This window comes from Capsicum annuum, chromosome 12, assembly GCF_002878395.1.
Source record: "Capsicum annuum cultivar UCD-10X-F1 chromosome 12, UCD10Xv1.1, whole genome shotgun sequence".
Classification (NCBI taxonomy): Eukaryota; Viridiplantae; Streptophyta; class Magnoliopsida; order Solanales; family Solanaceae; genus Capsicum; species Capsicum annuum.
In genome coordinates, this window is record NC_061122.1 from 25,514,206 (window position 1) to 25,586,294 (window position 72,089).

At 34.2% G+C, this 72,089-nt stretch overlaps 3 protein-coding genes across 4 annotated transcripts; all 3 read right to left on the reverse strand.

The window, feature by feature from the left end:
- Positions 1–16,353: 16,353 nt before the first annotated feature.
- Positions 16,354–25,128, reverse strand: LOC107851426 (mitochondrial acidic protein MAM33). Of its 2 annotated transcripts, none has more exons than XM_016696427.2 (3): positions 24,530–25,128; positions 21,784–22,118; positions 16,354–16,789 (listed from the first exon to the last, which is right to left on the reverse strand). In XM_016696427.2, the coding sequence occupies exons 1-3, from the start codon at positions 24,698–24,700 to the stop codon at positions 16,624–16,626; spliced, it is 672 nt and encodes a 223-aa protein (XP_016551913.1). In that variant the 5' UTR covers positions 24,701–25,128; the 3' UTR covers positions 16,354–16,623. The 2 variants fall into 2 exon arrangements, with proteins under 2 accessions (XP_016551913.1, XP_047256840.1); XM_047400884.1 differs by having other exon boundaries at positions 16,354–16,866; positions 24,530–25,023.
- Positions 25,129–25,635: 507 nt separating this feature from the next.
- LOC107850403 (nuclear pore complex protein NUP1) lies at positions 25,636–38,882 on the reverse strand. The gene is made up of 9 exons (XM_016694901.2): positions 38,491–38,882; positions 33,854–33,900; positions 32,594–32,700; positions 30,971–31,163; positions 30,572–30,850; positions 30,377–30,463; positions 29,611–30,255; positions 28,787–29,142; positions 25,636–27,852 (listed from the first exon to the last, which is right to left on the reverse strand). The coding sequence occupies exons 1-9, from the start codon at positions 38,759–38,761 to the stop codon at positions 25,929–25,931; spliced, it is 3,909 nt and encodes a 1,302-aa protein (XP_016550387.2). The 5' UTR covers positions 38,762–38,882; the 3' UTR covers positions 25,636–25,928.
- A 2,631-nt stretch (positions 38,883–41,513) lies between these two features.
- On the reverse strand, positions 41,514–45,051 carry LOC107851245 (pentatricopeptide repeat-containing protein At1g60770). Its single transcript, XM_016696195.2, has 2 exons — positions 44,707–45,051; positions 41,514–42,946 (listed from the first exon to the last, which is right to left on the reverse strand). The coding sequence occupies exons 1-2, from the start codon at positions 44,941–44,943 to the stop codon at positions 41,702–41,704; spliced, it is 1,482 nt and encodes a 493-aa protein (XP_016551681.1). The 5' UTR covers positions 44,944–45,051; the 3' UTR covers positions 41,514–41,701.
- Positions 45,052–72,089: the final 27,038 nt, after the last annotated feature.

Sequence of the window (72,089 nt, forward strand, 5' to 3'; positions counted from 1 at the left end):
ATTTGTAATACCTGCACATTAATATATTTCTTGCATAACAGCCATATAAACCCATTCTTACCATAAGGATAATTATAACAATGATTCCATTCTTTTGAAAATTTTCTCATAACTGGTTTAGCTTTCACTTTCTTTATTTTAGTTTCTAAACAATCAAAGAACTCGATCTTGTTTTTTCTTAGAAAGAGTAGCACCTCTTTCTGTTTAAAGGGCTGATTCAGCCCCTTCACATTCCATGTGCCTATGATCATGGGGGCTGATAATTAGTAGTAGTTACCGGCCTTGTTGATCTAACATTAACCTCAGTTGCTTTGGCCAGTATTGCAAATCGATTACCTTGGCTTATTTATGGTGTTATTTCAGCTTGCTTTCTTGGATTGGGGTCACTTTCCTTGCTTGGATTTTCTGCATCCTCTATGTTAGTTTGAGAGTGTCGTCCATTTGCTCTGGCAAGCCATGTTTTTACTATTCTTTTCCTTCTTCTATCCCATTTCCTTCTCTTAGGTTGCTCTTTAAATTCCTCTTCCTCCTGGTTTTGTTGCTTGGGAGCTCGTTTTATCCTGCAGTCCTCAGTGTAGTGCCCATATCAAATACAATCATTGCAGAATTTGTATCTCCAATCATAGTCTACCTCTTGCTAGATTATACCATACGGAATATCAATTTTTATGGCTTCAGTCAGAGGTCGGGAGATGTCAACCTCCACCAACACTCTTGCTTATGATATACGATTCATATCTGTTGTGTACTTATCCTAGTATAATGGCTTACCTATTGCACTTGCTACTTTACTCAGAGCCTCAACAGACCAATATCCCACTAGTAACCCCGGGAGGTTTTCCCATAATGGTACAATAGTAATTGTTTCCTTATCGAACACAAAACCCATTGTCCATGTCTTCAGTATGAAAGGTTTATTGTGATAAGTGTATGGTCCTGCCTGCAACATCTCTGTTCTGTCCTCTTGCAACTCAAATCGATACACATAATACCCCTTAGTATGATAGAGTATTTGGGGTTTTTTTCAAAAAATTCCATAGCGTAGTGACAAAGTTATCCATTGATTTCTCATACGGAGTATCACCCAATACATATCCGATGAGAACATTTGACCAGTAATCATCGCTTGCCTTTATGTCCCCCATTGTTAGCGTAACAACCATCTTCCTATCACATTGATTTGGAGGTTTATAGCTCAGTGTGTGTTCTCTCCCAATGGACCTATTGCGTGGGGAATTCCCTAACTTTTGGTTATCTAGTGGTGGATTATCAACTTTTGACCTCGTAGAGTCCCTCACATCCGAGAATTACAGTTGTCTGGGTAGGGTTGTTGTTGCACTTATTCGCTTCTTCCCATGTGGGTCATCTGATCAAAAGCTGTTGCATTCATCCTCTATTTCATCGTCTAATTCCTCCTCCTCCTGAATCGGTTTAAATTGTGATAGAAGAAAGCTTCCAAAAGTTAGTGGGGAGATTGTTTTATATGTTTCCACTTTTGGGATTGCCATTGTCATTTTCTCCTGAGCTGGTTTATTCTGTCGCCTTGCCATTTCAGTGCACATTAGCCTGCCTCGGCTTAACGTGCTCCTTCAGAGCTTTCCAAATCTTTTCCCTCTTCAATGAACAAAAATACTTCTTGTCCAACGTGCAATGCTGGTAGGTTCTTTACAAATTAAAAAAATAAAATAAAATAGGATAACGTAGAAGCATGAAACTAGGAGAAATTTCAATTACAAACTCTAATCCTGTTTAGTTATGCTCAAATTTCAAATTTGGTATGCAATTCTACGTGCATTCAGATTCTAGAATCAGTGAATAAGTTTTACATAGATCTAAATTGCGTATAAAGACATAAATGAAGTGATGTCACGTCTGACACATAGGGAGACCTCTTAACTCAATCATCCAGAAAATATCCAGTGGACCTAATCTTTTGCATTTGACGGTCAAGTGTCATTTTTCACGTGCTCTGCACTGATATAGATCCATGAACTGGGAGAGAGATATATTTCTTTGTATTTTCATTGATGAAGATCATTTTTTCATGAGCTATGTATTGATAAGTATTCAGTGGCTTAATCTCATTGGAAAAATTTAACAAACAGAATTGAAGAAAAAATATTTGTTTGTGTCTTTTTTGTGGCTCGAGTTGGGGTGGATGAATTAGATTAGACTGTTTTTTATTTTAAAAAATGGGGCATTTAATGTCGATTTGAGCTTTTCTATTAAATTAAGGGTACATGTATGTGAAGAATTTCTTTACAACAATGGTAAATTTGACCCCCAAACTTTGATGAAGAGTATATTTAGATAATTTTCCAAAGTAGAGGGGGGTAAATTTAGTCCTAAAGTATGACAAGAAGGATAATTTGATCTCAAAGTATGACAAAAGATATATATAGAGAGAGAGTTAATTTTTTAAAGTAGAGGGATAAATTTGATTTTTTTCCTACTATCAATTAAAAGAAAGAAATAAAAAGCAAAAGTTGATGACAAGACAAAGGCAAATATTCAGGAGACAATGTGAAATTGAAGTTTGCCTAAATGAGAAAACGATGTTATTGAATTATATATTAGCAATGTAAACATTTTAATTGAGTTTTAATTTGTCATGTTATTTTATGAGGTTATCAATGGGCTACCACATTTAACATAAAAATATACATACAATTAAGTAATTGTAACCGTAAGAGTGATTGACTTGGTGCAATAGGTGATACATATTTCATAAGAAATGGGTGATACATATTTCATAAGAAAAGTCGGAGATTGATTTCATCTGTCAATATCTTCTCTATCAAGCTCTTCGCACCCGGACTTGTCCACTGAGTTTGCATCTTCATAAGTTATGAGTTATTGCACAAGAAGTAATCGTTGCAAATTTTTCTTGATTCAAAAAGAAAAAAAAATGTAGTCCGATGTATAAATATTTCTTAAATAATGAACTTGCTTTCCCCTCATTCCAAAGAAATGATTTCTTTGTGTTTGTTTCAGTTATATTTGTTAATGTACATTCACATACATCATTTGGCAAAAAGTGAAAAATAGAAATAAACTATATCATAATGGTAATTTAGCTCACATCAGAAAATATTCCCGAGGGATTATAAAGTAAAAGTGAAAATATATAAATTCTACTATGGTAATCTAAAGTATAAACTTTTTTATGCATTTGTATTTTTTGTCACATCACAATAAACCCTTTTTCTCTACAATGACCGATAATAACTACCATATACTAATAGTTAACTATATATGCATTTGTGCACATTTAGCTCTATCCTCAGTATTAAAAAAAAAGTAGGTGAAAATCATCTAAAAGCAAACTTCTTATTTTATACTTGAAAGTTTTCACATCAAGAAAGTATTCTACTAATATATATAGTCGACATTTTATCCATCCACGTCTTTTTATAACTAAAAAATTCGTAACCGTTACTCTTTGATGTGTACTGAATAAACCCACTCCTATACAATAGCTTGCAAACTAAATAAGAGATAAATCATACCAGATAAATTCAGTGCAATAAACTCAATTAAAAAAGCGTTGACAAAGGGATTGATCACGGGTCTCTCTTATAGGATACCCCGTTGCACCAACTCAGCCACCCTTATAAGAACTCCAAATGTTTTTGTAAAACCTAAAGTGATTGTCTTTGGGTAAATAAGTATAAAAGAATTATAAATACAAATGTATTTATATTGCACATATATTACACATAAGTATTATTCTCACATAAAATATATGTCGGTAATAATAATGAAATTTAATACTGGAAAGATTATATCTGTTGGGTTATTGGGTCTTTTCCCTTCCTATGTGGATAAATGAAATCCAATTTGGACCAACTCACTTTTTCCCATAGGCCCATTACTATGAGACATATATATTGATCTTTTTAGGTCTTATTCATCATCACAAAAAGAGAGTTTTCAGCAGCCAAAGAGAGAAAAAAAGAAGAAGCTGATTTTCGCACCTAAATTTCAGTCACAGCTATCAACTTCAAATTGCAATTCCCGCTTCGTTTCTTGTCCGATTAAGCTGATTTTTGGACTGCTTGTTCCTCTCATCTCAATGTTTTATTAGGAACTGACAGAACTTGATTTGGTGGCCTGTAGCTCCTGTTCTTCAATTCCGAACAGTAGCTGCATTTTTTGGTGCTTTCACTCCTTTATTTCTTTAGTGTTTGGTGTTGTGGTTTATGTATTGTTTCTTGTTGTTTGAAACTTGTTTGGTGGCCATTTTGGAGGAAAATATTGTAACTCTTTGGTGATTATAGTGGAAGTTTGGTCCCGTAGTTTTTTACTCTTCACACCGAAGAGTTTTTCATGTAAATCTTGTGTCTAGTGTGATTGCCTTTATTCTTGCCCTATCTCATTTGTGTGGTAATTCATTTGCTGCCATATTACTTTATTTTGCTTGGTTTACTTGTCTCCTCTTGGTTCAAGTTGAAAGGAAAAGTTTAGTCTTGGGTATTTTTCGCTGCTACCTCGTCGGGCTCTTTGATTGTGTGCCCGTCTTTACTAATAAGTGATATCAGAGCGTTGGTTATTGTTGATTGTCGATTTGAATGATGGAGGCAAATATGAGCAAGATGGTATGTTTGAATAGTAGTAATTATCATACTTGGAAAGGCAAGATGAAAGATCTTCTATTTGTCAAGAAAATGCATCTACCTATGTTTGCATCTACTAAACCTGAATCCACGATAGATGAGGATTGAGAATTTGAGCACTTGCAGATTTGTGGCTATATCATACAATGGGTTGAAGATAATATTAGAAATCATATTGTGAATGAGACACATGCTAGAGGTTTGTGGAACAAGCTCGAGACACTTTATGCTTCGAAGACTGGAAATAACAAGTTGTTCCTGCTTAAGCAATTCATGAATATCAGGTATAAAGAGGGCAGTCTTATTTCTGGTCATATAAATGATTTTCAGGGTGTTCTTGACCAGCTGTCCGGAATGGGTGTAAAGTTCGATGAAGAAATTCAAGGACTTTGACTTCTTAATACTCTGCCTGAATATTGGAAAACTCTTCGAGTTTCTTTGACTAATTCTGCTCCCGGTGGTATTGTAACTATGGAATATGTTAAGAGTGGTGTCTTGAATAAAGACATGGGAAGAAGATCTCAGGCCTCATCTTCTTCATCTTCACACTCTGATGTTTTGGTTACTGAAGAGAGGGGGAGAAACAAGTTCAGAAATTCAAATGATAGAGATAAAAGTAGAAGCAAGTCAAGGTCTAAATTCAAGAATGTTACATGTGACTGTTGCAACAAAAAGGGGCATATAATGAAATATTGTTACAAGCATAAGAGAGATATAAGATGGCAAAAGAAAGAAGACGATAATGAAAATTGTGTTGTTGTTGTTGCTAATGATGATCTTCTTGTTACTTGTGGTGAGAATGCCATTAATCTTATTCGCGATGAGTCTAGTTGGTTTGTGGATTCTGGTGCTACTTCTCATGTTACGCCAAAGAAGGAATTATTTTCTTCTTATACTCCAGGTAATTTTGGAATGTTGAAAATGAGCAATAATGATGAATTTAAAGTACTTGGCATTAGCACTGTTTGTTTGGAAAGTAACAATGATTCCAAACTAGTTCTCAATAATGTCAAGCATGCTCCAGATGTTCGCTTAAATTTGATTTCTGTAGGGAACCTTGATGATGAGGGTTTTGTTAACACCCTTGGTGCTGGTCAGTGGAAGATTACTAGAGGTTCGATGATTATAGCTCAAGGTGACAAGTTTTCTAACTTGTACGTATTTCAGGACTCTACTTCTAGAGGCTTGATAAACTTGGTGGAGAATGGTACTTCATCAAAGTTGTGGCATAGAAGGTTGAGTCATATGAGTGAGAAGGGGATTGATAGTTTGGCTAAGAAAAACTTGCTTTCTGGAGTAAAATAAGCAAAGTTAAAGAAGTGTGTTCATTGCTTAGCCGGTAAACAGAAAAGAGTTTCTTTTCAGTCATTCGCCTTCAAGAAAGCTCGATTTGCTGGAGTTGGTGCATTCTGATTTGTGCGGTCATTTTAAAGTAAGGTCTCATGGTGGTGCACTTTACTTTGTGACTTTTCTTGATGATCATTCTCACAAACTTTGGGTATTTCCTTTGAAGTCCAAGGATTAAGTACTTGATGTGTTCAAGAATTTTTAGGCCTTGGTTGAAAGATAGACAAGGAAGAAATTGAAATGCATCCGTTCAGATAATGGTGGTGAGTATATTGGTACTTTTGATAGATATTACAGAGAGCAGGGTATTCGGCATCAGAAAACTCCTCCAAAGACTCCTCAGTTGAATGGCTTAGCAGAGAGGATGAACAGAACACTAGTTGAGAGGGTTAGATGTATGCTTTTAGATGCTAAGCTGCCAGATTCCTTTTGGGCAGAAACACTTAATACGATTGTTTATGTTATCAATTTATCTCCTAATGTTGCTTTGAATGGTGATGTCCTGACAGAGTTTGGTCTGGTAAGAATATTTCTTATGATCATCTTAGAGTCTTTGGGTGTAAATCTTTTATGCATGTTCCTAAGGATGAAAGGTCGAAGTTTGATGTTAAAACTAGGCAGTGTATCTTCATTGGTTATGGTCAAGATGAATTTGGCTATTGCTTCTATGATCCAGTTGAGAAGAAACTTGTAAGAAGCCATGATATTGTGTTCTTTGGAGACCAAACAATTGAAGATTTTGACAAAGCTGAGAAGGTTGATTCTTAGAGCAGTGAAAGTCTAGTTGATGTTGATCCAATTCCTTTGACTACTACTCCCGAAGAAAATCTTCATGATGATGAAAATCAAGTTGATAATGAAGATGATGATCATGTTCAAAATGACCAGCAATAAATTGTTGATGCTCTAGTGCAAGTTGATATGGTTGATCAACAACCAGTTGTTAATGCTCCAGAGAGTTCTCTCAGACGATCTACAAGAGAGAGAATACCTTTATCTCGTTATTCTCCCAGTAAGTATGTACTCTTGACTGACGGAGGAGAACCTGAGAGTCTTGATGAGGCCATGGAAAGTAAAGAAAAAGAAAAGTGGTTTGATGCTATGGAAGATGAAATTAAATCTTTGCAAGATAATCATACCTTTGATTTGGTTAAGCTGCCTAAAGACAGAAAAACTTTGAAAAATAGGTGGTTTTTTTGGGTGAAGCATGAAGATGGTAATCCAATTCCACGGTACAAAGCTAGATTGATTGTGAAAGGATTTAACTAGAAAAAGAGAGTTGATTTTGATGAGATATTTTCTCCGGTTGTAAAGATGTCATCCATTCGTGTGGTTCTAGGCTTAGCTGCAAGTCTAGATTTAGAGGTTGAGCAAATGGATGTTAAAACTGTTTTTCTCCATGGTGACTTAGATGAAGAAATTTATATGGAGCAACCCGAAGGTTTTGAAGTCAAGGGAAAAGAGAATTATGTTTGCAAATTGAAGAAGAGCTTGTATGGTTTGAAACAAGCTCCTAGGCAGTGGTACAGGAAGTCTGGTTCCTTTATGAGTCAGCAGGGCTTCAAGAAGACTACTTCAGACCATTGTGTTTTTGTGCAAAAATTCTCTGATGGTGACTTTATTATTGTATTGCTTTATGTTGATGACATGCTTGTTGTTGGTCATAATGCTTGCAGGATTCAAAAGTTGAAGCAAGAGTTGAGTAAGTCTTTTTCTATGAAAGACTTAGGACCAGCAAAGCAGATTCTTGGCATGCAGATTATCCGTGACAGAAAGGCCAAGAAGTTGTGGTTATCACAAGAGAAGTATATTCAGAAAGTACTTCGAAGGTTTAACATGGACAAGGCTAAGGTTGTCAGTACACCTTTAGCTATGCACTTCAAGTTGAGCATGAAGCAGTGTCCTTCCAATGATGATGAGAAGGAAGATATGAAGAAATTTCCTTATGCTTCAGCTGTTGGTAGTTTGATGTATGCAATGGTTTGCACAAGACCGGATATTGCTCATGCTGTTGGTGTTGCTAGTCGTTTTTTTTCTAATCCGGGAAGAGAACATTGGAATGCTGTAAAGTGGATTATGAGATATCTTTGTGGCACTTCTAGTCTGAGTTTGTGTTTTGGTACAGGGAAGCCTATTCTTTGTGGTTATACTGATTCAGATATGGCTGGTGATGTTGATACTCGCAAGTCTACTTTAGGGTATTTGGTTACTTTTACAGGGGGAGCTGTGTTTTGGCAATCTAGGTTGCAAAAATGTGTTGCTCTATCTACTACAGAAGCTGAGCTTGTAAAGAATTATTTTGGATGAAGAGATTCTTGGGGGAACTTGATTGTGCTAAAGAGAGGTATGTGCTTCATTGCGATAGTCAAAGTGCCATACATCTTGGCAAGAATTCTACATTTCATGATCGGTCTAAACACATTGATGTAAGATACCATTGGATTCGGGATGTGTTGGATTATAAGTTGCTTGAACTTGGAAAGATTCATACGGATGATAATGGTTCCGTCATGATGACTAAAGCTTTTCCAAGAGGGAAGTTTGAAGATTGTTGCATGATCGCCGGGATGGCGGTCTCCTCCACATAGTCGGGAGGGGGAGAATGTTGGGTTATTGGGTTTTTTTCCCTTCCATGTGGATAAATGAAGCCCAATTTGGACCAACTCACTTTTTCCCATAGGCCCATTACTATGGGACATGTATATTGATCTTTTGGGGTCTTATTCATCATCACAAAAAGAGAGTTTTCAGTAGCCAAAGAGAGAAAAAAGAAGAAGCTGATTTTCGCACCTAAATTTCAGCCACAACTGTCAACTTCAAATTGCAATTCCCGCTTCGTTTCTTGTCCGATTGAGCTGATTTTTGGAATACTTGTTCCTCTCATCTCAATCTTTGATTAGGAACTGACGGAGCTTGATTTGGTGGCCTGTAGCTCCTGTTCTTCAATCCCAAACAGTAGCTGCATTTTTTGGTGCTTTCACTCCTTTATTTCTCTAGTGTTTGGTGTTGTGGTTTATGTATTATTTCTTGTTGTTTGACACTTGTTTGGTGGTCATTTTGGAGGACAATATTGTAAATCTTCGGTGATTATAGTGGAGGTTTGGTCCAGTGATTTTTTACTCTTCACACCGAAGGGTTTTTTACGTAAATCTTGTGTCTCGTGTGATTGCTTTTATTCTTGCCCTATCGCATTTGTGTGGTAATTCATTTGCTGCCATATTACTTTGTTTTGCTTGGTTTGCTTGTCTCCTCTTGGTTCAAGTTGAAAGGAAAAGTTTAGTCTTGGGTATTTTCCGCTGCTACCCCGTCGGGCTTTTTGATTATGTGCCCATCTTTCCTAACAATATTAAGATTATTCTCACATATTTATACGAAGATTACATTATATTGACTCAAGAAAGACTTGAAACATTTCTTAAAATGTTGCAACATGGCATCGTTAATTCTTTTTATTTATTTATTTATTTATTATTTTGATGAGAAAATCAGTACTGTTATTCCTCTTGATTTTTATTTCGGCATTTCTTTTAAAACTGTTCCGGAAAAAACAATCTTACTAAGCGGAGAATTTACTAGCAATAATCTCTCTACTCTACGAAGATTGGAGTACGATATGTGAATAGTAACCCTCCCCAGACCGCATATGATCAAAATAATTCTTCCGAAAGTGAATTGAACTCATAAATACATTAATTTTCTCGATTAATTTTTTCGTTATGTATATTGGTTTCGAACACATGTAGTCATAGTCTCCTAGACTCTCTTTATTTGTAAGTGACGTCTCGTCAGAGTCGGAGTTAGGATTTGAAGTTTATGGGTTCAGAATTTTAATTCATTTGAATTATTGGGTTTTAAATTAATAATTTATACTTATTTCAGAGATTTTTTGAGACTAATATAGAATTTTGATCAAAATTACGGGATTCGGTCGAACCCGTAACTCATGTGCTAGCTCTGCCTCTCTCTCGTAGGCATGGTCGGATTTAGGGTACTGATAGAGAGGATTCATTTGAGTCCTCTCTATCAAAAAATTACAGTATGGATTACAAATAAATATCGAAACATATAATAACATACTTAGTGAAATTTTACAAATAAAGTTTGGGAAGAATAGAGTTTAAGCGAGAGTTTCTGAGAAATGTCGAAATATTTGATCAGCTATTATAGCACGGTTCCGTTAAGAATTTTTTGGAAATTTTAACTATTTTGCAATTCAAATGCCACCACAATTAATGGGGCACTCCCACTGGTTTTCTTTTTTTAAATAAATAAAATAAAATTCAACCATCATTCATATTCTTCCAAAACATGAACACAAAGAATTTTTATGTTCTTCTTTATTCCCCATTGTCTCAAAATCCCCCTCCCCCCCTCCTCCCAACACCCTAATAAAAAAGAACAAAAAAAAACTCCAATCTCTTCACCCATCAAATAATAAACTAGGGCGGAGGTAGCTGTTCGATCACGGATTCAATAGAATTCAATAGCTTTTAATCTTGTATTTGTATTTTAAATAATAATAAATATATATAAATCATTTATTTAAAACCCAAAACTCTAAAGAACTATTTCAAATCTACAAATTTTGAATGCTGACTTCATCTATGATAATAAACATCATCAAGAGCATACCAAAAAAGGTGTGTTTGTGTTGAGGGTGGGTAATGGGGGAGGGGGACAATGCATATTATGTGTTACAAAATAATTTTGTCTAAAGTCAAAGAAGCATGAACAAAGCAAAACAATATTGATTATTTTGTTTGCTTCTCAACACATCCAATTTGATTAAGAGAAGATTAATAGAATGTAATCATGTATCATTCTCCTTTCTTTCTGAAAAATTCAAATATCAAATAATGACATATTTCATGCCAAATTCTACCTCATTCTTGAATTGTTTTCAATTTTTCAGAATGTAGACCATGCTTATTGGTAATATATGATGACCTAGGTATTATTAAAAGTTTTGGAGATAACGGTTCAACTAATTCGATTTAGTAATTTAATTTTGACTTATCAGGATGGTTGAGTTGGAGCAACAGATGGTATCTCATAAGGGAAGACAGTGATCAATTCCTCATGTCAACATCTTCTCAGTCGAGCTCGTCGCACTTGATTTGCATAGTGCAGTTTACATCTTCTATACGTAATTTGCGAGTTATATTACACGGGAGTGAGTGTACGTAATGCACACTAAAAAAAATAGCGGCTATGAATTTTCCTCGGGTTAAAAAGAATGAGGTGGAAATTCGAATTATCATAAGATTATGAAATTGAAATTGTCAAAATCTATGCCTTCATTATAGAAACATAGGAGTGGGGAAAGTGTCTTGAATTATCAAATGACTACAAAACTGAATTTGTGAAATTCTATTTATAAATAAAACTTGGGAAGGATGGTGTGTACACGATACATATAGACCTTACCCATATATTGTGAAGACAAAAAGGACCTTTTTAAAAGACCCTCAACTCAATACATATTAAAATTATTATACACCTTTTAAATTCGAATCCCACCCTATCATCACTTATTAACGAATATATTTAATTTTCACATATTTGACCCAATTAATTTACATTGTCGTTTAGATATTTCAATCTTCAAAATATTTAGTCACACTTGAGAGATGCAAACAATCTAATGTTCATGAGTTTTTGCCTCTAATAATTCAAGTGGTCTTTATTGTTTTCTTTTTCTCCGGCCACCATATACATTTTTAGGTCCCAAAAGAGATATAAAGAACAGGAAATCAAACTACACATTATGATGATGGCATAGTTTGATTTCAAGAACCACAAGCAAACTAAACCATTTGATTATTCTCAATGATATTAAACCACTTTGAGTCGAGGGTCCATCGAAAACAGCCTCTCTATCTTCATAAAGATTACATTACTTTCTTCAGATTCTACTTGTGGGATTGCATTAGGTATATTGTTGTTATATAATTAGTGACAAACAAAATTTGTAGCTAATCCTATTTAGTGATGGATCATCAAAAAAATTTATTAGCTAAAAAGAAATTTAACTATGTATAAGCGATGAAATTCGTACCTATATTTAAAAAAAAAAAAAAAAATTGTTGTTGTAGTAGTTCTACAGATCTTTTGTTATTAAAGTTATCACCTCAATTCCAAACTCCTTGACCTTATAAAAGCTATAATTTCCTTTAATTTCATGACACAAAATGGTAGAGTAAGCCCACTTTAATTTTCTTTTTCTTCATGGATAATTAGCTGTCCCCTACCTCTAATGGTCCTAAAAATGATGTAAAAACAAAAAAAATAATTAAGAAAAAGGAAGTCAAACTAAAATTATAGACTGATTTCTAGAACCATACTCAATCATTGAGGAAGTGAGGAATGAATGAAAACCCTTCATTCTTAATTCGGAAAAATACCCTTAAACTATCTTAAATAGCTCAAAAAGGCTCTTCGTTAGATTTTTGGCTCAAAAATACCCCTCCGTTAAATATTTGGCTCAAAAATACCCCTCACTCTAACGGAATTCAGAAAAGGATAAAAAATACCCCTGAACTGTCTGAAATGGGTCAAAAATACCTCTCTGTTAAATATTTGGCTCAAAAATACCCCTCCTTTAACTAAATTAAATTATTTCGATTATTTCGTTAATTTATATAAAGTTCATCATTTAATTTATATTTCGTTAATTTCGTTAAGTGAAAATTTATATTTCGTTAATTTCTTTAAAGATTAAAAAGATGTAAAGTGAAAATACCTTTTTAGAATAAATGTATGTTTATTTTCCAAATCAAATTCACCCAATTTATATTATAATTCAAATACTTTTTTTCATTATCTTATTTTTTAAATTAAAAAAAATGTTTTTGTGTAAAAAAATTAAAGTATTAGGGTTAAAAAGTTAAAGTTAGGGTTTAATTCAATCGAAATAATTTAATTTCGTTAAGGGGAGGGGTATTTTTGAGCCAAATATTTAATAGAGGGGTATTTAAGAAAATTAAATTATTTCAATTATTTCGTTAATTTATATAAAGTTCATCATTTAATTTATATTTTGGTAATTTCTTTAATTGAAAATTTATATTTCGTTAATTTCTTTAAAGATTAAAAAGATGTAAAGTGAAAATACCTTTTTAGAATAAATGTATGTTTATTTTCCAAATCAAATTCAACCAATTTATTATAATTCAAATACTTTTTTTATTATCTTATTTTAAAATTTAAAAAATACTTTTACATAAAAAAATTAAAGTATTAGGGTTAAAAAGTTAAAGTTAGGGTTTTATTCAATTGAAATAATTTAATTTCGTTAAAGGGGGTATTTTTGAGCCAAATATTTAACAAAGGGATATTTTTGACCCATTTCGGATAGTTCATGGGGTATTTTTGATCCTTTTCCGAATGCCATTAGAGGGAGGGGTATTTTTGAGTCAAATATTTAACGGAGGGGTATTTTTGAGCCAAAAATCTAACGAGGGACATTTTTGAGCTATTTCAGATAGTTCAGGAGTATTTTTGAGCTTTTTCCATTCTTAATTAGATATCTCATATTCCTGTTGAAATTGTTTCCCTCCTAAATAAACCTATACAACATGAATCTAAATTAGTGGAACAATTCGTCACCTCCTAATACTAGATGGTTAAAACATATGCTTGTAAATTAAAAGGGCCACAATTCCCAAGTCCTTGATCTAAAAAGGCCACTTCCCTTTAATTTCATGACACAAATTGTTAGAGTTAGTCAAAACCACATCACATAGTGAGGTCCCATTTAATAAATCAAATCATCATCCACTAAGGAACTAGTATAGCTTGTGAGAGACACACAACAATTGACCATTTCACATGACAACACCTCTCCTTTTACAATAACTTCTTTTTCATCAAACCACTATGTGAGGTTGACATCATGTTGATCAACTTTTCTTTTTCCTTCCCTACTTCTTTTCTTCAAATTTTTTTAATTATTGTTAATTTTTTTTTTGTGGTGGTGGTTAGACAAGAGCAAAGAAAATGAATTGGAATTCAAGAATGGGAACATTTGATCTTGATGGCCCATTGTTCCCCTATTGCTTTGTTGTATTGAAAGTTTTGTTTTCCCACTTAAAAAATTATTTGGTTGACTTCACACCTAACACTCATTACTTCCTGAAACTGAAAAGATTGGCATAATTCGAAATATAAAGATTGGATTGCCTAGCCTTTTGTTATGTTCAAGTATCAAATTTACAAATTTTAAAAATAAAATTTATATATTTAAAAATTGTATTTGAAAAAAAACGATAAACTATATAAAAAGTAGTTTCACTTTTTCACGATTGAAGATTGTAAAATGTTTGAAGGAAATTTAGTCACTAAAAAATTTATTCGACTCACCAAACAGTAATACCATTGCACAAAATTAGACGAAGAGTATCGTTTTTTTCTTCTTATACTCTAAAAATCTTTTACCTATGAATTCCAATATTGCTTACAGTATGATGATTGTTGGTTTATGCATTAGATCCAAGTGTTCGAAGAGGACAGAGATTTGATTTTATAGCTCTTTATAAATTCGTTTTTGGCTTAGTGTTCTTTTTATAGGATTTTTTTTTTTTTTTTTTTACACAGAAGAAATCTAAAATTATCATTTTCTTTCATTCGATTTATAAGTAGACATACGAGATCATTTCCTAAATGCTCATACTACTAAATATTGGCCAAGAAATCATAAGCCAATACAAAATCACCCAATTCAGAAATCAAAGCCCACCATGTATACCTTCACAATATTAACCCAAAAAGTAGAAGGCTCAATCAAGGGTTCTTAACACATCTGGCAGTAAAATAATTACATTTACTAGTCAAATAAATACATTAAAAAAGTATCTATCATAGTTATATATAAAATATGTGTACCATATTTTAATACGTAAAAGATACATTTTAACTTCTTTTGTGAGTGGCAACTGGCAACAAATGAATGTATTTTTTCATAATAATTTTTTTGGTTGAACAATCAAATGTGTTAAATGTCCTGCTGCAAGTCCTCATCATTCACGTATATATAGTGGCGGAGTCAGAATTTTCATTGAGGGGTTCAAAAGTAAATATACGGATTAGTCGAAGGAGGTTCAGCATCTACTATATATACACAAAAATATTTTTGACCCTATAAAAATAGTATAAAAATAATATAATTTTCCGTCGAAGGGGGTTCGGATGAACCCCTGATTACAAGGTAGATCCGCCCCTGCTGACATATATCAACCATTTCTTCTTCTTCTTCTTTTCCCAGTTTTAACCGTTAGATATTCAAAGTTCACTAACCCGATTAATCCAGATTCATGTCGATAGACCTATTAAAGATAGTAAAATCGCTTCTCATAATGTTTTTATTTTCAAAACTCTAACCCAACACTTTCGATTAACCTCACAAGAATCTCAATCAACTTGTCACATCCCTTGAGTGAGAAACCTATTTCACCCAATATTAGATAAAAATTTATAATGATAGAACTGGCATCCACTTCCCCCAAACCCGGACTCACTATTGTTTGGTACGTGAAATAAGAATAATAACCACCACAAGATAAAATTTAGATTAACTTTATCTCATGTTTGGTATGAAAATTAGCTAATCTCATGATTATTTTATCCCACTATTTGTACTAAAATGGCGAAATTACTATCCTATATGATAGGTAGATTACATAATCTCATAAAATATTCCTGCAAACGACTCATATGTATGAATAGACTTGGAACAGATGTGATAAGATAGGGGGAATTTAGGTTAAAAAAGCACATAAACTCCACTAGCATGAAAACTGATGTTTGTTTCTCATGCTTATTTCGCAAATTAGTTCAAACTATAGTAATTTCTGAATATGACTAGCCTCCAAATGATATGAATTATGTTTCAAATATGTCATCACTCATCAATGGGCTTGATGTTATCATCTGATCCTATGTTTTGTAATACAAAAACCATTCCTTCAGTAGCTTTATGCTACAAATCTGGTGCAAAATTGTTCACTTTTCAAATGATAAAAAGACATGTAAACAAGAATTTGTTAATCATACTTGAGCTTTTAAGCATCAAAGAGATGTAAATAAAAGAAATAAAAAAGCGGTAAATAAAGTAGGACAAAGGAATGGCATTTTGGGCATAATTTTTTTTTTGATAACTGTAGTATCTGGACTAGCTTACACGTACCACAACTAATATGACGGATACCTTCCACCTCCCGTCAACAAGAAGTATCAGATAACCCAGATAACTCTGTCCGCCAAGGCCATCATTTTGGGCATAATTAACAAATATCATATACCTCAATATAATGCCATTGATCAACACTAAAGTGTTCTTCACATCAAAAAGATGAAAGCCAAAATGCGTGAATTATAAAGTAGAAAGCAGAGCTTGGAAATAAAAGGAGAAATGACCTTGTTCTCTCAAAACAACAAAAGGATCTGTGTCTCAATGATATCCCGCAATTAAGACAATTGAAAGTTGTCATAGCTCACAAGCAAACTATACATTCACTGAGACCTAGCAGGCATGCTCATTCTGTTTAACCTGAATTTTTTACCTTCCATTAACTCTGACAATTTATAGAAGTCTAGCATTTTTCCTATGGTACACAAGCACTTCAAAGACCCATTAAATGAATGGTTATGCATGAGAAGCTCCTTATTTGCTGTCATTAATGAGCACACCAACTGTTTTAAACCAACGCATAAGATTCCGATGGTCCTTCACATAGAGCCAAGCTTGTAGAAATGGGAAGAGGCTTTCATTAATTCCGCGCTCTTCAATGAAGCTGTGCAGTGCATCTCTGATTTTCTCATCAATATCTCTGCATTTGCAATAAAATAAATCAGATGGCGTTCCACTTCACAGAGTTTCCAAGTCTCAGTTGCCACACAAAACCCACTGTTCAAAACAAAATGCCATCACTATTTGACCTCGTTATGCATGGACGAATAAATACATCCCAGAGTTTCCAAGTCTCAGTTGCCACACAAAACCCCACCGTTGCCGTTCACAACAAAATGCCATCACTATTTGACCTCCTTATGCATGGCCAGTAAAATGCATAAATAAATACATCCCAGAGTTGAGTTTGTTTAGGAACAAAGACACAATACAGAAACAAAACTCAATTGCATCTAATCCAAAAGACAACAAACCGTTGTGGAACTTGAGCAACAGGATCCTTTTGATAAATAAGAAAGTGCAATAATCAGATATTAAAAACTGGAGACACGTAAAACAGCAAGAAAACAATTCCCATTCCGGTTCATCTCAGCCATTAACTTAAAAGAGGAAGGGAAAAACCAGTTCTCCTTCATTGACAACATACAAATGCACAGATTGAAGAGAATGGGTTTTAGCAAACGACATTTTCAGCTGATAAACTACCAAGACATCCGAGTGTAAGCAGCTTCAGCAGGTGCCTATACAAACTTTGAACACAAACTGTTGATTCTATTGCTCAACAAAAACCTCTAGAGAAGTAAGTAATTCATATAACAGAACTGAGTATGCCTACTCCAAAAACACATGAAACATAGAACAACCAAATTCAGATTCATCCTAGACTGACATATATCTCGCTCTTCCTAGATAAACCAAGGTGGCTACTTTGTTACCCAGTTAACTCTTTTACTTTTGCTTATCCTCTCTCCTCCTAACTCTGTCCAAATTGATCATGGTAGCAGGCATCATGCACCGCTTAAAACTTTGACCTTTCAAACAATCACAGCCCGTTAAGAAGTTCCGTAGAACTTTTAGGAAATCAACAAGCAAAGATGTGGCGGTCGTGAACTACATTCTCAAATTGTGTATAAGAACTGAATTAACAGAAGCAAACACCCAAAGAGTTTTTTATACTAATGCAGGGTCTCTTTCTGCTTGGCAAGCTACGGATTTGTAGAATGTGCAACAGGAAGACCATTCTGGCATCAGATACTTAGTTACCTGGGTAAACCCAAGTAACCACCAATGAGCCATCGAGAGAGATATTAAATTCATACAAAAGACAGGTTGATATTGGCAAAGTTAGATTAAGGACCGGATTGATTTAAGAAAAAAGAATAGGAGAGAATGGATAAGAAAGGATGGTGCACGTTCAAGTCATTCTATATTATCTTACTCATTGTCCTTTTCCTGTAAGGATATCCTACTCATTGTTCTCATTCCATTCATTTTATTGCGGGGATAAGAAGTTGTATAGGCCTGCTAAGGCTATGGAATGGAGGGCCCGTGACCTTGACCAAGTGAAGTGCATCAAGGTGGAGGATGACAAAGTATTGGTGGAAGATGCCCTCAATAGGAGGAGGTAACAGTCATATTTCCATAAACTCTTGAATGACGAGGGGGTCAAAGGCTTTGAGCGGGGGGCCTTGGAGCACTCGAAAAGGTGACGCAACTACGGTTATTATTGTAGGCGTATAATGGTTGAGGAGTAATTTGTAGGATGCGTAGTGGTAGGGCGACCGGGCCAGACGAGATTCCGGTGGATTTTGGGAAGAGCACTAGCGGGGAAGATATCGAGTGGCTAAACAAGTTGTTTAACGTCATCTTTAGGACGGTGAAGATGCTTGAAGCTTGGAGATGGAGTATGATGATTCCATTATACAAAACTAAGGGTGACATTCAGAGTTGCAATAACTAAAATAGCATCAAGTTGTTGAGTCACATTATGAATATTTGGGAAAGGGTGGTAGAGTTGAGAAAGAGGATCGTGACTATTTTCGAGAAGGGTTTATGCCAGGTCGCTTGACTAACAAGGCCATTCATCTCTTGAGGAGACTAGTGGAGCAATATAGGAAGAGGAAGAAGGACTTACACATGGTGTTCATCGATCTTGAGAAGGCATACGACAAAGTCCCCTGCGAGGTTTTGTGGAGGTGCTTGGAGGTTAGAGGTGTTCCCATGGTGTACACTAGGTCGATTCAGGACATGTACGATGGGGCGAAGACTCGTGTGAGGATGATAGGATGAGATTTGGAGCACTTTCCTGTTTTGACAGGGTTGTACCACGGATCGATGCTTAGTCCATTTTTATTTGCTTTGGTGATGGACGTTTTAACACGGCACATCCAAGGGAGGTGCCTTGGTGTATGTTATTTGTTGATGATGTAGTTCTAATTGATGAGACCCGAGGAAGAGTTAATGATAAGTTAGAGGTTTGGAGACAAACCCTAGAGTCTAAAGGGTTTCAGTTGAGCAGGACCAAGACGAAATACTTGGAGTGCAAGTTCAGCGATTTATTGCATGAGGCAGACGTGGTAGTGAAGCTGGATTCTCAGGACATTCAGAATAGAGATAGTTTCAAGTATCTTAGGTCTATGATTCAGGGGAATGGAGAGATTGACGAGGATGTCACACACCATATTGGTGCAGGGTGGTTGAAATGGAAGATTGCTTTGGGAGTCTTGTGTGATAAGAAGGTGTCTCCTAAACTTAAAAGGAAAATTCTACAGCGTGGCAGTTCGACCGGCTATTTTGTATGGAGTGGAGTGTGGCCAATCAAGACCTCCCACATCCAAAAGTTAAAGGTGACGGAGATGAGAATGCTGCGAAGGATGTGTGGACTTACTAGGAGAGATAAGGTTATAAATGACAGTATTAGAGGGAAGGTTGGAGTGGCTTCGGTGGAAGACAAGATGAGGGAAGTGCGGTTGAGATGGTTCGGACATATAATGAGGAGGTGCACGGATGCCCCAGTTCGGAGGTGTGAGAGGTTGGCTATGGATGGCTTCAAGCGGGTAGAGGTAGGCCGAAGAATTATTGGAGGGAGGTGATTAGACATGACATGGAGCAGTTGCACCTTACTGAGGACATGACCCTAGAAAAGAAGGTGTGGAAGACGCGTATTAGGGTAGAGGGTTAGTGGGTAGGAGTGTGTCCTTAAGAATAGGAAGAAGTGCTTTGTTTGTATTTGTGCCTATAGTCGTAGTGTTATGTGTGTGCCTTGTAGTTTCTTGTTCGTGGTGTTTGGGTGATGTTTGTGATTTTCTGATAGATTGTGTCTAACATTACTTTGTAGATTGTTATATCTTTTATTATCTATTGGTGTGTTATCCCATTTTGTTTGTTGTTATTTTTCTATACTTATATTTGTCCTGAGCCGGGGGTCTATCGGAACCAGCCTCTCTACTTCGTTGGGGGACTGCGTACACTCTACCCTCCCAAGACTCCACTTTGTGGGAATATATTAGGTATGTTGGTGTTGTATAACCTTATACTGTTTTAGTTCGAACATCCTTTATTCATTTAATATGAATGTCCATCCCCTTACCCTGATTAAAGTGTTGAATCTAACCTCTTGATGCCCCTACTCTGATTCTACAATGTTATGAAGCCAAATGAACTTAACACATTCATATACGATAATACTCTAATTAATTCAGTTGAAAGAAATTCAAAATTCTCCTTGCAAAATAAATTTGTAAAATTTTCCACTGTGTCGCAGCAAGTTATGACAACAACAACAATAACAACAACATACCCAGTGTATTCCCACAAAGTGGGGTCTGGGTAGGGTAGAATGTACGCAGTCCATACCGCTACCTCCGAAGAAGTAGAGAGGTTGTTTCCGATAGACCCACAGCAAGTTATGACAGTTCATCATAAACTAATAGTCCTGCAGAACCATAGACAAGATAGAGAAAAATAAGTAATCTAGGTCTTTAAACTCTGCCCCAGTTTACTGGTCCTGTCCCAGACGAGAAGATTTTTGAATTTCACTTTCATGATCTAAAAGAAGGGGAGCCTTGGAGTAACTGGTAAAGTTGCTTCCACGTGATCAGGAGGTCACGGGTTTAAGCCTTGGAAACAGCCTCTGGCGGAAATGCAAGGTAAGGCTACATACAATACACCCTTGTGATGGGGCCCTTCCCCGAACATTGCGCAGAGCGGTAGCTTTAGTGCACCGGGCTGCCCTTTTTTTATGATCTAAATGTTAGGAGTAAATGCTACATAGTTGCATTACTTATCTCTACAAGATACTTCTCCATAATTTCCTCGTTATTCAGATGGAAATATATGGGGATCATAAGGTTACAAATTTCTCTTGCAAACTGGCATGTCATTGTGACGCCAGAGACAAATGGAAAAAGAAACTTTGTTTCATATTGGAAAAGCTTTGAGGAATACATAACAGTCCTAGATACAGAATTATGTCCTTCAGAACCTATAGGTCAGTTCAGGCTATTTTAAAGGAAAGGGAAACTATTTACCTAAATAAATGAATACATGTGTGAGGCAAGATAGTTATCGATGACAAACTGCAGAAACATGAGAAGCAAACATAAATCAACAGTTATCTATTGTGTAGTGTCCCTCCAGGCTACTCCAGGTACATAGCAAGACAACAGAAGTGCCCACCTAAGAAAACATGCCTTTTTTTTTTGGTTGTGTGCTTAAAAATTATGATTATACTGTCAAATATGGGACTCCATTAAAAAGCTACTCACTTTTGTATCAAGTAGTGTCTCAGTAAACTACTGAGCTTAAACTCTGACTATCGTCCAAACTCAGTCTTCTTTTATACAAAAGAAATGAATAAACAACAAGGTCATGACGTCTGAATGAGTAGAAACATACAGCTAAACATCCAAATTCAATAGTTTTTAATACAGAAGAAAATAGACAACCAGGTCATGATGTCTGATAGATATAAATATAGCAGACAACAACAACAACAACATACCCAGTGTATTCCCACCTAGTGGGGTCTGGGGAGGGTAGAGTGTACACAGACCATACCACTACCTCAAGAGAAGTAGAGAGGCTGTTTCCGATAGACCCCCGGAAACAAAACTGCATAGGAGAAAGACTTACTGAAAAACTGGGCCACCATAATTGGTTGGAACACCAAGTAACCCACTAGACTCAGCCTTTGGTCTCAATGAGACTGAGTGTATTCCCAAAGCATCTGGATATAGCCCGCAAAGAAAATGCAGAGATTTCTTCTGTCCTGGCTTTGAAATGTCAACATGTAGAAAAAGCTGATTGATACCATCCTCCTCCTCATCTCCACCTCCTCCAGGAATAATGTTGGCCAACCGCATGACGGAGATACCGATTTCCTCAGTTCCATGGGTTCGTCTTAGAACAGGACCACCATGATCAAGTGCCCCCTTGACCACAGTGAATGGAGCAGGAGGGCTAACTTTCTGTCAAACAACAAAAGAGATGCATAAAGAAATCAAAAATCACATAAACAGTAGTCTAAAGTCTAAACTAGCAGCAATTCATTTCCAGGCATCGAAGCGTAAACAAATTTTAACTTAGATTTTGAAATTTCCATACTAAATGACAAGACAGCTTCAGATTTAAGTATCAGGACTTCCATGACAAGTGTTAGGTAGGGCTGTCATCATCTGCAGAAGCTATCACTTTAAATATAATGAATAATATCCTCAAATTTCACAGATTGTTCCTTTCGTTTTTCTTTCGTGGGTGTTTTGTTGTGCATCTTAGATGGCGTTCTTCTAGGTACTAGAAGAGCCTTACACTAACACAAACACATGGTTTGCATTTTTACCTTGAAAATTCTCTTTCCACAACAGCCACACAACTAGCTACAATTAAACACCACCTCTAACACCCCCAGAAGAACAAAAGTGCAACCAGCATCATGATGACTTACTACATCGTATAGGGATCACACCCGGTATGTCCTAAGAGAAAACCCATTATAAGAACACCCAACAAAGCTTTTGCTAATCCCAAAGGATACATATGATATGAGGCGGAGAAAGTGTTGCAAACACAAAAAAGGTTGTAATCCGTAGCTGTCCACGACACTAGTCTCTTACTAGTATACGAGAGACACTAGCTTCACAATACATTGACAATTTGTGCCATAATGGTGGAAAATATGTGTCATGGGCAGCCGAGTGCACTAAAGCTCCCGCTATACGCAGGGTTCGAGAAGGGCCAAACCACAAGGATTTATTGTATGCAGCCTCACCTTACATTTCAGCAAGGGTTTGTTTTTCCACAGCTTGAACCCGTGATCTCCTCGTCATATAGACGAGCATAAAGGTCTAAAAATGAACTTGGACATTTTGTGCTCCCTAAACCTAATGCACATTGTCATGTCTCTTATATTAATGCCATCATGACCGATATTTACTCAGTTGTCAAAAAAAAAGTTAAAAAATAAAAACTCATGTAGCACAATTTCCAAATAATACACTATCATTTGTTTGCTTCTAAAGCATGTAAGCTTGTGTAACTTTCAAGCTTATGTGGCTTGAGGTTAGATGTCGCTCTTCATTATAGATCTCTTTTCAGGCGCTTAGTTTGATATCCACTGCACTGAAAGAGATTTCAACTCACGCTCTTGTAATTACAAATAATTCATTATATTACCTATAGATATTTTACTTTGGAGAATGCAGCCAGGGGAATGCCATTGCTAAAGTGCATTCACCTTACATCCAATATCATGTTAGCTCACTAGAGCAATTTTACACACTTCCATTGTGAAATAATTCAACATCCATAGTATGATGTGCACTTAACCCTGCACCATTGTGGTTTTTACCTTCTTCACTCATTCAAACGCCCCAAAAGAAGAAATAAAAAAGAAACGATACCCTCCTTCGAGCTATCATCCCTAATTCTCTCTCTTAACCACCATTTTAACTTTATAGCTTAATATTCAGCTGCTCCTACAGTACAAATAGGATAAATATGCTTCTTGTATCATAAATATTCCGAATAAACTCAATCGTTCAATACAACCTCCATAGGGGAAGGATATCCAAATGGTTAGAACCCCTGACCTTCAATCATAAGGTTAGAAGCATGGGGTTCACTTGAACTCCCTCGCAATCCAAATTACATTGTTTATAAATGGTTAGAATTACATATTACTCCCTCCGTCCCATTTTAGTTGATCATCTTACTAAAAGTAAATGTCTCATATCAGTTGATCTCATACAAAATCAGGATAGAATTAATTATTTTTTTCCAATTTTACCCCTACGATTAATAGTATACATTAAATGTGAACAATTACAATTTCAATATCCATTTCTATGCCCAATGAAATCATTAATATGGGTAGTAAAATTCATCATTTCAATATACGATTTCTTAATCACCATGTAAAATGGAATGTGCCCAACTAAAATGGGACGGAGGGAGTATTATTATTATTATTATTATTATTTTTTTAATAACCGTGATGTCTGAGTCAGCATTCACGCGCCTCTACTAAATCCATGGGATACATGTCACCTCCCACCAACAATAGATACCAGGTGAACCCCCTTGCCCTTCTAATACATTAAAATTCTATATATTAGATGTTGAGCCTCCTTTGGCTTCTTCATGTATTTACTTTTTCTTGAACCCCTTACTGAAAATACTGACTCCGCCACTAGTTGGGAGTTCGAGTCACCCTATAGGCTTCTGAGTAGCTGGGTTTGGGGGGTTAGGTTCACAATATCAGAAAACAATAATAATAATTTAAAAAAAAAAAAAAGAGAGAGTAGCACAGACACAAACACATACACAATAGAAGAACCACACACAATGAAAACGATTCAAAATTTAGTCTCATGGCTTTTACCGGAGGAGGGGTCATTTTGGAGACTTCAAGATAATGATCTTTAAGGGACCGGAGGATTATACTGTTCACCGCTGATGAAACACTAGATGAACGCCGCCATGCTATTGTGCGCCATGGCTGTTGTTGCTGCTGCACTGCGCTTCCGGCGCATGCTACAACCTTCCGTAGCATTTTTTTCCCTCTCTCGAAAAAAACCTTCTCTCTTACTCTCCGCGTTTTCTTTTCAGGACTTGGACTAGCTTCTTCGTTTGAACAACACTAGTAGTAGTAGTAAAAAGGAATTGATAGGGTTAGTTTAATAAAATATTTCTTTTGATTAAAGTTTTTATCAAAGAAATAGTAAAATGAAATGAAGTATTTGGTGAAAAATTTTAGTCAACTCTTTTTTATTTTTTGGGTACATTTTATTACAATATAGGAGTACCTGTTAATTTTAGAATCTCCTATATATTTGTGTATTAGCATATGATATATTGTCACGTGAAATATTTAATTTGAAGCAATTTCAGTTGCCGTCCTAGTCTTCTATATATGGCTGCCTTAGTAACTTTATACATAATTATCCGGTAGATAAATCCTTCTCCCCCAATTCTTCCCGTTCTATATTTCGTAATTCGTAAATCTAGATCAATTATTCTCTCAGGAAGAAAACCCCATTCAATCTTATTTGAATGGATGGTAATTTTAACAGATAAAAACAATCCAGTACATGATGTTAGCAAAAAATGATCCATTACATCACTTAATTACGGCAACTAATTTCTTGATTTGTGGCTTGTCTTTCGCTTGGCACTAAATTGTATAGTCTACTTAGCTTCATCGGGTGGAATGGTACCCAAAATTTCACTCCTCCATAGCATGAGATTTAGCACAATGATCGCTATGAACTTTAGTATACTGAACGGCCCTTTTTAATTTCTTTGGTTTAGTTGTGTAAAAATAGATAAAATATCATTGACTGAATAAAGTGACCCCAATTCACAGATGAACAAAGCACTTTCATCCAGTCAGCTATAAATACTCGTGAAAATTTTTCAAGAATTTAATGTAGGCAAACACTATCAAATACCTTTAGCTTTTATCTACTATTAATTTTAAGACACAAGTGGGATGGATGATACGCTTGATTATTATACTTGTAGATCCATCGAAAAAAGATGTTTAGAGGCACAATCATTTCCCTCCTATTGTACATGCAGAAGTACTACAGAAAGCAAAGCTGGCTAAACAAATATGGCGAACCAAGACACCCGTCATAGACCCTACGCGTACAATACAAATCATTCATGTATTGTAAAAACTGTAAACAAAATTGTGACCTTTGATTGCTGCGCTATATAATCAAATGATAAGTTGTCTCTTGCCACTCGACATCTATCAACAAATCGAAGATCTGTGCTTAGTGTTCGAATTTCCTTCTGTGTTTGCTTCTATTAACTTTCACAATCCTCCGGCCTGATTTGTCAGGGTCATTGCTACCCAACGAGAAGCTCCCTCCACCACCAAATTCTAGGCTGTTTGACGCTGCAAATGGAGAAGAATTCTGTGGTGCTGCCTGAACTAAGCTGCTTGATGCTGCAAAAGGAGAAGAATTCTGGGGAGCAGCCTGACTCTGCTGGCCGCCAAACTGGAATGTACTCGCTGCTGAACCAAATGCAAAGCCACCTGGAAAGGGAGAGACAGAAGGCTGCCCAAAAGAAACTGCTGGTGCAGGAGGCTGCACAAGATCCTCGGCCATGCTGTCTTCCATGTTCTCATTGTTTCCTGGGGATGCGGCAAATGCCGAATTACCGAACATGGGCTGTGAGGGTGAATTTGTGGAGGAAGTTGAACCAAACAAAAAAGTAGAACCACTAGCAGTGCTGGGGGTTGATCCAAAGACCACTGGTGAAGTGCTTGGAGTAACAAAAGAAGATGAAGATGCTCCAAATGTAAACCCACCGGAGGGATTGGAAGAACTAAATGAGGAAGTAAAGCCAGTGGACTTTGGGGGCTGCCAACTAGATCCAAAAGTTCCAGCAGTGCTACAGGCTTGTGAAGAGGCTGAAGTAGCACTGAAGTTGAATGGACTATGATTGACAATGCTACCCGCATTTGTCAAGGGAGCTGAGGAAGTAGCGCCAAAACTGAAGATGCTAGGTGTAGCACTAGTGGAGGTGTTCACGGCATTTGCAGGGGAAGTTGAAGAACTACCACCAACATTAAATATGGCGGGAGTAGCTGAAGCATTTACAGCATTTGTCGATGAAGAAGAAGAATTACCACCACAATTAAATATACTGGGGGTAATGCTGCTGGAGATGTTAACAGCATTTGTTGAGGAACCTGATGAACTACCACTAAAGCCAAATATCCCAGGAGTAGCGCTGCTGGAATTAGCAGGTACACTGGCTTTTGAAGGAGGAGCTGCAGAACTGGCACCAAAAGTAAATACCAACGGGGCTGTCCCATTGGTAGGCCCACTTGAACTGCCTGCTGCCCTGGAAGCTGATGAACTAGCACCAAAACTAAATATTCCAGAAGCAGCATTGGTAGAGCCAACTAGATCATTATTTGAAGGAGAAGCAGAAACTTGACCAGTAGTACCAGGTGCAGGACCAAATACAGGAAATTTTGCTGTGGATGGCAATGAAGTAGATGAACTGAACGGAGTAGGCATGCTCCCCGAGACAGCAGAAATGCCAGATCCACCAACAGAAGTCTCTGCATTAACAAGTGATTCACCTCCCGAACTAAAAACAGAACCCTGAGACTGTGTACTAGCTGTAGTAACTGTTGAAATTACTGATGAACTAACACCAAAAATACTACTTGTAGAGCCACCAAAAGGCGAACACTTCAAGTTTCCATAAGTAGTTCCAGTCTCCGATTTGGCTTTCGCATCTATAGTTTCTGCAGTGGAAGTTGTTGCTGGTTCTGAAACTGCTTTTGGCGGAACCGCCAAGAAACCAAATTTGGCAGGAGGTTCCTTGGGAACTAAGGATGCTACACTGGAACCAAAGAGACTGCTAGAAGAGGCGGTAGAGCTTCCTGTTGTGGCACCAATCGTACTTGAAATGCTGGTCAAAGGAGCAACAACATTTGAGCTGCTAGTCGAAACATCATTTTTAAAATTACCGGATGTCGAGGCAGAGGTGGCTGAGAAAGCAGGACTGGTAGCAAACAGTCCATTACTTGAAGTGCTGGATGGAGCACCAAACGAGAAAATACCACTTGTTGGTACTGCTTCTAATTTGCCGTTGTTTTCCATAGCCTTCTGTGAGTTATCCAACTGAAAAGGATTAGGCCGAGCATCAGTTGTGCTGGACGCTAGATTGGACAGGCTGCAGGCATTTGAACAAATATCAGATGCACTTTCAGGTGGTCTTAAAAAGGGTACACAAAACACAAAAGCCTTATTCATTTCCTTATTCATCACATTTTCCAACTACTTCTAACTACTCATCCAACGCAACATCCTCATTTCCTCCGAGGTTCCCTTTACTCGCAACTACATTGGAAAACAAAACTTCTACACTAACGTGAATTGAGAGTGGATGAGTGATAATAAGAAAAATATCAAATCTTTAGATCGTGCAAGAGATCAGGGATATTATTTTTCAATTAAATTTCAAACACACAGATATCCGGCAGTGGCAAGGAACAAATTGTAAATATCAACATGATCTCAGTAAATTCAGGGTTCAAGAAGCTTGAAACGATCCCCACAATCACAACACAAACTTAAAAAATGAGCATGTTTCATCACTTATAGTAAATTTGAACATATACAATCTCAGATCTGTCTTAGAACTCTTCAAAGCTTACAAATCTGTAGAACATTTGATTGCTCACAGTTTTGGTAGGTTACCTTTGTCAACCATCGCATTTTCACAGTTCTATGGAGAAATTGACTTACGGACCCCATCTCTATTTCAGGTAAAGAGTTAGTGGACGTAATTAATTAAGAAAGAGGGATAAGAACCACCACTACACTAGTTCCACTAAATCAAGTGCAACATTCAGCGAGGAATGCATGACATCGAAACAATTATCCCAAAACCATACATATTGAGAAGTACGCTCGCCTTTCAGTATAATAAGGTTGTCGAAGCAAGATATTTTCAACAAAAGGGACACAGATGGCTATGAACAATATCATTTTTTAATCAAGTAGCTATTCAGAATATCTTTAGAACAAATAACCTATAAGAGCATCAGATGACAAGATAACTAGAGTCAATTGACCATTCTCTGTATGTTGTAGTAGGAACTAACCTGCTCGAGCTTCCTGGCTTTGACCCCATTACGGAGGTTGACGGCGAAAATGGAAATGGTGGAACCTTGTCAATACTCGTCTCCTTTGATTTGTCAAATGCAGTAGGCAGTAGGTTAGAGTTCAGCGATTGGGAACGTGTCGACAGGAATATGGTGTTCTTGACAGCGGCTGCACCAGTTTCAGGGGTCCCCATATCAGATTTTTTGCCTAAAACCCCTGGAGGTGTCTTTACTTCCAGCAAAGCAGCAGGTTTGCTTGTGGGATCAGCAGCAGATATTTCCAACTTCTCTCTCCCTTCAACTAATTGAGATGAAGGCCCATTAGAGTTTATGTCCTCTTCTAGCTCAAAGGAATCCTATGGAACACACCACAATAGAAACATGTATAAACAAATGACCAGAGATGATATCAATCTCAAAAGAATCGTAAAGAAGACAACTAAGAACAAACTAGCAAAGTTTTCTGTAAGTTGAATTCATAATGGCCAGTGAAGCAGCTAAAGATGCACAAATGGAACAAGCGAATATGCAACACAAGATATATCCCACTTGCATATATGATAATACCAAAGTAGACGGTGGTAACAATCAAAGAGCAGAATTCAGTACCTCATTAAATGGTCACATGGATCTCTACAATGGAAGGAAACTTTATGAACAGAAAAATAACCATTCATACACAAAAGACCATTTCACAAAAAGAGTATTAAACAGAAAGCAAGCTGTTCAACAGTATCCGTAAAAAAGACGCTACCCAATGGCAAAATTCAAAACTTGTTAAAGCAAGTCCCAGAATGCCATGCACTGAGACAAAAGATGCGCACCTCATATGCACTCATCTTAAAAGCTCGTTTCTTGAGAGGAGGTTGAGCTGCTGACATATCTTTTTCCGGGGAATTGGTTTCAACAATCAGTTGAGTATCTTTGAATGAAAAGATTGTATCCTTTTGTACTATACTAGGTGACTCGCTGACAGAACTCTTATGTCCATTTTGTTTAATTTCACCTTGCTTTGATTCACTGGGGTTGGGAGAAAAAATTTTAGACCAGTTCTCCAACTTATAGCTATCTTGTGCACTCTGCAGCAGCTTGGATGAATCCAAATCCTCCAAGCTTCTAAGAGTTCGTCCACGAAGCATGTTTGGTGTCAATTTATTCTCTTTCCCTGCAGCTAGTTTGGATTCTGATGATTTTCCCTTTGGGGTTATTTTTTCAAGTTGCTCCAATATCCTTGCAGCAGTCTCACTGGATTTGGGAGGGACGGCTACATGCTTTGCAGGCGTGGTTTTGGTATCTTCAAAATCTCCAACAACTTTCTGTACCTCTGGATGCAGGTTAACTGCAGAAGCAACTTTTGCGCTGGGATGTGAAGTTCCAAAAGATAGAAGATTAGGCTTCTGCCTAGTCCTACGCATGGGACCAACAGATCCAAGATCATCATCCAGAACATAACTCCTTCGTTTGAGGGCCTGAAAGGAGTTAAAAATTTAAAATTAAATAAACAAATAAGGATAAACTCATCTGATAATAGCACTGCTTTACAATGCAAATGAGTTCAAAACAATAACATAGTAATTTGTCAATAAATACCTGTTTAGAACCAAAAAGTAGATCTTGCTCCGATACAGACTTAGATGATGAAGACCCACCATAGGGATACTTCTCTGAGCTGGTAGCCTGGTAGTAAATCAATTTAGAACAAAAAAGTTTCAGTCACACAGTAGAATTTCCATCATAAAAGTAAACAGAAATCAAATCGACCTTCTGAACATCAGTTTGACTTACTCGAAAGTATGGTGTACGAGCCATGCTGTATATAGCAGATCGGCCACGAGATCTTGGAGTGGTAAACCCATTTTCTCGAATCCCAAGAAAACCAGTAGTCTTGGTAGTCCCTGAAGGAATGGGTGATCTTTGGACATATTGCACATTTGTTAGCAGTGATGTATCTTCTCTCAAAACTTGACTTCGCGTGCTCAGCATTGATGGTGACACCTTTGATGGCCTACTCCCCATGTAGGCTTTTGCAAGCTCTGCAGGAGTTGCAATATCATCTTCAAGAATCTGTAAGTATGAACCATAAATATGTCAAGCTATCAAAATCTATCCAATTCTTGCAAGGTCAACAGACTTGAGCATCCATAGAAAATATTCAGAAAGAAATACTAGGGAACATGCTCTAACCCTTGAATTTGTTACAGGAGTTGCGACATATCCGCCGGATATAACCTTCACGGACCTATTTTCTTCCAGTAAGCTGCTCGAAGAATCCAATGCAGGTCTCAATTGAATGGCCCCGTCTCTTTTCTCTTCATCTCCCATAGGCATGTCTACAGCTTTTGAGCGCAAAAGTTCTGTCAAGCGATCAATCTCAGTTCTGCACAAAGAACATTTTGCATCTGTAAAGGATATCCACCTTGAAATCAAGTTGATATAAAATTCCACTAAGGAATATTTCTCCGTCCTTAAACGAACTCAAAAATCTAATAGGATCCAGACGCAACATTTCTAAAGTAGTAGGAAGCGACAACTGATCACGGGAAAACCAGAATGCATGTTTCAGAACTACTTTCCTGACAAATATGTTTACCTAATAGTACTTCCGAAAAAGATTGACTTGTTAACACCAAGTAGAAAAGAAAGCTCAAACAGAAAGTTCAGATAAAGAATTGCTCAAAATGCCAAAAAGTAGAGTAGTTACTTGAAAAAATGTCCCATCAAGAATTAATTCTGTTCTTTCCCCTTTCACTATTCTGAAATTGCACATAAATGATGTCCCATCACGGCTAAGATACATGGCATTCCCCTTGTTTAAGGGTTATTCAGAAGTTGTAAATAGAGACAACAAGTGGTTAGGAGAGCTTTGGGGTAGCCGGGCTGGTAGTCTTAGGGCTAAGTCCATAGGTTGGAGTTGCTAGTAGGAGGGGGCATGGGGGTGCCTTTGGTGCGTTAGTGCAGGGTATTACTTTGTGGGTGTCTTATTTCTGTTATTTCATCTTGTTTCATGCTTTATTACGAATTTATTTACTATTCTTTGTCTTGAGCCAGGGGTCTATCGGAAACAGTCGTTCTACTTCTCCGGAAGTAGTGGTATGGACTGCGTACATTTTACCCTCCCCACACCCCACTATGTGGGAATACACTGGGTTTGTTGTTGTTATTGTTGTTGAAACAGAGACAACAAGAGACAAGATATCGGCAAAGAAATATCACCAACCGAAGCAGGTAGTTCTACAAGAAAACCAGGGTAATTATTTGGAAAAATAGTTACCACACAAATGAGATGTTTCAAATGGCTCGTAGCACATGAACCATGTTCAACACAGTATAAATGATATGATCCCCCTTCCAGATTTTATCAGCTCAGTGGGTTAGCAGCCTTAAGTTTTTTCCTTTTGGTTCATAACTCCCAGCTCTTAAGTGTTTTTTGCAGTGTTTACAGTTGCAACCTTTTGATTTGTAATCTTCCTTGCATCTCCTTGATGCCTTTTTAATACAACTACTTATTTCATCAAAATAACAATAATAATAATTTACCAAGGAGAGGAACAATTGCATGTACAACTGTGGGCTTTGTGAGGGAAGACATGAGGATACATGCCATTTATTCATCTAGGAGGTAGATGTACATGATAAAAATGGAATGATAGAATTTCTCAATCCAATAAATGTGCAGTAAGCAAACACTTTTTGTTATTTTTTAATGCAATATCCTGCTTCAACAAGAAGTCATTAAAAAAAAATCTAGAAAGGAGTTAAACATAAAGTTCATTTTTAGGCAACCCAGTCAATTAGCACAAATTTTACCTTGTAAATGTCTTTTGCTTCAAGAGCTGCTCAAGCTCTGAGAATGTGCCGTCCCCAGAGCTGCAGTCACCTCCTTGTCCAGCCACCACCAGTGCTTCAGCATGCTCCTTCACAGAGAGCAATAATTGTTCCACATAGGGGCAGTTTTATCAGCATTAGCCACAAATATACATTTATGGTAGAGCATATATTTCTTAATAGTAGTGCTCTTAAAAGTAAAAAAGCGCAAGATGTGACAAGGTTCATGTGGCTCTACGTGAAAAGTGAAGCACATAATAAACGAAAACTACTAAGGGTCTGTTAGGCCATAAAATCCAAAGAAAAATTGGTTTTACTTGTTTTACCTTTTCCAATAATTTTCAAACAAAAATTAAAGAACTCTAATTTATTTTATGACCAAACACAACTCCAACTTCCAAATATAGTTTAAAACGAAAACTACCTCTTTTCTATTTTCACAATGAAACATGACCAACGCCTACTGACACCCAATATCTAAGTTGCTCGGACTCTCCAAAAATGTGGCCGCACCCGTGTAGGATCCTTCAAAAATGCACTATTTTGAAGGATCCAACACACATCCAGTGACATTGTTTAAGAGTCCGAGCAACATAGCCCAACATATATGAAGTTAGTACTAAAGTTGTAACTAAAATAACTAATTTCAGCATCTCATACACATCAATAATACTTGTGTTAATTCAACTCATCAAGATTGAGATCAAAAGACATTTTTCCGTTTTTGTCACTTGTGAAGCACAGATTCTCTGAAAGGCAAGGTTTCACCCTTGAAGCAATAACTCCATGCTTCGCATCGCTTAAAGCAGTGACTCTTAAAAACAAGGTTTCACCCTTGAAGCAGTAACCCCATGCTTCACATCGCTTAAAGCGGTGACTCTTAAACACTACTTAATAGATAAATTATTGAATTCCACTGAATACATGATCACCAAACGAAAGGATGACAATCGGCATAGAAGGAATATGAAAGTTGCCATGTATAGGAAGACAGATGATCCACATAATTAAAACTTAGTACATCAGCACATTCCTCCTACAAGATCTGCATGGTGTTTTATCAGCTGTCATCATGAATTTAAAGTGAAACATACATTTCTTAACAGATAATGATGCTAGCACGAAAAAAGTAATAAACAAGCTGCATTGTCTAGGAAGACATATGTGATCACATAATCAACTCAGATCTGATTATAAAGACACCATACCTTGGTGAACAAAGTTCAAGAATAATAAACTTACACTGGGACATGACTCCTGAGGTAGATTCAGTGATTCTTGGCTTGGTCCTGTTTATATTAAAACGAAGTCATGCCTCAAATAAAGTCATTGATGAAAGCAAAATAGAACAAGAATGCTACTAGTACTATTGGAAGATTAAATCTTTTTAATAATACCAATCAATCAACTGTGTCTTAGTCCCAATCTAGTTGGTGTCAAACAAAGGTAGCATAATAGAAATTTGCCATGTACAACCAAAAAACAGAATAGCCAGTGGGTTTCTCGGCTGGCAACAACGATTAGAAGGAAGGGGGAGAAAATGGAAAGTAACCTAGACAGAATGTCTAAATCGTATCAACAAGGTCAAAAAACGCCAATCATGAAAAAAGTTCAATCCATTCTCAGTTACTATATCAGCTCAGGTAGAAACATGTATAACTGTATAAAATTTGAAACCCTTGGGATATTCCAGAAAGGAAAAAGGACCCCCACCCACCCAACCCCACCCCACAAAAAAAACTATATAAGCTCGAGTAGAAAGCAGAACAATATTGTATATTAAAGTCAAACCTCATAACAATATCAAAATGGTAAAAACTCAATCCTGTTAACTATACAAGCTCGAGTAGTAGCACAAATCAGTAAGCAAATGCTCTGCTACATACCCAAAGTTCGACACTATGAAATGACTTGAGAGGTGTAGTATAAGTGGGAGTCAAAAGCAGAAATTGAAACACCACTAGATTAACGTTATTTTACTTATTCCATGGTCACAACTACTGGTTTCTCAAGTTTCCGGGTCAGATAAAGCAAAAACATGGGTCCAAAATCACATAACTATGAGAAAATAGGATAAAAAATACATCATTCCCTCGAGAAAAATGATAAATCTCACAACTCCAGCAACAAATAGACATTACATAACTACTGGTCTCTCATGTTTTAGGGTCAGATAAAGCAAAATTACCCAATCATAGCTCTAGCTATATACCCAAAGAACCCAAATTTACAGCACTAAAACTTTAACCATGAAATAACAAAAACTCTGAGATAAAGCTCATCCCTTGTTCACCATTGAACAACCTACAGGCACTCAGATCCAATCACCAAGATAAAGCTCATCCTTTGTTCCTCAAACAAAACGGAAACACACTCTTTTCTCCAAAAAAAAAAATAACAAATTTTCACACAACATGAGATGGAAAATCACATAAACATGCCAAAAAAAAGATCCAAAATTACATCATTCTAGATAAAATAGTGATAAATCTCACAACTCCAGCAGTAGATAAACGATACATAACTGCTGGTTTCTCATTTTCGGGTTCACATAAAGCAAAATAACCAATGTTCACACTACATAAGTCCAAAAATCACAGTAAACACATCGAAAACAAGACAAAAATTACATCATATCCTTGAGAAAAAAACAACAAATCTAACTTCAGCAATAAATAGATGTTACAGAACTGCTGATTTCTCAAGTTCCAGGGTTAGATAAAACAAATTTACCAATTTTCACACTATGTGAGTCCAAAAATAACATAACTACGTAAAAACATCAAAAACCTAAGCTGCGGGGACTCTTCACTTTCGATACCGCACCCGTCAGATTCTCCACTTATACACCACTTTTGGAGAATTCGACACACACCCGCTGAAAATTTTTGAAGAGTGTGAGCAACATAGTCAAAATTAAGACCAAAATCATTTCCGAAAAAACAATAACTCTCACAACTCCAGCATTAAATAGACATTATATAACTACTGGAAGCTCAAGTGTCATATAAAGCAAAATTACCAATTTTCACACTACATGAGTCCAAAAATCACATAACTACGTAAACACATTGAGAACGCGAACTCTTCACTTTCGATGCCGTACCCATGTCAGATTCTCAAAAAATGTTGCCGCACCCGTGTCGGATCCTTAAAAATACACTATTTTTGGAGGATCCGACATGCACCCGTAGACATTTTTGAAGAGTCCGAGCAACTTAGCTTATGATGAATCCGACACACACCCACTGATAATTTTTGAAGAGTCTGAGCAATATAGTCAAAAAAAAGACCAAAATTACAGCATTTCCCCCCCAAAAAACAATAAATCTCGCAACTCCTCCTTTAAATAGACGTTACATAACTACTGATAGCTCAAGTTTCAGGGTCGTAAAAAGCAAATTCACCAATTTTCACACTACATGAGTCCAAAAATCACATAACTACGTAAGCACATCGAAAATCTAAGTTGTGCAGACTCTTCACTTTCGATGCCGCACCCTTGTCGAATCCGGATTCTCCAAATATACACTATTTTTGGAAAATCCGACATGCACCCGCTGATCATTTTTGAAGAGTCTGAGCAACATAGTCGAAAACAAGACCAAAATTACATCACTCCCGAAAAAAAACAATAAATCTCACAACTCCAGCATTAGATAGACGTCACATAACTACTGGTAGCTCAAGTTTCAGGGTCCTATAAAGTAAAATTACTGATTTTCACACTACATGAGTCCAAAATCGCCCAACTACGCAAACACAAGACAAAACCTACGTCATTTCCTTGAAAAACGATGATAAATTTCACAAATTCAGCAGTAAATAGACATTAAATAACTATTGGTTTCTCAAGTTTCAGGGTCAGATAAAGCAAAATTACCAATTTACACAGTACATGAGTACAAAAATCACATAATTACATAAACACATCGAAAACACGACCAAAATTATGTCATTTCCTTTAGGAAAAAAACAACAAATCTCACAACTCCAGCATTAAATAGACATTTACATAACTACTGGTTTCTCGAGTTTCAGGGTCAGATAAAAGCAAAATTACCAACTCACAGCTCTAGCAATATACCCAAAGAACCCAAATTTTACAGCACTAGAACAAAAACCATTTGCACCCCTACACATTAATATGTTCATCATTGAACAACCTACATAGATATACTAAGATCCAATCACCGAGATAAAGCTCATCATTTGTTCCTGGAAAAGATAGCCAATTTTCACACTACATGCGTCCAAAAGTCACATAACTACTACCTAAACACATTGAAAACAAGAACAAAATTACATCATTTCCTTGAGAAAAATGGTAAGTCTCACAACTCCAGCAATAAATAGACATTTACATGCGATTTCAAAAATAGACATTTACATAATTACTGCTTTCTCACATTTCAGGGTCCAAAAATCGCAAAAATTACCAATTTTCACACTAGATGAGTCCAAAAGTCACATAACTACATAAACACATAGAAAACAACACAAAATTACATCATTTCCTTGACCAAAACGCGATAAATCTCACAACTCCAGCATTAAATAGACGCTACAGCACTACTGGTTTCTCAAGTTTCAGGGTCAGGTAAGGAAAAATATCAATTTTCACTCCGAAAAACCCATAACAACTTAAGCACATCGAAAACAAGACTAAAAGTACATCATATACTTGAGGAAAAAAAGTGATAAATCTAACAACTTCAGCAATAAATACACGTTACACAACTACTGGTTTCTCAAGTTTCAGGGACAGATAAGGCAAAATGGCCAATTTACACACGACATGTCTAAAAATCACATAACTACGCTAAAACAAGACCAAAATTACATTGTTTCCTTGACAAAAACACAAAATCTCACAACCTCAGCAATAAATAGACGATACAGAACTGGGAAAAAAAGCATTACATGAGTCCAAAAATCGCACAAATACATAAACACATCGAAAACAACACAATTACATCATATCCTTGAGAAAAAAAATAAATCTCACAACTCCAGCAATAAATAGACATTACATAGTTACTACTCTCTCAAGTTTCAGCGTCTGATATAGCAAATTACCAATTTTTTCACCATGATTCCGAAATCGTGAAAACAAGATCAAAATTACATCATTTCCTTGAGGAAAAAAATGATAAATGTCACAACTTCAGCAATAAATAGACGATACATAACTACTGGTTTCTCAGACAAAGCAAAATTACCAATTTACACACTACACGAGTCTTTGGAAAACAAGATCAAAATTACATCATTTCCTTGAGGAAAAAAATGATAAATGTCACAACTTCAGCAATAAATAGACGATACATAACTACTGGTTTCTCAGACCAAGCAAAATTACCAATTTTCACACTACACGAGTCCAAACTCATAAAAACATTACCAAATTACATCATTTCCTTGACAAAAACACAATACACCTCACAACTTCAACAATAAATAGACCTTATAGAGCTGCAAAAAAATTCTACATGAATCCAAAAATAGCATAACTACGTACCCAAATCGAAACAACACCAAAATTACATCATTTCCTTGAAATAAAAATGATAAATCTCGCAATTCTAGCAATAAATAGACATTACATAACGACTTAATTCACTAGCTTCAGGGTCAGATAAAGAAATTTTTCACACTACATGGGTCCAAAAATCGCACAACAACGTAAAGACATCGAAAACAAGACCAAAATTACATCATTTCCAGGCCAGATAAAGCAAAATTACCAATTTTCACACTACATGAGTCCAGAAATCACATAACTACGCGAAAACAAGACCAAAATTACATCATTTCCTTGAGAAAAAGCGATAAATCTCACAAATTTCAGCAATAAATAAACGCTACAAAAAAAGTACCTGGAGGTGATGCTGTCGGAGGAAGGGGAAGACGTTTACTGAACAACGAAGAAAGAAACCGTTGAGCACCGGAAGTTATTAATCTCGACGCCGGATCAAAAAGAAGCTTTGTAAGCCAACTAGGGTTTCGTAAAGCCGTCGGTGGACGATCATACGGAGTCGTCTGATTCCGTCGGACAGGTCGTTTCCTAAACTTCCCACCGGCTCCACCGGAACCTTCGTACGCCGTCGTTTTTGCGGTGGCCGCCGGGGATTCCGTCGCCGTCGACATTTAACTGGAAGTTTCGAGAGAGGTGAGGGAGAGAATAATGCAAGGAGTAATGAAATGGAAGAGAGAGGGAAATTAGGGTTTTATTTCGTTGGACAGACACGGAAAACGATGCCCATTATTATTTTCATATAGTATAAGATACTGCCAAATTATTTATTTTACTCGTTTTAAATTATATGTGGTCATTTCTAGAAATACTCTCCCTATTTCAAAAGAGACTGTAGTTGATGAGAATATTTATTTCAGTTTAATTTTTTTTTATGAACTTTAAAAAATATTATTATATTATTTTAATATGATTTTATACTTAAAAAAATTATACATACTTATATTTTCAAACATAATTAATAAGGTTAATTTGATAAAATAGATTTCTAATAAAAAAAATTTTAAGAAAATTATATCAAGTAAATAAAGATCAACTATTTTGAAACAAAAATTATCTTAAATTATTTTTATTTAAAAGTTGAAGACAAATTAACTACTTCTCCCGTTTAATAATGTTTATTACCATTACTTAAAATATGAGTTAAAAAACAATAAATAATAGAGGTAATTTTACTAAACTATTTTTTAAGTATAATAAATTTAATGTCTAGACGCATTGCATTATATAACATAAGGTAAAAGAAGATAAATCATCCAATGATTTTTCAAATCGTAGAAATGTTATTGAATAGTATTTATTTTTAGTATAGTGAGTAAGTATTGTTGGAGAAAGGGAGTACTTTTTTCCCTGTTGAATTCTATGATATATATAAATACTTCAATTATGATAAGATAATACATAAATAGAGTAAATATTCAATGATGAGTGGTCATGTTTTAATACAGTACACAAATAAAAGTAAAATAAGCATTTTTTTTAAGAACACACTCATAATGAATGTTTCTAAAGGGCGCATAAAAAACACAATAGATAATTTGAGGTGAAGCCGGAAGTTGGTTGTCTTTGTTTTTCCATTATTAATTTGACTAATTTATAAATTGAATTGAATTAATTGTAAACTATACAAAATGGATAATAAATTATACTCCGTAAACATCATTTTATGTGGCACCTTTTTTCTGTCTGTCCCAAAAATAATAGCATCTTATTATAATAAAAAATAATTTTACTTTAAAATTTTTATTTTGCCATAAATGAAATAATATATAGTCATACAATTATCTAAAAACTATTTTTAACCACATGAATACAACCTTTCTACCTCACCTCAGAAGTAGAGATAGTGTTCTGAACTGTGTACCCTTACCCTTCTCTGGCTCCACAAAGTGGAGTAATCATGGATATGTTGTTTATTAAGAACATAATTATTTATTTATTTATTGGAAATAATGAAATTTAAATAAAATAAAACTCTGATGAGGAGCGTGAATATATGTATTAATTATTATTTGAGTGTTTTTTTTTAATTATTATTATTATTATTTGAACGTTGTCCATTAAGAGAAGTTGGGGGCAGTTTTTGGGGACCAAATTTTTGGCGCCTGTGGACTCTGAGTTTAGTTATTGCTCAGCTTAGCATGTGTAATGGTTGTCATTACAATTGATCTACTTCACTACTTGCCAGGAAAGTACACTACACTAACAAACTGTACAATTTTTTCCAATCTATACTTTTATTTTTATAACCAATCTTACATAGACATTGATTGAACTAATACTACACTAGCAAATTCTACTACTTTTCAATCGATACTTTTAAAAAAAAAATAAAAAATCTTCCATTTAAATTATATTGATTGAACTAATTCATGGTCCACTTGTAGTTTCTTATTCTTAGATTGTTGTTGATATATGTTTCGGATAGATCACCTGTAGGATTATTTTGTTACTATATATTATATTACTCGTTACCTCTTGCACATCAGTTACATCTTTTTCTAAATCGTATGTTTTTCTTAAATCAAAAGTTTATCGAAAACAACCTCTCTACCACCTTAAACCCTGTTGTATGGGCGACCAGATCTCCAATAAGGTAATTTCTAAACTTCCTAAGTAAAATTACTGAATGCATTTGATATGAAATCATACTAGTAAGCATGCTTCAGGATTTATCAAGTATTGTTTCTACTTTTAATTATTAGGTTTTAAGCTGTTTTTCAGATTACTTTACTTATTTTACGTATTTTCGGTGTTTTGTTGAATTTTTTAATTTTCTTGCTTGGAATTTAATATTTTTACTAGTAGCTTTCATAGTATCACAGTTTGATTTTAGCTAATACAATCAAATGTTAATAATACTTACATTTTTTCTTCACCTTCCTTTAGTTCTATCATAAAAATATGCGAGAAGTGCATGGCATAGTTCAGTGTACAATTTAATTTACTCTGATCCGACGAACAAGGAGCCCCAATTATTGCATGATTTTGTTGTTGTTATTGTTCTTTCTCATGTTTCTTGTGTGATATTCTCCATTTCACATTATTTTGCATTGTTTTGTTGTTATTGGCCCCATATCTATATCCCCTTTCTGCAAACTGTTTCACATGCTTTATTTAAACTGAGACTCAATCATAAATAGTCTCTCTATCTTGGGGGGAATCTGTGTACACTTAACCTTTCCAGACCACACTATCGCATTTGTGGAATTACACTGGGTTATGTTGTTGTTGTTGCAACAAACAAGAAAACCAAATAAAGAGAAAGAAGTGGAGAAGTGAAGAGTGGAGATCATTAGAATTTTGTCATCACTAAAGCGGTATACAAAAGCAAGGCGTAGTAAGCAGCTAGAAAGTCTAATCAAATTAAGAAAAACACAACAGCTTGATGACACTTTTCAAAAATAAAGGACATAATATGGCAGATTAGTTTCCAGTGTCAACTTTCTTTTTATTAGTATTCAGGAACTATAAATGATCCCAATTACAGCAACATGATGAAAACTCATATCTCCATTTCAGTTTGTGACATGTCAATTACCTTATAAATGATCTCACTCAACCGAGATGGCATCGAGCAATCTTTTACCTTCATCGGTCAGCTCTATGTTCTCCATTTTAATCCGCCGACGCATGATAGGACTTGTTTTTTCAGAAGTTTTATAAGTTCTTAACAAGGATTCAAATATGCCAACCCCCAGCTCATCCTTAGACTTCTTCAAAATTTCCACAAAGTGCTCTGCACCATCGACATCTTTATTTTGTTCGAAATGACTCATGAATTTTGTTACGAAGGAAGATGATGGAAGCCACCTGCCACCATCACCCCTTCCAATTGAAACTGCTTTGTCAACACAATCAATTGCTGATTTGATATCCCCATTTTGCAGATAATAATCCATGAAAATCTCCCATGTTTTTGCATTGGGCTTAGCTCCGCTCCTTCGGGCTCGTTCTTTAAGCTGTTCAGCTTTCTCCAGGGAACCTTGTTTAGTGTAAGCTCCTATAAGCACATTTGCTATACGTATGTCATAAGTTGGGTGTCCAGACTCCCATTCCTTGAAGCATTTCTCAGCACCAGGTAAGTCATTCAAGTTCACCAAAACTTGGATCATGTTAAGATAGCTTATGTTTGCTGTTTTGGGAAAAGCAAGCCTCAAAGAACGCCATACACGATATACTTCAAGCAAGCTTCCAACACGGCCATACAGTGTGATCAGAAACTGATAAGCAGTCAAATTGCGGCATACATTTTTCTTCTCCAGTTCCTTGAGTGCCTTCACTGCTTTATCATTTAGGCCAGCATCCGCATAGATCGACGCCAAATTACTATATGTAGTCCAATCTTCAGCAACACGTCCATCCCTCTTCATTTCATCAATAACCCTCTCAACCCCAGAAATGTCATTCACGGAGGAAAGAGCCCTCATCCAGACGTTGTAGGTGTAAGAATCTGGCATAACATCATACGCCTTCATTTCTTGAATAATGGCTGGAATTTTTTCTGGGTGCCCGGTTTTTGTGTAAAGAGTCATCAAGCTGTTGTAAGGCATGGAGCTTAAATCTAACTTAAGTTCTTTCAATTTTTCCAACAAAGCCTCAGCTTTTTCAGTCATTAATTCCTTGCAGTAGCAGTTCAGAAGAGCAGAATAAGTGAGAAGATTTTTCGATGTCTCTGGGAGATTCATAAAATAGCTCTCTGCTGCTCCAATCCCTTTACTCTTGGCAACAAGATCTAGATGTATAGCTTGATCACTGATGGTCTTGTTCATGCCCCTTTTTTCCATTGTTTCTGATAACTGCACATGGCAACTAGCAAATTTAAACATTTCATTTTGCTAAAAGAAAATGGAGGAACCATAAAAAATTTACTTGCTTTCAAGTCACACCTTATAGTACTAAGTACATAACAATTCTAATTAAAATTCTCCGTTGTCGTAATAAGATCTACGAGATAAAATGAATCAACTTTTTGGATTTCTTAGATAGTGATTTAAAATATGTGTTGCATTAAGGTATCATCCCTTAAGCAGTTATTCACTTTTTTATGCAAAGCTGCCACAGAAAGCTAATATGAGAATAAACTCTGAATCTGGCAGTCCTTCGCTTGCTGATTCAAAATCTTCTTTAAACTTAGAAAGGAAAATAAGCTCGGTCAAAACCACGGCAAGGAAAACTATCTTTGCAATATAAGTTGTTCAACATGACCGGAGGAATGCAAGGACAACAGCCAAAGATAAATCTATTCAAAAGGGAATAATGGGTGAAAGGCAAACATGGTCCTTGAATTTCCAACATCAAGGTAAACTAGAATATGCATGAACTGTAAAGCGACTAATCAAGTTCAGATACCTATTTTTATGAGGTAAGATAGAATATGCATGAATTTTTATGCACGACCAGTCACTAACTCTTATTATTTCTCAAGAAAAATGATACTAATACACCAAGTAAGTCATGTTTATATAGGCAGCAGAAAATCCTAATCCTAGACTACTGTTTTAGGTTGTTACTAACCATGTGTTCGTAATCAAAAAGTCAGAAAGTAGAAGAAACATAAATTTATCCCGAGCCCATAATTTGCTTGTCTCAGGATAGAAAGAGAGAATATGCTGTAAAAGCGGCACTTCAATTTACAGAACTTTGGTGAACTCAAATGGCGGAGCAGATCCCACAACACTTACTTTGTTTTGAAAATAATGCAGAAATGAGAGGAGAAACTTTTTCAAATTTCAGTGTTTTTGGTGTCTAAAATTTGAGGCATGCAAGACCTTTAATTTTATAGACAATAAATGGAGAGGTGCAATCTAAAGGTGCCTTGTTGGTGCAATTCAAAAGGTGTTCAATAACATCGTACGATGTGCTCCAAGCAATATTACTTAGCAGATTTCATCCATAGCATGGGTCTTTCGCCCCCAGCCATTCCCGCAGTCAGGCCCACAAACATAACACTAACCGCAATTTTCTAATTGATTGCAGGAAAGAAAGTCGTGAAGCAGATGGATGTTGATCAGCAGGTGAGTCCTGATTTCAGGATGTTACCTGAAATTAAGTTTTGAAGTCTAGCTAGTTTTTTTCATTTATATTCCTTCTTGTTTCGAAAGACTAATGTATTCAACCTGTGAATTTCTAAAGCACTTGCCTTGTCATATCTAGGCCAATGGGAAGAATCACCTCGTGGTTTTTTTTTTGGTCTCTCGTGGGATTTGAACCTGAGACTAGTTGCTACGTTTTAATTTGGTGTCGTTTTCCTTTCCATACCTACTTTGATTTACTGCATTTGCGAAACAGTCTTTCTACCTCCATGGGATAGGGGTAATGTCTGAGTACACTCTACCCTCCGCAGATGTTGCTTTTTTAGTAATAAAAACAAATATATTGTATTTAAACTAACAACGCAATACGAATAGGTAACAACCATCCCCAAAACGACAAAACCTCCAAATGAGGAAATGTACTTTTCAAATCAACAACCTTTTACAGTCTACGCATACAATCTCGAAGATGATAAACAAGAATTGCAGTACAGAAATGCAAATGAAAAAATCATCAATCAAACCTTGAGTGCTGGAGCGTATAAATTGCGTTGACGTAATACTTTAATGGACTTTCCAACTTCCCATTTATAAGCACTTTTATGTGATTTCAAAAACTGATTCACATTTTTCCTAACGTGATTCTCTTCGCTTCCTTCCTTGAATAGATCTTTGTAAAGTGCATTTTCTAAGTATTTTTTTGTAGATCTTTTACCAATGTTCTTCGTTTTCAATGAGAATTTCTGAATAAACGACGTCATTTTGATGCTTTCTTTGTTATGCTGTGATTTGGGGGTTTTGGGATAAACCCTAGGTAGGTAAGGTGAGGAAGATGAACGGAGAATGTGAAAATCGTAAATGGGCTTTTGAAAATGAAACCGGTTACACTTTGGGCCTAGTACAAAGCCCAATAGGACTACAATCCTACATTTTTCTTTTTTAATTACTCCCTCCGTCCCAATTTATATGAGTTAGTTTGATTTGATACAAAGTTTAATAAAGAAAAAAGATTTTTGAAATTTATAGTATGAAATAAATCATCGATGTTCGTTTGACTATAAATCATTTCGTTAGTGATAAAATCGGTATTTTAAAATTAAATTGTTACTAAATACTTATAAAAATATGTCATTATTGACTAAAAAGTAAAACGAGTCATATAAATTGGGATAGGACAATTATGTTTTTATATTTTCCTAGTTATCTTTATTGTCATGGCAGTTTGGTACAAGAGACAAGAGAAACAAATATAATGTAGGATTATTTAAAGACATTAATTGATTTCATGATTATTTATCTCACAATCTATATATAATATTAAGGAAGGTCACAACGAGGATGATGTAACACCTCTCTATGACCTCCATTCCTATTTATCTATTATCTCTTTTTTTTTTTGAAATTTTTATTCTTTTAAATTAATATATTATGTATTAAAAAACTCAAAAGCTACTATCTCACAAAAGATAACTCTTAAATTCTCTTAAACATATTTTAATGTATGTATTGAATTTTAATGAATGTTATAATTCATGTGAGTTAAAATCTTTCCATCTCCCCCATTTTTTCTATTCTCATAAATTCACATTGACTCTTTATTTATAGGTAATGGATGAATGTCAAATTATGTTTTTAATCTCTAAATATTATTCTTTTCTTTTCTTTTTGAGTTTTATCATGCGTCTAATTTATTTAATTTTGTGTTAGTGATTCCCATTTCATTTTTATTGTATGATATCTGCAGGAAGTTTGTCAATGTAACAAATATTGATAATATGGACATAACATCATCCATTTCTTCAATCAGAAACAAGGTATTCAACTTTTTATTTTAAATTTTGCATTTTAAGTTTTAGCCATTCATCTTAGCATTATGATGAAATTCATATTTTCATGAGGAGATTGATGAAGTTTTGAGTTTTTTATTTTAAATTTTGCATTTCAAGTTCTAACTATTCGTCTTAGAATTCTGATGAAGTTTATATTTTCATGAGGAGATCAATGAAGTTTTTAGTGTTCTTCACGGTATTTATTTTTCGCTATCATATTGGAAATATTATGAGTAAGCAGTGTACTAATTAAAAGGTAGCTCCTACTCATCAGTTGCCGCAACACCTTCTGTTTCAATTAGACGATAAAATCTAAAAACAGAGATGTTTAGCCGTTACCATTTGATACACAACCGCTGATTTGGCATAATCTAATTTAGACAAATATGACCGTGGCTATATGCACCTTTTGTACTGGAGAAATTTGACTTTTAGTTCATTACAAATATTGCTTTTGATATTCAAATTGTTAGTACACATAAATATTCATTTTCTCTTTAATTGCAGAGTGTTAGGATTACATAGTTAATAGTGCATATATTTTCTGCTTTGTAACTTATGATAACATTTAGAGATTATTAAGAGAAATCTTAATTATGAGTATTGTGAATTATTTATGCAGAATTTTTTTAAAAAAATATTCAGCCATTTTCTTAAGTAGGATATCATATAGTAGCATTTGTATCTTTTTCCAAAATGAACATGCAATTGATAAAAAGTTATTTTTAAAACATTATATTTATATCTATATCTATATCTATATCTATAATCTATAATATATTAAAAGTGTGAAGGGTCTTAAAAATGTTGTTTGAACTTTTTGCCCTTCATTAAAAGTCCTTACTTTAGACAAAATTGTCTTTGTACTATTTTTTTCTAATATTTAAAAAGTTAAAAATTAATTAAATATATTTATGGTAAAACTTTCCTTATTAGAAGTCATCAGAATTTCAATATTTTTTCCTAATTTAAGAGATAAAAATTAATTAAATATATTTATGGTAAAATCTTTCCTTATTAGAAGTCATCATAATTAATGACAACTGATATTTTTTTCATTATTTTAAGAATTCTAAATCAACTAAATTTGTTTTTTAATAGATTTGAAAAATCTAAAAAAGAAAATATAAAACTATTAGAATGAGGAAAATGTAAGAAATACCAGATTTTTAAAAGTATTAAGTATGTAATAAGAATATAATCAATGATTTTGTAAAGATTTGACTTTAAAAATAAGGAGAGATTTTAAAATAAAAAAAATAATTGTAACACAACAAAGCTTTAAATTGATGCATCTCTCTTAGCTCGGCAACAAGAGAAAGAGGTACTATATGGCAAACGCAAAAGTAATGATCCATCAACAACTTGAAACATCTGGTGGTAAAACATATATGTGTATATGTTTATATTTACATTATTATATTAAAGCGTGAAAGATTTTTAAAAAGTGATTTGAACTTTTGCACTTTATTAAAAATCTCCGTAATAGATAAAATTAATTAATTTTAAGTAAATAAACGTTACACGTGCGAGACACGTGTGGTTAAACCAGTATATATATATATATATATATATAAAGAGAGAGAGAGAGAGAGATTACAAGAAGACATGAGACCTTTCTACGAACAACCTTTAAATTTATTAGTTTAATTAGTTGAATGAATGGTATTTTCAATTAATTCTTCATTAATAATATAACTGCGCGAAGCGTATACAATTTCACTAGTTTATAATAAAAGAATAAGATAAGACATTCTCTATTTCTATTGTATAAGCCAACAAGAAAAGGAAACATCACTGCATTATAGAGTTATACCAACAACATTGTATAATGGTATCATTCAGCCCTGGACTATCATAATATATAAGTATTGTACATTAGGCTATAGAAAATGTACATTGGACAATTTAAATTTATTGCATTTTGTGGTCCTTTTTAATTGGTGGTTGAACACGTGGAAGAGTTTTACATCCACGTGTTTACCAGCAACTATATACTTATACTAGTCGGCTTACGTCGTGCTACGTACTGCCCAATGTTGATCCTTAAAATTTTTACGTTATGTATAATTCTATCATTTAATTAAAACCTTCATTTGTTTGGTTGATAAATTCTAAGTTAGACATATATTATTATATTTAGAATGATGAAATTTACATAACAATATTTTAAGTTGTTCAAACTTTTGTGTCTGTAATAGTCAATTATATTTTTTTTAATAATTTAAGTTTTTAATTATTGTGATTTATAATATTTTTTCTTCTATTATACTAATTAGAAGTGACATAGTAAAATTATTATAACAAAAATTTATGAATTTTTTTAAAGTGGTCCTATATAAGACGTCAAGTTAATTTAAAATATCAAAAAATAATTTATCATTTTATGCCTATTTTATCTTTTTTAATTAAATATTATTAATTTTTTAATACTTAAATGACTTATAAAAACATCAAAAACTAATTTATTATTTTTATTAAATATATTAACTTTTTAATACTTAAATGACTTATAATAATTAATTATGAGTGATATGGTAAAATCACGGTTGAAACAGTAATGTCATAAGTGTTTATTTTAAAATTTTTATTACGTAAATGACTTATAATAATAAATTAGGAATAATATTATAAAATTACGGTTGAAGCAGCTGAAACAGACATGCCGAGTATGAACATCTTTCCTAGTCGACTTACGTCGTGCTACGCACGACCCAATGTTGATTCTTAAAAATTCTACTTTACGTATAATTCTAATTTTGTTATGAAATATAAAGCAAGAATAATAAAATATAAAGCAAGAACAAGAATAAATGATAGAAAGAAGAGGGGAGACTTCTTTATTTCTCTTTAGGATGAGATATTATCAGATTATATGATTGAGAATACAATGAACAAAACCCCTCTATTTATAGAGGAAAATACTCATAGTTTTTGACTAAAAGACAGATACTTCAAATCCTGATAGATATCAACTAGATCTTGATAGATCTTATTAAATCTTGATAGACATTCACTATAATGTAAATACATTTATAATACTCCCTCTTGAATGTCTAGATAGATAACGTGCCCCGTTAAAATCTTACTAGAAAAAATCCAGTGAGAAAAATATCTAGTGAAGAAAAAAGAGTATATATTTCTAATAATATGCATATAGGCTGTCTCATTAAAAATCTTACAAAGAAAACTCAGTGAAACAAAATCTCGTAAGGGAAAAAGAGTACAACGTGTATTAACTCCCCCTAATAAGAACATCCTTGAGTCTTTGCATCCCGATCTTGTGAATCATCTTCTTGAAAGTTGTAGTTGGAAGAGCGTTGGTGAATAAATCAATCACATTATCACTTGAACGAATCTGTTGCACACTAATATCACCATTCTTTTGTAGCTCATGTGTATATAAAAGTTTTGATGAAGTGTGCTTCGTTCTATCTCCTTTGATGAATCCTCCATTAAGATGTGTTATGCATGCTGTATTATCTCTGTATAAGATTGTGGGTACAGTGTCATATTTCAAATCACATTTTTCTCGAATGAGATGTATCATGGACCTCAACCACAAACATTCTCGGTTCGCTTCATGAATATCGATTATCTCAGCATGATTCGATGTAGTGGCTAGATAGAATGCTTTGTATATTTTCAAGATATGACAGTACCACCACATATAAACACATAGCCTGTTTGAGAGCTTTATATGGGTCAAATAAGTACCAAACATCAGCATAACCAACAAGATCGAGACTGCAGCTTTAGAATAAAATAAGCTCATGTGTTTTATCCTGTTCTGATGTTTCCTAGTAGGAGCAGAAATATACCTTGCTAACAAATTGACTGAAAAGGCTATATCAAGTCTTCTAGTATTTGCAAGATACACGAGTGCACCACTTGCACTAAGATATGGTACTTCATAACCAATCTAATTCAGTATATTTCTCAATTTATAAAATAATCTATTATTTTGAAAACTCTTCAAGAGTTTCAATAATTTTCAATCTATAAGCTTATACAATATAAGGATTATCAATAAGTTTCCCACAATTTTTTATATGTTGAATCCTTAAAGAAGTTTTCATATAAATTTTGTCAAATAACAATATTCAACATTTCGTGTGTGACATTTTCAAGTGTCTGGACTGCAAATCAAATAAGTTTTACTCTTACTAAGATGCATCCTTTCATGTCACTTGATTAATGTTTCTATGTCAACATGCTTAAATTAACGTAGAATTCAGATCCTCGTAATCTTTTACAATATTGTGCCAATATTGTATCAAAGATATCATTGATGATATATCATTTCGTATTGGTTCACAGTATGACATAACAATTTGAGATCTCATCACTTCATTATTTTCAGATATTTGAACCTCTCATAAGGTTTCATGAAGTGTTTTATCGTAGGCTCTTCAAGAGCATATTGTCTTCTTATTATGATTATTTGCTCCTTATCCTTTTTAAGGATTATTTTATTTGGAATCAATTGGTCTACCACGCTTCACGTATGCGTAGATTTTGTCCTTTATGGCAAAAAAATAGGAACACTTGCAGCTTAGATATGAGATTAAATTCGAGTCAGTAAATGCTTCTGGCATATGACTTGAATTATTCTTTTAATGAGGATCTGATGATAATTCCTAACACACCTTATAGCTGCTTATATTCTCCCTCTTATGTTAGGAAAACTAACATACATCCTCCATATTCTTTGAGGAATCATCTTTGTGCATCATGGTATATTCATTAATCGTATACCGTACATTAGAACTATTAGATGGACAACGTGTGATTCCTGACTCAGAATTAACTTTGAAGGAAAATTAATCATAATTTATTGGTTTGATGCATACAAGTACTATTGTATATAATATTTCAAACCAACACATGAAGTTTTTGTTCTAATTAGTAATGGTTTAGCTATTTATCAAAGAAATTCAATGCCAAACTATCATCATTAAGAATTGTCTTGATTATACAATTTGAAAGTTATGATGTTAAATCAATTTTATTAAGAAAGCAACTTTATGAATGTCAAATGCAGGTTGACAATGAATGTACATGTGATCATTTTATTGATGCATCTTAATAGATCACATGATCGGTGAACGGATCAATATTCACCTTTTATACTTTTTAGATTTTGAGGGATCCAATCCCAAAATTAGTTGGTCCAACCAACTTATCGTGAGAATAAACAACATTAAAAGTTCATGAAGAGTTTTCTAGTTCTTCAATATACGTTTAATACTCAATATGCACATTTTCGGAATGTAACAATCGTTCATGTCAATTTATGAACTTTTATACTAGTAAACTCTAAGTTTAGCATGACATGTATTTTTTTTTCTTTAGTAAATTTCAGATTTACTATTACATGAATAAATTTTTGAATTTACTACTTCAAAAATAGATTTCAAAATAACTCTTCTCAATTATTTTGTCTCTTTCGGAGGTGAGTTATGATACCACCACAATTAAGTATACATTTGTATTGAAACAATCGAAACTCTCATTCCCCAGGAATGGAATATAATCGTGCCTTAAGTCTATCAAATTTTGATAGCTTATAACCTCTTTCATGATACTGCTACTTCAGAAGCAAATCGAGGCATACATATAATGTAGAGAATTTTTCTCTAACATATCTTATGATCATAATATGCATGTAAAAATATCATCACTTTTGATGATCATTATCATATTGTCCCTCCACGCATATATTCGTGCATTCAATCACTTGTCTTCTTTCAGACATATTATGCATTACTATCGCATTCACTTTAGGAATGGAGCATATTCAATAGGACACGTTTCATAACTTTTCATGAAATACACATTATTTTACCTTATCCATCATTATATCATCAATATGATGCATTGAGATTCAAACTCAACGTCTTATCCATTTAAAGACGTCTTAGACATAAATTGATCGTCTTAGCCATCATTATATCTTTAACAATATTGCTCTTCAAAAACAAATACAAGTAACAAATAATACTCGTTAGTTAGAATCACCACTGATGTTAGTCAATTAGTTGTGACTTCGAGAATAGCTGAATAATTTGGGTTGAAAAATGAACAAAACTATACGTTGCTTTTGAAATATGAATCTAAAAAAACTATAAAAAGAAATGCTAGTTCATATTGATTCATGAACGAATTTGCAGTTGTTCTTTAACATACAGTTACGTAAGTTTACAGTACTACTATTGAGTTAATGTAAAAGTGATTCAATAATAAAATTATCACTACTTACAAAAGTCATACGAATCATTAATATGAGCAACTAAAAATGCATGAATCAGCATAAACTTTTTCTTTTTAAAATTGAAAATTAATTTAAAAACAAGTATGATTGTCAATTTACTGAAGTCTTTTATCACAGTATTTCAAGAACAAAGGCAACTTCTTAATAAAATAAGCCTTACGTCTAAATCAATTTCTTACCGTATAAAAGATTCAAGTTTACCGTACAGATCTCAATTGGTAAGAGACTCAGACGGTAGAATCTTGTGCTGATAACATGTTATGAAATATAAAGCAAGAATAAGAAAATATAAAGTAAAAACAAGAATAAACGATAGAAAGAAGAGGGGAGACTTCTTTATTTCTTTTTAGGACGAGATATCATCATATTATATGATTGAGAATACAATAAAAAAAATCCCTCTATTTATAGAGGAAAATACTCCTAGTTTCTGACTAAAAGACAGATACTTCAAATCCTGATACATATCAACTAGATCTTGATAGATCTTATTAGATCTTGATAGACATTTACTATAATGTAAATACATTTATAATACATTTAATTAAAACCTTTATTTATTTGGTTGATAAATTCTAAGTTAGACATATATTATTATATTTAGATTGATGAAATTTGTATAACAATATTTTAAGTTGTTCAACTTTTATGGCATTGATAGTCAATTATATATTTTTAAATAATTTAAGTTTTTAATTATTGTGATTTATAATATTTTTTCTTCTATTCTTCTAATTAGAGGTGACATAGTAAAATTATTATAACAAATACTCGTGAATTTATTTTTAAGTGGTCCCATATAAGACGTCAAGTTAATTTAAAACATCAAAAAGTAATTTATCATTTTATGCCTATTTTATCTTTTTAATTAAATATTATTAATTTTTTCATACTTAAATGACTTATAAAATATCAAAAAATAATTTATTATTTTACATCTATTTTGTTTTTTTATTAAATATTTTTTTAATACTTAAATGACTTATAATAATTAATTATGAATGATATTGTAAAATTACGGTTGAAACAACTGAAATAATAATGTCATAAATGTCTATTTTAATTTTTTATTAAAATTTTTAATACATACATAACTTATAATAATTAATTAGGGTTAATATAGTAAAATCAAGATTGAAGTAGCTGCAACAGGCATGTCGACCATGAATAGCCTGCTTCAGCTACTTATTATGACTTCATTGTGACTTATTACATAGGATAGTAAAGGATAATAACTATGTACTCAAGAAATGTGTTTCTCCCGCTTCTTCCTCTTCAAGAAAGACCTCAATTTGAAGATTGAAATTACTACAACATAGGTTACTTGAAGGTTCAATTTGGCTTTACCGTGCTTTCTGTTATTTGTATGACTTTTCTCCTCCTATTTTCGAAATTTGTTGCTTCTTAATTCCAGAAACTACGCGTTGCTAGCCATAGTTGTTTTTATTCTCCTTTTCTTTTGAAAAATTACTACATGCATGTTTATAATTTTTCCTTATTTGGATTGGTTATTTCAAAATAAATATGTACGTACATAATTTGTGTTTCTGATTTTGGTTGTGTAAATTGATATGTGTGGAGTGAAAGGAGGCTTCTCTTGAATTTATTTTTCTTTCAATGTGAGTGATCCTATAAATGACTTTGCTATTATGATGTTGTTATACATCGATACAACTAAGGTGTTTGGTGAAAAGAAAAACTTTTGTAAAGCACTATTTGATTGTTTAACTCTAATTATTTCAATGTTTGATTAGTGTTGTTTGTTTTTTGATTTTTAGTCTCAAATTCATATTATTATATTCATATTATGTGAGGTGGATAGTTTAGAACAGGAAGTTGAAGGTCTTGGTATGCGCACAGATATAAGTTGCATAATAATTGTCTATCAAGATGAATTGGGTGGCCTTAAAGTTAGTCAAAGGATGGACAGTGGGTGGATATTTTGCCATGTGAAGGAACTTGTGGTAAATATTGGTGACACGCTGCAAGCTTGGAGCAATGACAAGCTAAGATCCTCTGAGCACCATGTCGTTCTGAAGAAACTAATGAATTATTTTTCTTTAGTTTTCTTTTGCTACTTTAAGGATGAGAAGGTGATCTTGGCACCTGATGAAGTAGTTGGTGAAGAAAATTCAAGAATCTACTAGTCGTTCGTTTGCTATGACTATTTAAAGTTTAGAGTGAACAATGAGAAAGGTAAATTTGAGAAAGTTGTTTTCATAGTTAATGACTTTGTTAGGATTGGATCCAAATTAAAGTAGAAGCATGGTTGTCATTATTTGAGTAGTTAGTTGATAAACTTGTACATCTCTTCATGTTCCATCATTGCAACATAGGTATCTAGGAGTTCTGTTTGTGTTTGTTTTTGTTTTTATATAACATTATGTCTTTTTATTAATGATATTATTTGCAAGTTACTTGTAAGTGCATTAGTGAATGATAAGATGTATCTAGAAGGACTTTGACTTGACATAGATAATAACTAAAAGCATGTATAGTTGGAAGTCCAACTTCCAACTCATACTTCTGGCTAAATTCTATGTTTGCGCACTTTACACTTTTAGTTTCTTAATCATCTACATTTGCAAAGGGCATATTCTTGAAGTAGAATAAATGGTCATGCTTAATGTTTATGCTTAAAGGATTTGCATGTCTACTTTAGCAAAGATAGAACTTGGTGCATCATATTTTTGGCTTTGAAAATTTTGCACCTTCGGCTTTTTCTTTGTGTGAACCTCTCTTTTTTAGCTGGGAATGGAAGTATGAATAGATGAGGTTACATTTATGCATTTAAATTGCTAATAAACACCAGGACAATGAGTATTGTCTCATACATTTTCACTATACTTTTTTGACCTTTTATATTTCTCCGCAGCCTTAATGTGGATAGTTATACTGACTTATAAACTTTAATCGCAAGAAAAAATCCCTTTGCTTAAATTTTATTACAATGTTTTGATGCATCAGTAACCAAGTGCCATTCAAAACTAGCAAGAAGAAGTAATATGTAAAAGCTTTTGAAAGTTTCAAGGTGTTGGGCCTTTCGTATAAACAAGTTGTGAGGATAGGCATCATTTTTACATGTACTTCTTTTCGCTTGACACCAAGGACAGACTGCCATATTTGGTAAACAAGGTTAGTTATGAATCTTGTTTGTTGGAGTGACACCTACGGTATCAGAAGGTTGGAGTTAGTAAATTTCGTACCCCTAAATTTAAAGTATCATTTGGGTTTGATATTTCTAATGTTCTGAAAGGGCTTGGCGTGGTATTATCTTTCTCTGGTAATGGCCTCACAGAAATGGTAGACTCCATTGTTGGCAGTAACCTTTATGTTTATAGCATCTTTCACAAGTCATTTACTGAGGTAAATGAAAAGGGAACAGAAGCTGCCACTGCAACTGCTGGTGTTGTTAAACTACTGAGAATACTTGCTTACTATTAAAATTTATGCAAATCTTATAACAACATATATTTTTCTATTTGCAGTTATAACTTAGCTCCATCTGTTCTTCTTCTATTGTTCCTTTTCTTCTTGGCGTCGTTCTTCCAGACAGAGACTTTAGTTGTGAACTACTGGTTCACTATATTGACAATTTGCCCAAAGGAATAAGCTGTCGGCTTATCTTGAAGAATAGATGCTAGCTCACTTATGTTTAAGGTTCAAAACTAATTCAGAAGGTCTACAACAACAAAAAACTCTTGAAACACTATCAAAAGTTATTCGATTTGGTATTTCACATTATCTGAGGTTCCAAACAGATTTGGAAGGTTTGCAGTACCACCAACCTCTTGAAACACTACCAAAAACTATTCAATCTGTCATTTCACATTATCTGTTCTTTTTTCTAGTATGATTGATTGTAGGCTCATGATTGTGATTTTTTCCTCTTAAATTTGCTTCAAAATCAGTACGCTTTGAATTTTTCAATACTACCGTGTCTAGTTGTACATTTAGATAAATAGTGATTTTCCTCTACCCTTTTTGAGGTTATAGATTGGATTATCTTTATGATGTGAAAACTAATGTGTTGATTTTAGTTTTTTTAATGTAACTAACACTTTGAACCTATTAAACATGGTTGAAAAGAGTAGAATATATAGAATATATACCTGAGCTAATAAATTTGGAATTGAAGAATAGGCGAATGAATGATTGATTTGGAATTTTGTTAGTGAGCTAAGGAAAAATATTTTCCTTGTTGAGTTGTATATCAGAAAATTTGAATCTGTAAAGTTGCTTGTTGCATTGGCTCTTGTTGTGATTTATAGTATTATCTTTGTTTCTGTTTTATTACTGTTTAATTGGTTCAGTAAACAAATCTATGAGAATGTACACGTCAAGGCAAAAGATTCAAAATTCAGCGAGGTATGTGTGCTCTATTCTATGTTATACTAAATTTAATGGCCTCTACTCTATGTGGTAGTTAGTATGAAATCTTCATATTTTAGTAACTGCCTATCAGGATATTGCAGTCAAATTGATGTATCAGGAGGAAAAAGGAAAGCTATTGTTATCCATATGCCTTACAGACTGAGGAAAGCTTGGAGTTTGAGAAGAAATTCAATGGCAAGGTAGCTACACTTTGGTGAATCGGATAGAATTTGTTGAAATAAAAGGCTAGAATGAAGATAAAGTCTCATAAATATGTTGGTTTTATTCAGGGTGATCGAAACCTGCCGCTTAAGACCTGAGGGTTTCTCCCCTAAATTGGGTGAAAATCTGAAGCTATTGTACTGATATTAGTCGCACCGATGCTAATGTAGATACATCAGTTGATGCTGTGAAAATTGCAAAATTATTATTCTGCTAAACTTAACTTCCTTCCCCTCTCCATTTGTTTGTAAATTAATATGTCAGGCCCGTGCTGAGCACGGATAGTGCCCATCTAGTGTCATATATAAGGTGAAATATCTCAGTTCAGCTCCACATAGTCACAAGAAATAAAAAAAGATTAATTTGTATTTATTATTACACACAACATTTTTAAATATTATTTTTTTCTATTTCGAAAACAAAAAATACATTTTTAAAATTTCATGCTAAAATATGACCAAATGGCACCAAAATATCATGTTTACTTTGATGGGCAAGTAATATTATATGGAGCTAGTTATTTATTTCATTCATATATGTTTTACAGAAATACCGGTAATTTGATCAACAAAGACACCATAGTAAATACATGTATCATAAGAAAATTGAAGGAAATGTGTCTTTTAAGTCTTGAATGAAGGATTGGTGACATTGACCAACTTAAAGGGTCAAACATCACTAGGAAACTTGATTAACTTAATTGTGAACTTGATTAATATTTTTACAACTTTCTAATCTTTTAAAAAATACAAATTAACCCAACCCACACCCCTCTTCAATCCAAATCAACCAGTTTCTCTCCTCTCTTTCGAGACAACTTCTCTCAACTCTCTCCCAACCAACAGTTCTAGAATTTTTCTCTTTTCAATCCTCAGTGACTTAAACCTCCGACGATAAATAGTTGGGCTTCGAGTTCCTTTTCGACTTCAACCTTCAATCGGCGTGACAACCTTGCTCTCCGGCAACAACATCTTTGAATTCTTCATCGTTCCTTTTTTTCTTTCACAGGTAAAAATTTATGGCCTTTTTAGTTTTGAAGAAAATGAGGAACTTGAGCCAGCTTCTCTTATAGTATTGGTTAACAATTTCAATATTTGTTGCTTTAATTTAAAATTTGATCTGAATAAAATTCTAATTTCTGATATTTCTTTCCTTCTCTTTTCGAAGTGAATTATAATTTTTTGTAGCATTTTTTTAAAGTTTGATTTTCATTGTTTGTGTTTATACAAACAAAACAACGGTTTAGGTTGATTTGTTCTTTTTTTGTTCTTGGTAAAAATGGCGATATTGGTATTTTCTGTTGAACAAAATCGTGCCACTATTTTTTTTCGAACAGATTATTCATTTGGCGCAACATATTAACCATCTTATGCAACAGATTTTTTATATGATATAACAGATCAATCATCTGATGCAACAGAGAAACCATCGAATAGAAAATTTGATACAACAGATTTATCATATGATGCAATAGTTTAACTATCTGATGCAATAGATTAACCATATGTTGCAACAGATTAACCATTTAATGCAACAAATTTACTATTAGATGCAACAGAGGAACTATCGAATAAAAAATCTGATGCAATAGATTAACCATCTGATGCAATGGATGAACCATAGGATTAAAGATCTGATACAACAGATGAACTTCTTGTTGGATAAAATCCAATCAACTCTTCCAACAGGACATGTCCAAGACTTAATTTTTCCAACTGATCATTCATATGTCGCGATAGACGACCCTTCTGTTAGAAGACATCTAAACAATATTAACTGTTGATAACTATTTCAATAGATCACTCATGTGTTGCAACAGATGTTTGACCTGTTGCACAAACCATTCATCTTTCTCAATAGGTGAGTGATATATTTTGTATAGTCGCAATAGATTACTCAGCCGTTGCTCCAGGTTAGTTAATTATTTTGACAGATCACTCATATGTTATAACAGATGTGTGACCTGTTGCACAGACCATTTATCCTTCTCAACAGATAAGTGATATATTTTGTATTGTCATAATAGATTACTCAGCCATTGCTATAGGTCATTTAACTGTTCCAACAAATTACTCATATATTGCAATAGATGATGTTACAACAGATGTGTGATCTTTTACACAGATCATTTATTTTTTTCAACAGATGAGTGATATGAATTGTATTATTGTAATAAATTACTTATTCATTGTAACAGGTTATTTAACCATTCCAATAGATCACTCATATGTTGTAATAATGTGTGATCTGTTGCATAGACCATTCATCTATCTCAAAAGACGAGTGATATATTTTATATTATTGCAACAGATTACTCATCTGCTGCAACAGGTTGGTTGTATGCTGTAATTGATATACTACGTTGTGCAACAGATTAATGATCTGTTGGAACTATTATTTTACTGTTTTGCTTGTTAGATTTACTGTTATCCTTTTTTAACGATGCATTAATTAACTATAATATATTTTTTATGTTCCTATTAATTTTAGATAATATGGCTCCCAAAAAAATAAAAACCAAATCAAGTCCAAGTAAAGGAACAAGTGAAGCAGCTAGGCTATATCCACCACTTTATGAGCTTGCTTTACAAGCGTTATCTCAATCAGGAGCAGAATATGATGAACACGGGGAAGAGAAATGTTTAAAAGAGATGATCTAAATGCTAATAGCCCTTCCACCGAAGAGTTGGTCAAAACCTTCAGCATTGATCATTATCCCATGAGAATATAGTGCGATGGTGCCATATATTTAACGGGTGATTTCGTGGTTAAGTCAGTCATGGGAAAATCTTTCGACACCTTCAGAAAAATACTTTGAGAATAAAAATTGGATGCGTATTTCAGGGACAGCTGTTTGGGAAATATCTTAATTTGCCGAAGGACAACAACGCTTTTTTTTAAACAAAAATGGTGTAAAAACTTCTCAAGCATAGGTTTATGTATGAAAATAAAGATAAGATGGATGAGGTGTGGATAAATTACTGTGGCATGCCTATTTGTTTTGGTTTAAAGGAGTTTGCCATAGTTACTGAACTAAAATGTTATCCTCCTTCTCAAGTTAAACCTATTCTAACCCCAAAAAAGTATCCCGCACACCCAAAAAAAGATAAAGACAAGTCGTGTGATTGTGATGACCTGGTGTCCATTGTTGGTCCAAGCTTCAAAAACAAAAATTTGATATAAGCATTGAAAGGTAAAGGACTTTCAAAAAAGCACAAGCAGTCATTGTGCTTGGTTTGGTTTGTACATAATATTCTTTGAGCGAGAGATGTTAACAACAACATAAGCGTTAGTTTAATAAAGCTCTCCGAGGATCTTGAGGCATTTAACAGCTATCCTTGGAGTTATGAAAGCTTCAAAATGACTGTCAAATATTTATTGACTCAGTTAGCGCCAAAGACAATCAACTTATATGGTTTTTCATGGGCTTTCATGGTAAGTGTTTCTTTCTTTTATTATGATATCATTCATTTTTTTACTCAATAATGGTTTTAATTTATTAGCATTATTTTATAGGCTTGGGCGTTTGAACCCATTCTTGAGATAACAAGAGAACTACCAAGAAAAAATTTCCTGTCCAAGAATCTTGAGATGGTTGTCGTCCAAAACTGATAAAAATGCAAAATTTATTAACCTCTTCAACCCCCCAAAGGATGCAGTAAGTATAATTATAATTAAGTTTTTGTTTTTATTAATAATTTTTTAGAATGATCTAATAATCATTCTAATATATGTAATGATTTATGTTAGATTGTACATCCATTGCTAGTTCCGACCAATCGAGAGTTGAGAATGCCATTTTTTCTTACTTTAAGGTCTGTGCAAACTTTATCGGACCCTAAGGTCATTGACAGAATAAAAATAGAATTATTTAGAACAACAACCATTAAAAGAAAAACAAGTTTGGAGAGTGGGCTTGTTGTTGTTGATGGTCTTAGTGGTGATGGAGTTGTTGGTGCTAATGATGCTCCTCTTATAATATTTAAAATAAACCATTATGATTATGATCATACTGGGTATACATATTTTGCCTCTCCCAGCAAATGTTCTGCATACAAATGTCAAGACTGCAGGGCTAAACATGATGTAGTGATTAATGTTATTAATGCATTAACTGCTTCTGTAAAGAAATTGACATCTAAGAGGGGTGTCATTCTATCAAAGAGGATTTTATATACATCCACTCCATTACAGATTAAGGCTAAGAGGAGAAGGAAAGTGATTTCCAATGCATTATCAAGCATCTAAAAAGTGAATTGTAACTCCTCTGTTTGTGTGTTGTACTGAGCAATGTACTATGTCTAAAGAAGAGCAGCATGAGCTGAAGAAGGTGAATATATATGTCTATTTCAACTAACAAACAGACATATATCTATTTCAACAGATGACACATCTGCTGAAAATTATCAAACAAATATATATATATATATATATCTGTTGCAACAGTTGACTAAATTTTTTCACTAGATAAAGTATCTATTATGACATATGTCTCATCTATTTTGGCAAATCAAACAGCTCTTCACACCTCTTTTATTTGTACCAACAGATGACCTATTTACTGCAACAGATGAGTCATATGTTGCAACAGATGGTTCATTCATTGAAAATTATCATACAGGTCTTCCTCATGTTGGAATTTGTCCCAACAGTTGATTCATTGTTGCAACAGAAATATAATCTATTTGGGATAATTTAAAATAGGAGAAATACCTGTTTGATTTGCTAGAACAGATGAGTTATCCTTTTTTGTTTTGTTGTATCTTCTTTATTAGCATTGACCAATTCTAGCTTTTCAGGTGGATGAAGAAGCTACTACTGAACAACATTGACAATATGCTACTGTTTTTATGGAAATACGAAGAACAGAAAATGCAAAAATCGTACATAAGCGATAATAAAGATCCACGACGACCAAAGTCGAATTCCAAAGCACTTGATAAAGAACAGCTTGTCCATATGAGTAGATCTTTATAGCTTGAGTCTGTCAAAGTAATAACCTGACCCCTCCTTAGGAATCCTTGGTATCAATACTTAAATTGTTGATGTATTTGCTGAGATCTGTACCCATAACAATTTTTTATTTCATTTATTCATTTATTTATTTTAACTAATTTCTGAAGGCTTCGATTTATTTTATTTTATCTATGAATTTTATTTTTTTCTTAGATTTAAACTTATTAATTGAAATGGAATACTAGATTCAAATATTGCAACAAATAATGTATCTGTTGCAACAGACGACACATCTGTTGGAAAATATCAAATAGATTTAGACATATATTGCAATAGGTAGTTAATCTGTTGAAATTTATCAAACAGGTCTTTCCACTGTTGTAACAGATAGACTTAGATAGAAACATCGACATAATGCAATATATGACCAACCTATTACAACAGATAAACTATATGTCAGAACAGCTAGATTATCTGTTACAACGGATGAAGAATTTGTTGCATTATACAAATTTAACTTTCATTGGACATAAATAATACCCACTAAATGTAAAAAAGTGAAATTAAATTGAAATAAAAAAGGTGGAACCCATCGACAGTGTTTAGTTGAAAACACCTAAAATAAAATAAAATTGGCATCACGTAGATAGTGTTCATTTTAAATACGTAAAATAAATAGGCATCAAATGTGTCAGTTTGGCACTTTTTGCCCTGTTGGATGCTTGCATGTAATTCACGCAGCCAAGGCTCGTTGAACCCCCATTTTTGCTGACTTGGCCCCCAACGGTCATTTTTTCCCATTGTCTTATATGTTCATCTTCTTCCTAAAATTTAACTCTAAATTTCCAAATCTTCTTCTTCGTCATTATTTTTTTTTTATCTATCCAAATTCTTCAAATTATTTGAATTTGGTCTTTCTTTTCTTCATTTTTTTCCAACCGAGCTTGACAATGTCAAGCACATCTTCCACTATTTTTTGTGATAAATATTTTCGATATTATAAGTGCGGTCATGAAGCTCTATTGAAAACTTCTTGGAATCAACAAAATCCAGGTCGTAGGTTTTTTACTTGTAAGATTTCAAAGGTATATTTGTTTTATTTAATTAGTTGATTAATTATTGACTTGTAATTGTTTTATAATTGTGTTATTGTTTTTATAGAAATTAGGTAGATGTGATTACTTTGATTGGTATAAAGAACGACACCCTTCACAAGCAAATCCTATAATCTGGGGTTTGTTGAACAAAGTCAAGGCTTCTGAAGAGAAACAAAATCGAGCAAGAAGATGCTACATTATTGCCGTTATTGCTATTGGTTTGGTGTTGTTAGGCACATGGATATTCAAGCCCAATTGCTAAAATTTTCATAGTGGTGTATTTGCTACTGGTTTGGTGTTGTCGAGCACATGAATATTCAAGCGTAATTATTGAAAATTATCAAACAAATTTAGGCATATGTTGTAAAGTTTAGATCATCTGTTGGAAATTATCAAATAGGTCTTTCCACCATTGCAATAGATTAGATAGAAATAACATCGACATAATGCAATAGATAACCAACCTATTGCAACAGATTAACTATCTGCCAGAATAGGTAGAATATATTTTACAACAGATTGACAATCTATTGCATTATAAGAAACTCAACTTTCATCAGAAAAAATTATTGCCACTACATGCATGTAATTTAAAGTAAAGTGAAGTGTGACTTGAAATAAAAAATTATTATGTCACAGGCTCTTATATATACACATGCTCCAAGAGTCCAGTTAGTACCCCATAAGCCCAGACCTTTTACAGGTTTGCCACAATATTGTCACACAGAAAGGTCGTTGGCTTGACCATTTATGTGTCGGTCAGTAATCATTCAATTTGTGCAAGAGCGTGCGAGCTGCACGCATAACCAATATCATTTTTTGGAAGGTTCATGCCCTTGTTTTGACCTTTAAAATCCCATGATTTCTTCATCAACACTTCTATTAGCTAATGATTCATCAGTTTACTCTCCCTCAACAAGATGGAGAATAGCTCCATTAGTGCCTGCAAGTGGAAAAAAAGATCGACCTCATCGATAGCAGGTATGTTGCAGTCATAAACTTTGATCTTTTCCTTCTTGAGTAGTATCTCAACAGCTTGATAATATATGCCATCCACGCTAATGACTACAAGAATCCTCTTTGCCTCAGTCCAGCTCTTGCCATATGGATTTGACCTCTCCCCTATAACATATTTTATTATTTCGCCTCTCCCCTCTAACATATTTTATCATTTCTTCTTCATTCCAGTCCAACGTAGAAACTAAGAAATCAAATCCCGCACCACAGGCTAACACAACATTATTGAGTTAACCGTACTTATCCTTGATCTTCTTGCAGAAGTCAAGGTCCATTATCCTACCGGTAGTATCATAAACTTTCGGATACGTTAATTGTCTTTTCCTCATGAGGCAAAGAATTTTGTCAACATGCTGTGATATAAAAAGTCAATTTTTAAATAGGTTAGTAATTGTAAAGATGCAACAGATGGTGCATCTGTTGCATAGGGTTCTCTAAATCAATAATCCAACGCAACTTATACAATAGATGGATAATAAGTTGCAACAAAACCAATACTAGTTGAACCAGAATACCCAGCTGTTGCAACAGATTTCACATCTGTTGTGTAGCTTCTTCTTCATGGGGTAGATTAGAAGGCTAGGTTAGGAAAAGTAAACTTGCCTTATCCTCGTACCGCATACGTGTATATCTTTCATAATCTAGAAGTGTTGGGGGAAAAAGGGAAGCCTGGGGTAATCTGGTGCGCCTGGCTTGGCATTCTTGGCCTGTCATAGATCTCTCTTCTCTTTGGTTCCAAGTTTAGCATATATGTCCACCTTCTTGAATGTGCCTTAAACTTCAACAACTTTTGGAGAGAAAAGAGTTGCTATTTTTTTTATTTTTGATCGGAGAGTACATCGCTAATTGCTCTTTTCTTCCTCCTAACTATGCTGTAGGAGTGTATGGCTCCCTCACCTTTTTGGATGGTATGACACCCCTCTTGGATTTGAATTCCTCATTCGCTTTAGAGATAGCCTCTACTTTTTCAAAGAGTTTATCCTGGCTTTCCTTGCACTCTTTGTATTTGCAACGAGAACATGAGGGTGAAGAGGGGTGAGAAGGACCTGTGTAAGGGTAAAAAGGGGTGTTTTCAAACATATTTCTTTTTAGCATCAATATACTCATCATCACGAGTGGTAGCAGCATCAACATGCCTGCCACCAACACCAACAACTCCACCAGAAGAAGCACCCAGATCTGCCTTAGTTAGTTGGTCATGAAGAGACTCAACATTAGTCTGACCTTGCCTAACTGCTCTTATTATGGCTGTTGCTCCAACCAATTTCTTCTTTATTAACTCCACTATTGGGTTTGCTATAGTATCAACATGGCCTAGAGTAATATAAGAAGTCATCACCGATCCCGCTCAGTAGGAACGATCCGTGGATGTATAACCTATAAATAAAGACAGATACATTTAAATCATATAATATAATAATTTTCACAGTTGGGTTATACACAGTCAACTTGTACAACAGATTAATAATATGTTGCATCAGATTACTTATTGTTGCATAGTTTGCAGTAGATGGTTAAAATCCATTTGAGTCAGGTTCAGAGAACTAGAGCAACACATGGATAATCTGATGCAAAATATCAATCATCTGTAGCAACAAATTACCAATCTGTTACACCAGTTGCACAAGATGGATAATTTGTTGGGTTACATATTATGTAACAGATGATCTATATATCACAATAGATTAATAATATGTTACATCAGATTACACATCTGTTGCATAATTTGTAGTAGATATTTAATCTGTTAGGAGTCGGATTCAGAGAACCAAAGTAACAGATGGGTAATCTGATGCAAGATAATAATTGTCAGTCACAACAAATTATCCATCTGTTATATCGGTTGGCACTGGACGGGTAATCTGTCGCAATAGATATCCCATCTGGTGCATCAGATATAACATCTATTGCACTAGATATAACATCTGTTCAATATCTTTCATTGAGTAAAATTATTTTACTTGAAGAAGACGTACTACATCATTCGGAGGATTGAAGAGATCGGCCTTCTTAATTTTGATGTTGTTCTTTGCAGCCAACCACCTAAACATCCTTGGATGATAAATCTCATCCGGGTAACCCATTACCTACTTTCGGAGAGGAGGAATGACTTCAAATTCCCAAGCCTAAAAAATATAAGCAGAAAGCAAGCAAAAAAAAAAGTCATAATAATTATATTCAGTATAAATTAATGGATGAGTAAAAATAGTGATTAATTTTACCATGAAACCCAAAGAAAAGCCGTATAATGTGGTCGTCCCTGAGGATATCTTTGTTAGTAAATATTGGACAGTCAAGTAGAAGTTGTCATATCCCTAGGGATAATTGTTGAATTTATCAAAATCCTCAGTATGCGCCATCAAATCATCTTCTATGACTTTGTTGACGTATCTTGCCAATATAATCGAATGGGCAAACCAAACTACGCACAATTTCTTCCTATACTGCTTTGGTATGGTTTTATCCATGAGATCAACAAATCCAATGCTTTGTAGCCACATCGAGCAATGTCAAACAACCCATCTATTTTTTCCTTGCATTTTCTTGCCTTGGATTTTTGCGGGGTGTTCCCTTAGCAATAGGTGGTTCTTTTGGATGATGGCATCTCAACCCCGTCATATGGCAAACTCTTGCAAGCCAAAATAACCAGCATGCCACAGTAGTTGATCCAGATTTCATTCATCTTTTTGCCACCCTCCTTTGAATCTTTATCATCCCCTACGTACTTGATCCTGCGCTTGAGAAGACATATACCATCCTCATATGGAAATGGGAAGGGGGTCCTCAGGCAGCTCAAGAAAGCGTCCAAATAGCTCTTCTTAAAAAGTTCGTGTATGTTTCCGTTCTTCATAATTTTTCTAAAATAAATAAAATTTCTCCTCATCTAATATTTAAATACAAGTTCACCAGTTAGTTCTTCTTCTGTTTTTGGGTCATTTATTGGCATCACAACTTGAAACTTGTAAATACTAAAAGTTTTGATAGGATTATGCTGGGATGTCGATATTAATTCACGCTCCATTGGTGATTCATTATCATTATGTTGATGATCATCTTATTTCTCTTTCTCACTCTCTAATTCCTCCTCTTTCTCACTTTCATTTTCTTCATCACCATCTACTGTCCCTTGTCTACCTCCCTCAATGTTGTTTTCATATCTTCCTCAGCTTCACTTTTTCCTGATTGATATTGTTCAGAAAGCTCCTCCAAATCACTCTGTACTGTAGCCTTCTTTTGGGGTGGTCAGATGTTGATCTACTTTCACTTTCTTTTATTTTGGAAGACATGTTTTACGTACAAACAACAGAAAAACAAAATTTACATTACAATTGATGTATGCATAAATTTAAAAAAATATATTTCAAACACCACCAATGCCGACACACTAACAACCACCACCACCACAAACACTACCAACCAATGCCAGAAATACCACGGGTACCGATACCACCAACAACCACCACAAACACCACCAACCAATGCCACCACAAACACCACCAACTAATGCCACCACCAGCGCCACCACGACGATGACCACTACCACCACAAACACCATCCAATAATACCACGTCAGTCAATGAAATACTACGATAGAAACTAGGATTTTCTCGAGTTCTTCCTACAATTTTACCATCAAAACTCAAAACTGTAAACCCATTCTCAAAGATAATACAACTAAAAATTTTCTTTTTCATTATTAACTTAAAAGCCCTTATTTTTTAGAAAAAATAACAAATATAGAACTCTTCTCGAATTCTATTACCTATGGAGACAGAGAAAACAACTGATACAAGCAATAATGAAGTTGAAAATAACATCTATGTGGTTGGAAATAAGAAGAAAATTGATCTGTTGTGAAAGGTAGAGCAGTTTGTTGAGTAGTCATTGTCTGTACTGTATAATTGAGTGAGAAAGAGAAAAGAGCAAGAACTCGAGATTTAAAATGATGAAATATTTTTATCACAAATGGATGATTTGTATGAGTTGATTTGTATTTTAGAAAAGAATGATAAGTTTTGAAAATGTTAATTTGGTCCGAATTGATCTTAATTATTTTTTAAAATTATAAAAGATATGCGTAATTTTTAACTCTCTCATCATGCAATTGCCAAAAGACTCAATTGAAGTTGTAGTTGACCCTATGAACTCATCTCTGGTCCTAGATTAATTAATTTAGGTGTTAGAATCTAACATATGAACTTAATTAAAATTGTATAAAAATAAATGTTCAACCTGTTGCATCAGATTACGCATTTGTTGTAAATTATCAATCAGATTAAGTCATTTTTGGCAACAGATTATGCATCTGTTGTAAATAATCAAACAAATTAAGCAATCTGTTGTGATAGATTACCCATCTATTGTAAATTACCAAATGGATTGTCATATGTCGCAACAAATTACCCATCTATTGTAAATTATCAAATAGGCGCTGCCATTTATTGTAGTTGAACCTATGGGAACTCACCCCTTGTTCTAGCTTAATCAATTAAGGTATTAGTTGAACATATGAGGTAGTAAGAATTGGTTCAACTCAGAGTGATCGATCGACAACTTTGGTCGGGAGAAACGCAATACCGTCTCTTCATGCAATTTCCAAAAAACTTAATTGAAGTTGTAGTTGACCCTATGAGAACTCACCCCTGATCCTAGATTAATCAATTAAGGTATTAGTCTAATATATAAAATCAATTAAAATTGTATAAAAACAAATGTTCAACCTGTTGCAACAGATTAACCATCTGTTGTAAATTATCAAATAGATTAAGTTATTTATTATAACAGATTACTTATTTGTTGTAAATTATCAAACAGATTAAGTCATCTGTTGTGACGATTATCCATCTGTTGTAAATTATCAAATGGATTAAGTCATATGTCACCACAGATTACCCATCTATTGTAAATTATCAAATAAGCATTGCCATATGTTGTAGTTGACCCTGTGAGAACTCACCCTTGGTCCTAGATTAACCAATTAAGCTATTAGTCTAACATATAAGGTAGTAAGAATTGGTTTAACACTTTAACTCAGAGTGATCGATCGACGACTCTGGTCAAGAGGAACGCAATACCATCTCATCATGTAATTTCTGAAAGACTCAATTAAAGTTGTAGTTGACCCTATGAGAACTCACCCCTGGTCCTAGATTAATCTATTAAGGTATTAGTTGAACATATGAGGTAGTAAGAATTAGTTCAGCTCAGAGTGATCGATCGACGACTTTGGTCGAGAGGAATGCAATACCGTCTCATCATGCAATTGCCAAAAGACTCATTTAAAGTTGTAGTTAACCCTATGAGAACTCACCCCTGGTACTAGATTAATCAATTAAGGTATTAGTCTAATATATGGACTCAATTAAAATTGTATAAAAACAAATATTCAACTTATAGCAATAGATCTGTAATAAATTATCAAACAAATTAAGCTATTTGTTACAACAGATTAAGCATCTGTTGTAAATAATCAAATAGATTAAGTCATCTATTGCGATAGATTACCCATCTATTGTAAATTATCAAATGGATTATCTTATGTCGCAACAGATTACCCATCTGTTGTAAAATATCAAATAGGCGCTGTCATCTATTGTAGTTGACCTTATGAGAACTCACCCCGGTCCTAGATTAACCAATTAAGGTATTAGTTGAACATATGAGGTAGTAAGAATTGGTTCATCTTAGAGTGATCGATCGACGACTCTGGTCGGGAGAAATGTAATACCATCTCATTATGCAATTGCCAAAAGACTCAATTGAAGTTGTAGTTGACCCTATGAGAACTCACCACTGGTACTAGATTAATTAATTAAGGTATTAGTCTAAGATATGAGGTAATAAGAATCGGTTTAGCTCAGAGTGATTGATCAATGACTTTGGTCGAAAGAAACGTAATACCATCTCATCATGCAATTGCCAAAAGACTAAATTAAAGTTGTAGTTCACCCTATGAGAACTCACCCCTGGTCCTAGATTAATCAATTAAGGTATTAGTCTAACATATGAGGTAATAAGAATCGGTTTAGCTCAGAGTGATCGATCGACGATTCTAGTCAGGAGTAACGCAATACTGTCTCATCATGCAATTGCTAAAAGACTCAATTGAAGTTGTAGTTGACCCTATGAGAAACTACCCTTGGTCCTAGATTAATCAATTAAGGTATTATTCTAACATATGAACTTAATTAAAATTGTATAAAAATAAATGTTCAACCTATTACAATAGATTAATCATCTGTTGTAAATTATCAAGCAAATTAAGTCATTTATTACAACAGATTAAGCATCTATTGCAAATAATCAAACAGATTAAGTCATCTGTTGCGACATATTATCCATCTTTTGTAAATTATTAAATGGATTGTCATATGTCGCAACAAATTACCCATCTATTATAAATTATCAAATAGGCACTGCCATCTATTGTAGTTGACCCTATGATAACTCGCCCTTAGTCCTAGATTAATCAATTAAGGTATTAGTTGAACATATGAGGTAATAAAAATTGGTTCAGCTCAAAGTGATTGATCGACGACTCTGGTCGGGCGGAACGCAATACGTCTCATCATGCAATTGCCAAAAAATTTAATTAAAGTTGTAGTTGACCTTATGAGAACTCATCTATGGTATAGATTAATCAATTAAGTTATTAGTCTAACATATGAAATTAATTGAAATTGTATAAAAACAAATGTTCAATCTGTTACAAAAGATGTCTTTTCTGTTGGATTTAATCAAACAGATTAAGTCATCTGTTGCAACATATTATGTATCTATTGTATATTATCAAATAGGTGATACATCTGTTGCGACAGATGATCGAGCTTTGGAAATTCTCAAACAAAAATTGTCATCTGTTGCACTTAGATATTTTAAGACCCTTTTTTTATAAAGCAATTTAGGTATTTTCTGTCCGAGATAAAAAAGTTAAAATATTAAGGCAGTAAAAAATATTACTTGGATAACTTAAAAATCTCCTGAGTGAGTAGTCTTATCTGGTCTTTTCAATGTCACCGTCTTCTCGTGCTCCTCAAAAGTTATTAATGAATATTTAAAACCCATATCTAGAAGAATACTCTCTATCACTCTTATTTATTCTCAATTCTTTTTTTTTCCTTTTTTTTCTCTCTTCTTTTGGATGAGGATCCTTTCGGATCTCAACCGATCAATATCTTTTCTCAACTAAACTGGATGTTCTAATCCCTTTACTTTTTTCATATTGCAGGTATGATTCACTATTGCTCTTTCCACCTCGTCTTCTTCTTTGTATGTCATTTAAATTAGATATTTACATCTATTGCTATTAATGATTTACCCATTACCATTTTTCTATTTATTGAAAAAATTGAAGAAAAGGTAACTTTTAAGTCATGAATGAATGAACTGTTTTTTTATTAAAATATGCAAAAAAAGTCATTTGTTAGGAGAACTTAAAAGGCCTGGTTGTAAGTATAGTTTGATGAATCAGCTGTTGGAACATATGAAGCAACTGTTTGAAGAAATCAAACCAGTAGCAAGACTGGTTTGATTTATTCCAACAGATGAACCATCTATTACAACATGTCATCTATCTGTTGTAACAATGCCTCATCGATTGAACAGATGGGTAAGTTGTTGCATCAGATTGGTCATCTATTGATTCACTCAATTTGTGTTACCCTTTTATAAATATGGAGCAACTATTTGAATAAATCAAACCAGTAGCAAGGATGGTTTGATTTATTTCAACAGATAAGCCATCTGTTGCAACATGTCATCCATATGTTGAAATAGATGCCTCATCGGTTGGGCAGATGGGTAATCTGTTGATTCACTCAATTTTGTTTTACCCTTTTGTTATGTTATTTTTGTTCTTCTCTTATTTGACATCAAATTTATTTCTCTTATTTGCAGATAAAAGGAAATAAAACTGGATCCATTTTTGCCCGACCAGCATTTAAGGCTAGAGTAAAGTGGGTTTGAAGGAATAAGCTGCTTGCAGATGGAACCACTTCATATTTGGGAGGTATGTATTACTGATCAACCTATCATGAAAATACACATCAAGTACAATGATTTTGTGAATGTTTGTTCTTTACCTATTAGGCGTTAATCCTTCAAAGAAGATATGACATTTTACATTTAAGATTGTTAGG

Coding starts and splice junctions, on each gene's coding strand:
- LOC107851426 (XM_047400884.1), bottom strand. CDS start 24,700: ATGCTACGGAAGGTTGTAGCATGCGCCGGAAGCGCAGTGCAGCAGCAA. Junction 22,119..24,529: donor CCAAAATGACCCCTCCTCCG/GTAAAAGCCATG, acceptor GTTGTTTGACAG/AAAGTTAGCCCTCCTGCTCC. Junction 16,867..21,783: donor TATGGTGGCCCAGTTTTTCA/GTAAGTCTTTCT, acceptor TGTTTTGAACAG/TGGGTTTTGTGTGGCAACTG.
- LOC107850403 (XM_016694901.2), bottom strand. CDS start 38,761: ATGTCGACGGCGACGGAATCCCCGGCGGCCACCGCAAAAACGACGGCG. Junction 31,164..32,593: donor AAGCAAAAGACATTTACAAG/GTAAAATTTGTG, acceptor TTCTTTGTGCAG/AACTGAGATTGATCGCTTGA. Junction 30,256..30,376: donor TACTTTTTGGTTCTAAACAG/GTATTTATTGAC, acceptor AACTCCTTTCAG/GCCCTCAAACGAAGGAGTTA.
- LOC107851245 (XM_016696195.2), bottom strand. CDS start 44,943: ATGACGTCGTTTATTCAGAAATTCTCATTGAAAACGAAGAACATTGGT. Junction 42,947..44,706: donor TATACGCTCCAGCACTCAAG/GTTTGATTGATG, acceptor TGCCATGTGCAG/TTATCAGAAACAATGGAAAA.